A 72,089-nucleotide genomic window follows, 5' to 3' on the forward strand; every position below is an offset into this window, starting at 1 on the left:
CAGGAAAAAATATACAGTGGAAAAAAGACAGTCTCTTCAATAAATGGTGCTGGGAAAAACTGGACAGCTATATGTAGAAGAAGGGAACTCGACCATTCTCTTACACCGTACACAAAGATAAACTCAGAATGGATAAAAGACCTCAACATGAGATAGGAATCCATCAGAATCCTAGAGGAGAACATAGGCAGTAATCTCTTCGATATCAGCCACAGCAACTTCTTTCAAGATACATCTCCAAAGGGAAAGGAAACAAAAGCGAAAATAAACTTTTGGGACTTCATCAGAATCTAAAGCTTCTGCACAGCAAAGGAAACAGTCAACAAAACAAAGAGGCAACCCATGGAATGGGAGAAGATATTTGCCAGTGACAGTGCAGACAAAAGGTTGATATCCAGGATCTATAATGAACTCCTCAAACTCAACATACACAAAACAGGCAATCATATAAAAAAATGGGCAGAAGATATGAACAGACACTTCTCCAATGAAGACATACAAATGGCTATCAGACACATGAAAAAATGTTCGTCGTCACTAGCCCTCAGGGAGATTCAAATTAAAACCACATTGAGATACCACCTTACACCAGTTAGAATGGCCAAATTAGCAAGACAGGAAACAACATGTGGGGATGTGGAGGGGATGTGGGGAAAGGGGAAAACACTGTGACACTGTTGGTGGGAATGCAAGTTGGTGCAGCCTCTTTGGAGAACAGTGTGCAGATTCCTCAAAAAATTAAAAATAGAACTTCCCTATGACCCTGCAATTGCATTACTGGGTATTTACCCCAAAGATACAGATGTAGTGAAAAGAAGGGCCATCTGTACCCCAATGTTTATAGCAGCAATGGCCACGGTCGCCAAACTGTGGAAAGAACCACCATGCCCTTCAATAGACGAATGGATAAGGAAGATATGGTCCATATACACTATGGAGTATTATGCCTCCATCAGAAAGAGTAGCAACATGGACAGGACTGGAAGAGATTATGCTGAGTGAAATAAGTCAAGCAGAGAGAGTCAATTATCATATGGTTTCACTTATTTGTGGAGCATAACAAATAGCATGGAGGACATGGGGAGTTAGAGAGGAGAAGGGAGTTGGGGGAAATTGGAAGGGGAGGTGAACCATGAGAGACTATGGACTCTGAAAAGCAATCTGAGGGGTTTGAAGTGATGGGGGGTGGGAGATTGGGGTACCAGGTGGTAGGTATTATAGAGGGCATGGATTGCATGGAGCACTGGGTGTGGTGCAAAAATAATGAATACTGTTATGCTGAAAAAAAAAAAGAATGAATGTCTCAAATCCAATGTGATATTGCTATTCATTAGTATTTTGGATTTGTTTTATATTAATAGTAACACAAATAGTATTATTATTGTCATGAATCTAATGTTTGCAGTTAGATGGATAATTGCCTGACTCTTTAAATTATAAAAGAAAAAAAAACACACCAAAAGCCTGATATTTAAAACTGAAGAAAATGCAAGCTATTATGAAAGAAACTCTTCCTATGCCTTAACATTGTGTCATAAAAAGAACTAGGATATTTTGGGGTACAAGATAGTGTCATTCATGAACTTAAATAAAGTCTACAATAATAATATATTCAGTTTTAAAAGAAGAACATCCAGGGGTGCTTGGGTGGCTCAGTCAGTTAAGCATTTGCCTTCAGCTCTGGTCATGATTTCAGGGTCCTGGGATTGAGCCCAGCATCAGGCTCCTTCATAGAGCCTGCTTCTCCCTCTCCCTCTACCTGCTGCTCACACTGCTTGTTCTCTTGCTCTTTGTCAAATGAATAAATAAATCTTAAAAAAAAAAAAAGAGGAACATCCAGAGAATTCTTTAAAATACATATGCCAAAAGCAGGTTTTATCTTTTTAAAATTTATTTATTATGATAATTAAGTTTTCATTTTAATTCCAGTACGGTTAACATGCAGTGTTATATTAGTTTCAGGTGTACAATTTGATGTTTCAACTATTCCATACATCACTCTGTTACTCATCACAGACGAGTGCACTCCTTAATCCCCATCACCTGTTTCTCCCATCTCCCCACCCACTTCCCCTCTGGAAACCATCAGTTTGTTCTCTACAGTTAAAAGTCTACTATTTGGGGCTCTTGGGTGGCTCAGTGGGTTAAGCCTCCACCTTCAACTTGGGTCATGATCTCGGGGTCCTGGGATCGAGTCCTGCATTGGGCTCTCTGCTTGGCAGGAAGCCTGCTTTCTCCTCTCTCTCTGCCTGCCTCTCTGCCTACTTGTGATCTCTCTCTGTCGAATAAATAAATAAAATCTTTTTTTAAAAAAAGAGTCTATTTTTGGTTTGTCTCTATCTTTTGTTTTCCCTTTTACTCATTTGTTTTCTTTCTTAAATTCCACATGAGTGAAATCATGACTTACCTTGCTTAGTATGATACTCTCTAGCTCCATCCATGTCATTGCAAATGATAAGATTTCATTGTTTTTATAGCTGAATAGTATTCCAGTGTGTGTGTGTGTGTGTGTGTATACATATACTACATCTTCTTTATCCATTCAACTGTTGATTGATACTTGGCCTGCTTCCATAATTTGGCTGGCTATTATAGATCATGCTATTTATAAACATAGGAGTACATGTATCCCTTTGAATTAGTGTTTTGTATTTTGGGGGTGTATACCTGGTAGTATGATTACTGGATCATAAGGTAGTTCTATTTATAACTTTTTGAGGAACCTCCGTACTGCTTTTCACTGTGGCTGCTGCAGTTTGCATTCCCGACAGCAGTGCAAGAGGATTCCTTTTTCTTTACATCCTCACCACTGCTTGTTGTTTCTCGTGTTTTTGATTTTAGCCATTCTGGCTGGTGTGAGGTGGTATCTCATTGTGGTTTTGATTTGCATCTTTTCATGTGTCTGTTGGCCATCTGTATGTCTTCTTAAGGAGGCTTTTTATCTTGCTTCATACATCTTCATTAAAGATTTCCTGACCATATTTGAAAGATATGTAGATGTGTTTAGCAGGGTCTATGTATAGGGAATGGAGGTATCTCTTAGGAAAAACTGAATGGTAAGAAGAGAGATCCCCAAGGCATAGAAACTTTATCTAATGGCTCCAAAAGATAGCTTTCAGGTCAGTCCACATGAATTTTCACTTGAGTTCTAAGGATTGTGAGCAAATAAAAGCAAACAAAAATAAATTCAGAAGCATCTGTTTGTTTTTCTTTGGTTGATTGGCTGTGTATTTTGTTTATTTATTTATTTATTTATTGGTGGCATTTTTTGGTGAATTTATTGAGACACAGCTTATGTAAGAGAGTGTAACAAAGAGTTACACTGGTTAAAGCATATTCAATGCAAATACCAGGACTCCAGCCATAGTATACTAACCTGCAGCTCATATGTAGAAAGAATGGAAGAGGACTTCATGCATTGTTGGTGTCACAGGCTGCAACAAAGGCAGGGACACACTTGGAGGGCATCAGTGGCAATATATTGGATTCACTGAAGCCTTGAATGATCACTAGTGGTAGAGATGAAGCAGCAATTGCATGCCACTTGAAGGCAGCTGAAGAAGACATTTCCAGAGAAAGCCAAAACAGGAGAGGAGAGAAATGTTGGATGCCAGATCATAGCCAGGGGCTCATGAGAGACACTCTCAGGAACCTTCCTGAAATTGTGCATAGCTAGACAAGGGGTAGGTAAGGAAACTGACTTTCTTTCACTTGCGGAGAGAGCCGACAAAAAACATTTTGTTATGGTTTTTAACTTAATTTTAACAGGTTGATCTAGTAAGGTAATCCCAGTTTATAGTTGTAAAAGTATGGGAAAGACATATTGTGTGTTCTAAATGAACTTTCATTTTAATAGCTCACATTAAATAATTCCAAGCAATTAGTGCTCTATATTTTAAAGAAATCATACAAAATACAATAAATTACTCTGCCATTAAAAATGGATAATTTAATCCTGAGTATTATAGAAATATATTATTTTTGTATTGTCTGTTCCTATTATTAATCAAGCAAATTAAGTTAGTCAAGTGATTCCAAATAGAATGTGAAAATTTATTATACACAGCAGTGTTAAAAATCATAGAATCAGACTCTCTGTGGTAAATGCATTTCCAAATTTAAACATCTAAATGATAATAAGTCTTGAGTACTACATATCTGAATAAAGAGCTCACTGCTCAGTAAGATTTTTAAATAACTATTTTTGTTATGATTCAAATTATATTACTATAAAATGATAAAACAATTTCAGAACTTATGTTCATATCTACATGAGTTCATACATTGTGTGTTTATTTTCTTTAAGTAAGGTACAGTATTAACAGTTCATATCTTGGTAGATTATAAAATACACCTTGTATCTCATCCTTGATTCCCTTTTCCCTTTCTCAGTGGCATTTATGGTAATTTTAAGACCAACTGGGCAATAAAAATTGAAGAGATATAAATAAGTAAGTGTGTTTATTTAATAGATGCTGATTTTTAATTAGAATCTTAAATGACATTAAAAAAAAGAAACTTGCTAAAATTTCAACAGAGACAGCTTATAATTTTATAACATGTTCCTGAGATCTGGGGGGATCTGACCTTGTCCTTGTATGTCAAAACCTCTGATACTTCCTTGTTACATGGAGCATTAAGTCAATGCATGTTGCTGTGATATACAAGGAAAATTTAAAAAAAGTAAGTTTACTCCTTCTTAATGTTTAACTTGTTGAAGTCTAATGTGTGTTAAGGCCATACATTCACATGTGATATTCTTAGGTCCACAAATGAATGAATCAACAAAGATGGAAATGGTTAAGTTTATTGATGACATTCTGAAAAAAAAAGTTCTCCTGTTCTCCACTGGCTAAGACAGACATACATAGTGTCTGCTTTTATGTGTGTTTGTATACAAAGGCAAAAACTCTAATATGAACCCAAAAGGTGCAACAAGTTATACTCATTTAATCTACAGTGAAGTAACAAGGTAACATTAGCATTGCTGTTCAAAGACTGGAATGCATGGGACAGAAATACATGGGGAGGTATTTTTAAGAAAATTATTTGGAAGGATTTCTCTTCCTAGACCTTATATTATAATAATATAGTATCTAAAAAGACTGTTTTGATTATAACTCTAAAATTCTGTCATCTTTCTTTCTTTCTTTCTTCTTCTTCTTTGTCTTCGTCTTCTCCTTCTCTGTCTTCTGTTCCTCCTCTCCCCTTCCTCCTCCTCACCCCTTCTTTCTTCTTCTTCTTTCTTTTTCTTTGTCTTTTTCATCTTCATTGTCTTCGTCTTCATCTTCTTCTTCATTGTCTTCTTCTTCATCTTCTTCTTCTTCTGTCTTCTTCTTCTTCATCTTCTTCTTCTTTGTCTTCTTCTTCTTCTTCTTTGTTTTCTTCTTCTTCTTCTTCTTCTTCTTCTTCTTCTTCTTCTTCTTCTTCTTCTTCTTCTTCTTCTTCTTCTTCATCTTCTTCTTCTTCTTTGTCTTCATCTTCTTCTTCTTCTTTGTCTTCTTCTTCATCATCTTCTTCTTCTTCTTTGTCTTCTTCTTCTTCTTCTGTCTTTGTCTTCTTTGTGGTCATCATCGTCATCTTCTTCTTCTTCATGCCAATCCCCTGACCTTCAAGTTCCACTGCATATAATCTATACATTTTGGTGTTGACTAGGCTGAAGATTTAAGAAATGAAGCTTGACATAGTTTCTTCTTTCTTATAAATTAGAAAATAGAAGTTATGTCTTTCAAAGTATTATATTTTATTAAATAACTAAATGCAAACTTTGCTTCTACCCAGTGTCCCTACTCAGACCAGGGTGTTCTGATTTTGTCTGCAAGGGATGTTTCAACTCTGAGGTCAGTAGGGTTTTTCATTGGGTTGACTGCATTGAATCAAAAGTTCTGATTAGATTGAGTAAGTCCACTGAGAAATAGGCATAGTGCAATCCATGCTTAGAAATGTTCTCCTCCTACCCACTTAAGCCTCCATGTTGCATCTCCACTTCCTCATATCAGGGAGATCATATGATAGTTGTCTTTCTCTGCTTGACTTATTTCGCTAAGCATGATACGCTCTAGTTCCGTGCTTTGGTGAGTGCTGTGAAGTGTGTAAACCTGGTGATTCACAGACCTGTACCCCTGGGGATAAAAATATATGTTTATAAAAAATAAAAAATTAAAAAAAAAAAAAGAAATGTTCTCATTAAACAGAACTTCAAAAAATTTGCAAATGTTACTAGATTTAATTTAATTCTGAATATTTTAGGAATATTGCTAAAGTGGCAGCTAAAAATCCTGGGGTGGGGGGAAGGGAAGATGTCAAGGTTGTTGGTTTGAGGAAGTATTTATCAAAACATTACAATCCCTCTTTCTATGATTTTGTGTTTCACTAAACAGACAGGGATATTAGTAGCTGCACATTAACTCACAAGGAGAAAGCTTTTTAGTGATATGGCCATGTTCATGTAGGGGACAGCTTTTAACCTTGCATGGGCCCTGCTTTTGGGGTTCCGGACCTGTTGATTACCTCCCTTTAGCTTAACTAGTACAAACACTTAATCGCTGAGATTCAAAGACCCTTTTTCTTTAAGCACAGTGACTCTACAAGTCAACTCTATTGTGAAACTGAATTTTGGTAACTGACACCAATAACATAACAGCATTAAATCACGTATATTTTTATAGTGGATACGCTAGTCTGCTTGTAAATATGTTCAAAGATAGCATGTAGGTGGCAGAAGAATTACGCTACAACTTTAACAGCTAATAAATCTTTATTTAAGCAGGGCACCTCTAAAATTTAATTAGGCATATGAAAGCAGAGATCATTCTGAGGGTAAAAATATGCCAATTCTCACAAGAAAAGACATCTGCTTTGTGGAAAAACTTCAAGTTAAAATTTACTCTTCTGTTACTTTGTCAATAGAAAGGCTTTCTGGTAGAAGAGCAAATATCTAACTTAAAAAAAAAAATGACAGAAGGGGTCAGGAAGCGTTCCTGGCACACCCTGGAGGGGAGAAAGAAAGGCCCATTTGTGAACTCTGTGTGCCTTATTTAGCTAATTCAGGTAGACACCCCTCTCTTTTTCTCTCTTCCTCCTTCCTGGGTCATGTAGGGGTAGTTAAGGAACTAGGGCAGATTTAGGAATGCCCATGATAGAGAATTAAATTCGAGAACTTTCAGTGCAGTGCCTGCTCCCTCACTTCTCCCAACCTAAAAATGTCTCCTCCACTCACATCACAAAGTGTGGCTACAGGAAGGTAATACCCCTCTTCCCCAAATTTATAACATATATCTAAATCACAACTGGTCCTTGAGCTCTTTACAGATTAAAAGTGTCTCAGTACCCAACACTGCTCCTTGTTAGAATGCAGAAACCACCAGGGTTGGTTACATTCTTTTTTTTTTTTTAATTTTATTTATTTATCAGAGGGGGGGGGGGGAGAGCGAGCACAGGCAGACAGAATGGCAGGCAGAGGCAGAGGGAGAAGCAGGCTCTCCGCTGAGCTAGGAGCCCAATGTGGGACTTGATCCCAGGATGCTGGGATCATGACCTGAGCCGAAGGCAGCTGCTTAACCAACTGAGCCACCCAGGCGTCCCGGTTGGTTACATTCTAATTCCAAATTCTTTACATTGGGTTTGTGTTTTCTCTTAATTTCCTTCTCCAGAAGGCTTCAGTCACTGTGGTGTAAAATAATGACCTAGGGAATGAGTAACACATTTTAATCATCAGTGGTATGCCTTTAGCAGATTTCTCCTTCTTCAATGAAGAATTTGGTAGGCATTGTGGAGGAAGATAGGTAAGTCACAGCTTCTACTCTCATAAAACTTGATCAGGTTTAGGAGATGAGACATAAAAGCTTGAAGCATGCAGTAACATTTCAGTTGTAGAAAGTACAGCCCAAGGCAATCTATACATTTGTGCCACAAGATTAGGATAAATAAATCCAGTTTTGTCATTGGCCAAACCTATCCTGGAGCCAGTGAAGCAGTTTTTGTTGTTTGTTTGCTTTTCATTTCTCAGGAGTCCTTCATCTAGCGACAGGATAATATATTTTAACAAAATTAGCATCGGGAATGCAATCTTTGTTTTTAACTTGTGCTGCTCAGAGATGTGCAAATGAAGCCAAATGCATACCATGAAATCAGAACTAATTTATGATAGGATGTTTTAATTTTTTGTCTGCTACCATTTGATGCATCTTGTAGATGTTTTGATGCTTGCATGGTATTTCCTTCACGTCACTTATTTTATGCTAAGATGGTAACACTGGTGACTCACTTCAAATGTCAACGAGCATCATAAATAATGAATTCAGAATTGAGCCCCTATTGCCCAATTAAGTAGTTCTTTCATCTGATCAGATGCCATTCAGGCTTCTTTTGCACTTTTCTTTATGTGACTTTAAAGTCATCCTGGTGTTGTTTTTGCAAAATAAGTAAAATGGAGCTCTCTTTTGTGTAAGAATTTAGAACTAGCCTTAAATGGCAGCAGAATGCAATTTAATGAAAATAGAAGAAGCTATGATATAAGGAGAAATGCATTTAGGTATCTTTTCCAAGATCCTGAAGGTAGGTAATCCTGTACGAGGTGCCCCCAATGAAAGCTTGGAGACCTTGGGACTGCATCTGAAAGCCAGGTAACTGGCTTGGCCCTACAGCTAGGAGCTGACTGGGGAGACTTAAGCAAGTTTCTCAGTTCTGTAGCCATGATATTTGAGACTTGGACCAGATGAACTCTGAACTTCCTTTCAGTTCTAAAACTCTATGAACTGGCCCAACTCCATCAAAAGGCTACTGGCTAATGCTTACTATAAACTTGAATCTTGTTTCTATGAATGTGAGAAACTAAAAGTTTTGTTAGAATACAAATGTTTTTGATCTTCCCAGAGCTTACATTTGACTAGAGTCTGCAATAGGTTTTTAGCCTATTGGGAAATGACAGAGACTTACTGGGAACATTTGGGGGTTTCTGAATCATTGCATGAAGCAGAACAGTGCTTTACAGAAAGTACAGAAAGTTTCTTTGCAGTATACTCCTTGATGAAGGTTTTGCTGCCAGTTACAATTGCCTTGTCAGTTCAGGAGTTTGTGAGGTAGTCTTTACATTCAAAATCTGTCTCTTTTGATCCACAGTTTCCTCAAATGTGAAATAGATACAATACCTACTTCAGAAGGTTGTTCTGAAGATTGACAATATAGTAAAAATCATCTTGTATATCAGTTATATACTAAACTATGCCAAATCGTAGTGACCTGACACAACCACCATGTTTTTATTCCTGATCATGTCTATTGGAAATGTGGACAGCGATCAGAGGAGTCTGCTCATTTTTGCTCTATGTAATGCTGGCCAGAGCTAAAGTGGTTCGGTGCTTATCCCCATGGCCTCTCCCTCCATGGCTTTTATCCTCCAGGGTCTTTCTCTCTCCATTATGACTTGTCTGGCCACTGGGGTAGGTTAGACTTTTTAGCATGGCAGTGGGATTCCAGGAGTGAAAACAGGTCTGGATATGGAAGTCCCAGAAAACCATTTCTGTGGCATTCATTGGTCAAAGCAAGTCACCATCCAACCCAGATTCAAGGAATGGAGAAACAGACTCCACCTTTAATGGGAAGAACAGCAAAGCCACTTTGCAATTAGCATGGATACAGGGTGGCTTGATTTATTGGGGGCCATTTTAAATTATCAACCTCACCTCAAGTAAAGCCTGGCACTTGATGAATGGATAACATTTACATGTTGCAACTTTTATTAACATTCAACCTCATAAGATAGCCAGCACATATTAGCTCTGTGGTTTGAGGAAACTAAGAAGAAAAGTTGTGTTAGTTGCTCAAATTTATGTAATGAGTGAGTGATAATATTAGGACTTAACAGAATTTTCCTGACTCTGTTTTTTCTACTATGAATTGTTGCTGATAAACTGGAAATAAATTGAAATATGGAAAATGATCAGTGGAAATGCCAATGGCTGGGAATCCTTTTGCTATTTTAGAAAACTGCCTTTCTTTTTTTATGAGCCAAATATTGGTTGAAAACAATGAAAGAAAAATATTTTTTTAAAAGATATTATTTATTTATTTGGCAGAGAGAGAGAGAGAGATCGATCACAGATAGGCAGAGAGGCAGGCAGAGAGGAGGAAGTGGGCTCCCTGCTGAGCAGAAAATCATGACCAGGAGCCTGAAGATCATGACCTGAGGCCAAGGCAGAGGCTTAACCCACTGAGCCACCCAGGAGCCACAAGAAAAATATTTTCTGAACTACATTTCTTAGATACCTTTCTCTAAAATGTAATTACATCTGGGGCAACTTTGTCACTGAGCTCTAGACTTATACTGATTAGCAAATGAATTCCTGGAATTATATCCAAACTTTCACATAGCTTCAGCTTTAACTATGAAGTCTACAGAGAAAAGAATAAAGATTTTGGAGTTGAGTCATGTTTGATCTGAAATCTATACCTATCATGATCTCCTGAATTCAATCTCTGTTTATTTTTTTCCTCCTTCAAATTTGGTATGAAAAACTATGACTACTTTGAGCAAGTATGCAGAATAAAGAACAGGAAAAAATATTGGTATTTTTGAAAATATAGAGTACTCATTATAGTACAGGTCATTATATCATGTTTATATAATACTTAATATCAATATAGGAAGCTCTTTATATAAAAGTGTCATGCAAAGATTTTTATTCTTTGCATTATATTGTTATTATTGTCATTATTTTGATTGAGTCCCTTGTTGAACTCTGAATTCTATTTGAACCTGAATCGGTCATCAAAATGTGGGCTATTTGATAATCCCCATGAATATGACTGAAAAGTTTTCATGAAAGCCCTACAGACTGAACCCATTGAATTTAGAATAGTTCTTATTCTGGTAGAAAGAAGCAGATGTCCCAAACCAAACACACTTGGTTTAATATACTTTTACATTGGCTTTAATGGACAGATGTTTTGACTATGACATGGCAAGACAAGGATTTGAAATGGTGGATTGGAAAGATTTTGTTCATAAAAGTAATTGCTCTTACATTACAAAGTGCAGGATTTACATGTGGAAAATGTCAGCCTGTTGCAGCATCTCATGATGGATCATGTTACCACAAGCCATGGAATTCACTAGAAATAACCAACTTACTTCTGAGGGGCCCTTTTAATAGGCATCGCATACAGAATGGCAGGGAGGGGGAGACTCAAATCTAGAGTCATTCTAGTTATGTAGTTGATCCTTGATTATACACTTGCAGGATTATCAATGACCCCCACCCCCAATAGAATTTGGCTTCTGTCTTTGTTATTTTGCAAGCTAAAAGCAATTCTTACATGCCAGGCAGAGTCAAAGAGCTTTACAAGTATAAATAACCATTTGATCCTTATAAGAACTCCTAAGAACAGGTGAGAAAAATGATGCAAAGAGAAGCTATATCTCACTCAAGGTCACAGTGCTAGTAAATGACAAAAACAATATCTCAGTAGCTTCAGAGTCCATGCTCTTAACTCAAACTCTATTCTTCTTCTTCTTTTTAATTTCTTCAACAAGTAGATGGTAAGAGCTACATCTAATTACTTCTTAGGTGAGACTGAGGGAAGTAAAACTATTGCCCCAAAACTTCAGATGCTACCTCCTAATTTATGCATAAGTTTAGTTCACCAGCAATTTTATTCCCGAATTTGGAAGTCAAAGGGTCTTCCAGCCCCTTAAAGGATCACAGAGACCTTACACTGATTCCAGGCACTTTTGCCTGGCACTCTTCTTCCTAATGCTTATTTTGACACATGAGATGAGAGGGAGGGACAGAAAATTTAGAAAATATAAACCCATTTTTTTCTACTACATAAGAGAATAAAAAAACGTCATGATAACAGCTCTGCATTATTAGCAAAAGGTTAACTAACATTCACTACCCTTTATTTAGAAAGGAGGGAAAAAGACATATATATTGAAGTCTTTCCTCAAAAATGCTCCAAGTTTTAAACTTCGGTTGCTCTGCAGCTTAAGCTTCTATAATGAGGGATCATATTTGTGGAAACCCTGTTCCCAGCAATGCCAGATAACTAAGTAAAAGACGCATCGTTGTGGAAAGAACACTGGGTGTGTTGGAGACACTCTCCCACTAGCTTGCTGATAAATGATCTGGGCAGGTCATTTATCCTTTCTGTGCCTCAGACTGCTTATGTGCCTCCCTCAAAGAGTTATTGTAAGGATGAAATGAAATAATATATGTGAAAGTGCCTAGTATGTAGTGTGTTCTCAATAAATATTTGTTAAAGAAAAAAGTAGCATTGCATTCCAGTGTCAAAGATGAGTTATTTTTGAATTATGCCTTGGATATTGTTTCTGCAGTAATATGCATGTGAAAATGTGGATAAAGGAACGGAAGTAATTGTCTTGGGATTCTTCAATAATTACACTACCTTCCTTTTGATTTATCCAACCTTTTTTTGTCTTTTACCTACTTTGAAGAATATGGCTGTTCAAAGACAGAATCCTTCCCTTTGATAAAACCCAGATGCAGGGGGCAAAATGCATTTCCCGTAGAGATTCATTTGGGGACCAAAGGGTCCAGGCACTCTTCTCTTATAAATCCGCCACCCGTCCATTTTGTTTTCACTTGGCAGGTGGGGATGGAGAGTGTATTATGACAAGAGAATGACTGAGGAAGGATCAAAGAGGTCATCAGCCTCTTCCAAACACAACCCCAGGTCCCAAGTATGACAATCAATGTAATAAACTGTTTTGTAGTTTAAAATAATTTTTAACTTGATGGGGATAGGGTGGTGAGGGCAGAGAGTAGGTAAGATTCAGGATATAAAAAAAATCTGGAAATTTTTTAAAATATAAAAATATATCTAGTCTCCCTTACTCAACCAAAAATTTAGATGCTTTCTCTGGGATGGAGGTGGGGACATGAATATTTTCTCATACTTTTTCAGGAAATTCTGATACATGAAAACTACTGGTCTAGTATATTACTTACATCTGTCTACAGTTTGACTCACCCCATGGCCAGTATTCTCGGGACCACAGTGAGCTGCAGTTGATCACCAGCTGTTACCTTTAGGCAGGGCTGACACCCTCAACCTTTCCCTCATAAAGTGTGGCATGTGTATTTTTCATTAGGCCTACCAAATCATTTTTGTGATCTGTGTGGCCTTTATTGACCTTCAGACGTGGGCAACAAGTGACCCTGTCCTAGTGCTGCTCTTTAGTGAACTCCGTCTTAGCCCTCATTCAGCCATGCCTCTCTCCATGGGATGAGGAGGCTTTGAGACAAATGGACTTTTCTTGTCAAGCAACCACCCTTCCTTTTTGTTTGTGTTTTTCTAACTTAAATGTACTTAGGAAGCATCCGGGGATCTTGCTAATGTGCAGATTCTAATTTAGTAGTCCTGGAGCAGATCTGAGATGCTGCATTTCTAATTATCTCCTTGGTGCTCTGAATAGCAAGGGTCTACATCATGCTGCAGTTACCCAGTCTCCTGGATTTCCTTGAGCAAATGATGTCAAACATGCATGTCTTCTTTCCTGGGTCCTAAAGACGGGCTCTGTGGTCACCATGGTACCCAACACTTGAGAGTTGGTCAAGGGAGTGCTGGGAGGGAGGCTGTATCTGTGAACACAGTGAGGATGTGTGAAGCACTCAAGGTGCAAAATAGAGCCAGAGGTCAGAAAAGAAGGGGGCAATCACCGGATGGATGCACAGATTGGGAATCCAGGCTATGAGCCAACTCTCCCCATATTATCATATCCTAACACAGAATTTCAAGTTGTCCAAGAATTCTAAATTCAATATTGGTCTTCCAGGTTGTTAATTCATGTAGCTTGTTACCTTGACTATATCTATTTTTCATCATAAAAACATGCAGTATGTGCACCTCCATTTGTATTCTTGCTGCAAGCCCCGAATTGTTAGAAGTATGCCAATCAGTAGGCGCCTGAATTTGTAACCTCCCTTCCCCCCTTATTTAGATCACTCTGGGCATAAACTTGAAGTGACAAAAAGATCAAGGCAAATTATTACTTTCGACTTGGACCTTTCTTTTGCAGCTACCTGCATTTATTTCCAATGTCATGTGGATCTGTTTCACTTGCCACACGGGTCTCTTTCATATGAAACTTTTAATATGTATATCGGACTATGGAATACTGAACTGTATGGGGTATAGAGGAGTCACAGTTCCTTTTGGTTAACAGTGTTTGCAAATGTCACTCCAGAGTTTCAGGACAGTGAAACCCACCCGGTTTGAAAAAGAAGGCCATCTTGCAATACTCCGGCTTTTCTTCCTTTTTTTAAACCCATCCTCTCATCCCATTACAGTAGCCTACTTTTACAAATCCTGGATTAAGATCAACTCTTAGCCCCACCATTTGTAAGCTCTGTGATTCCAACATTTCTGGGCCTCGATTTCCGTGACCACTAAAATGGAGACCAATAATGTTTACCCCTTAGGGTTATTAAGAGGATCTGAAGAGGTAATACACATGAAATTATTTCAAATTGTGTTTGTATTTGCCTGATACAGAGTAATCAATCAAGCAATATTTTTTATTATTTAATGTTTTCAATTTTTAAACAGTTTTACAGTTTTATTGAGGTATAATTGATATATATATAAAAATTTATACATACGTAACCTCTACATTTTGATGCATTTGGACATAGGCATATACCCATGATACCACTGCTACAATCAAGATAATACTTTTTGCAGGTTTTACTTCCTTATTGAAGCTGTATAAATGCTTTCTTATACCACTCATTTGTTTCTTATTTGAAGGCCTTCATCTTTGACAATCATTATATTATTCCTTAACTTTTACTTATAGTTCATTGTGTATTATTAGTTTGACATGGTTTTTCTAATTATATTATAACATGCTTTAGGTCAAAGGAAATACCTTTATTTATTCTCTGTCTTCCACATCTCAGTGTATAATACGAAACACAAGGAAGACCCTTAAATGTCTTTTGAGTGTTTGATTAATTAATCATAATGGAGTATTTAAGAACAGATAGGGCTGATCTGGTTTGAATGTCTAAGAAAAATGGCAAGGGAAAATGGCTCAAATAGGAGAGGGGGGGTTGAAATCACCAAAAAGCAAGGGTTTGAGAAAGGGAATTACTCAATTTGCTGAGCAGGAACAGAGATTCACTAACTGAATGTCACCCCGCAGAATGTGTTGGAAAGGCTGACATGCTTCTCCAACTAGGTGAGGGGGCAGGGTTGCTTGAATTCATGTGGAGTAAGACCTCCTACCTCAGAGATAGGCTTATCTCTTTGCTCGGCCTCAGTAAACTCTCTGAACATAACTATTATAAGCCTGCACCCTGAGAGCAGTAATTGACTCAGGGGTCATTGAGAAAAAATAGGATTAGAGTGCAGGATTTTGCAAAGGCGGTGATGGGTACCCTTGTATCCTGTCTTCTCACTCTGGCCTCTGTGTTGACTCACAGGAAAGCAGTCTCAGGTTAGTCTCCCTTCCTTCCCAGTCAACCTTAATCTCCCCTCTCATTTGCCTAAGACATCAAGCAGAGCCCGCTTCAGCTAGATAGAGTGTAGGGCTGGTGTAGGGCTGGTTTTAGGCCACAACAGGGGAGTGGAACAACTGAAGGATTTAGCAAAATCCTAATTTGTTTACCCCCTTCTGACAGAACAATGTTTATGTTTATTTCTGAGGCTGCAGTACGATGTGTAGTTCAAGAGTTTTGACACTTCAATACACCACGAGAGGTTAGAAGCCCATTTGTCCTTTATTAATTTGTTGGTGAATATATTTGGGTTTTCGTTTCACACCAAAAAATGCAGAGAGGGATGCAGTTTTGACATTGTTTCCTTACCCTTGAGCTCCATGTAAACAGAAGTTGTCTATCTGACAGTCTGGAGCTGTGTGTAAAGCCCCTGTTTACTTAATCTGAATGTCCGTTTCTTTTCTGCTTGGTCTGCAAAATAAATGAAATGAAAAAGTGTGCGGGAACCAGAATTGTGTGAGTCTGAGAAAGACATTTGGATCACTGAGTAACTAAAAGCGCCCTCTGTTTACATGTTTCTGCAGTTTCTGTCACTGCAGCTGTGTTACAGCTTATAACAACTAATCTCTTTTTATTTGTATTTTACTTTATTTTATTTTGTATTAAAGGCGCTTTTAAGTCCTGTCTTCCAAATGTGTTCAAGGTTTCATAACTGTCTTAATAGTGTATACACATTATAGTGATGGCAGTGAATTTCCTCCAGTCTGGATTTTGTTAAGAGTGACTTTAAGAATAGTTTGTGGGACAATTAAAATGTGTTAATCTGTATTTGAAAACTTGATCCAGTTAAAAATCAGTTTTCCATCCACTTATATTTTGCCAGGGTTTCCTATGTCACATAGATGGGTTTTCTTGAGAGGCCAAAATGGGGCTGAGGGGAAAGAAGTGTTCAAGAAAGCCTGGGAGTGAAGCTAGAGTTTAGGCCTCTGGGCTGATGTCCTCTTAACCTAACCCATGTTCTGCTTCAGGAGAAAATGATGCACTGAAGGGTTGGAAATGGGGCTTGAGCAAGCACACTTTTCATGCTCAACAAAGCCTAACGTCATTTCACTATACAATTTGAGTTACGTGTGTGTTTTTAATAAACCAATCCTCACAAAAAATAAATAGATTTGTTCTGCTTAAACTGGCATACAGAGGGCTTGGGGGAAAAAATCTTTAACACCTCTGGGGGATTGGAAGGTAACTTCACACTCCAGCTTCATGTCGGGAACGTGTGATAACAATTTGACAGGAAATAAGTGGATCCTGTCTCAGGCCTTGGGAGGAGACTAGACCCTGGAGCATAATGGTGTGAGTCTGAAGGCCAGAGAGCTTCCCGCCCAGCAGGGGGTAGCCAAGTGCCAGTAAATGGGAAGGAATTGAACTCCATAGCATCCATTCTGCGCCAGCAGGCAGCAATCTGACTCTGGACGCCTATGTTCTTCTCCAGCGCTTAGATTATGTACTCCAAAAACGAGCCACTTACCTGAGGCCTTCACCTGAGAACTTGAACCTCTGTAACAGATTTTTTGAAAGGGAGCCCGATAGAGGGGTTGAAAGAGTGCATTTATCTGCCCAAGGCTTTGATGGATAATTGGTGGGTTGAGAGGCAAGCTTTACTTTTCCTTCTGATTCTACTGCCTTCTCTCCCATTTGGCAGAATCCCAGAATCCCCTGGGGAAGGATGGACAGAGACCAAGAAGTCAGGCCAGCCACCCTGGCTTTTCAAGTACATGAGGGTGTGTGTGAGTGTGAGTGTGAGTGTGTGCGTGTTTTGGGGGGAAGCCAGAGGACAGATTCCCCATAACCTCTACCTCCACCGAGAAAACCTAGGATCCGCAGGTGAGCCCCCAGGATGTCCAGTAAAGACTGAGTGGAAGAGAACCTGATAAGCCTCTGGGCTGCTGGGGAGGAAAAGATGCCAAGCTGAGCTACAGGTAGGGAGAAGGTGGAGGAGGTGGGGCAGAGGGTAACAAGGTCACTAAAGAAAAACTATTTTGAAGGAAACCTGTGTTCCTTTCGATCTGCTGGAAAAGGAGCTTGAGGCTGCAAGACTGCCTGTGCCAAGTGAGAACAGTCTAGCCCTGGGGTCTCCCAGCCCGCTTTACCTTGTTGCTTCCCACTCAGGCCATTTTCAGTTGATGCTGCTTTTCTTTGTTCTGTTTTCTCCCAGTGCAGTGAACCCTTACATTATGGGTTTCTGTTGTAGTTTTAACCTCTAATACACAACCATTACATCTTATCTCGTCTTCTAAATTACTCTAAAATCCAATTATAAACCCCCCTCTCCTTTAAGAGCACACAACTTGCCACATTACTGAGATGCTGGGCTGCTCTTTTGTTTTTCTAAATTAATAATAACTACCATTTTCCGTCTGCTCTTTGCATGGGAGTCTTTTATATTACCACACAGCTTTCCAAAATGCATATTATGATTCTTTTCTGCATCTTTGCTGGGCTACAAAAGAGCAAAGGATGATTTTCCAAATATTCATAAAAGATCTGTCAGTTGGTTTTTAATATCAAAACATTTGAAACTTGACAATCTTTAAAAGAGAAAGCATTTTAAAATTTATCAGCTAAAATTTCACTACTGCTTTGCTTTGTTAGGGTGAAATAGAAGTCTGTCACTTTTAAGGTTTTCAAAGGTTAGGATGGATTTTGTTTATTAAAATTTTTATGGGCTGAAAACTCTTAGTTCTACTAAGGTTTCATTCAAAAGCACAAGTGAATTTTTAAATCCCACACCCATTGTGAGTTTCTTGAATCTGTGGAGGGAGGGGACTACCTTAAAGACAGATTCAACATCTATAAGTTATAGAAATGTCTAAGAGAACACGCTGAGAACATTTTAGGCAAAACTTCAACACTGCCAAGAATATCCATGAATACTTTTTCTGACAAAGGGATGATTGTGATTTATAATAGAAAACTGCTCTTAGGAAAATATGGTAAATTCAAATCTCATAGGAGAAAAAGAAATCTTACTTGTTTTAGTGTTTTATAATTCCAGGTATGTAATTGAAGTGTATGTGCTATTTTAATTTGCAAATTCATTCAGTCTTAGAAAGTATATTTGATATACTTAAGGCATCTGATCACACAGCAACAAAATATGCTTGACATGTAATTACTAAAAACATATATGTCTAAGCAGCCACCATGCTTTGAACTTTACAAGCTTGGATAATGTTCAGTGGAGCTTCTCAGTTTAAAGTTTGTATATGTGAGTTCTTTCTCATGCTCAAGCTTAGGATAAGTATATTATAACATGTTGGGAAAATTGGAGAATTCCTAAGGCGCATGCTGAAATTCACTTGGACATATAAATAATATCTCTAGTTAGATATTTTGTAATATTTTTGCAATTTTATTATATCCTGTAATTAAGCTTTTATCCCCTTAATTATTAAATACATGAGAGGCCAGTTATTTTGCTTTAATAAATTAGGTTTTCAGAGGTCAAAGTGAAGACCAAGGAAAAAGACAGAGTGCAATTAAAGTGGCACCACTTGGAACTTATAGGCTAAGAAGGGCATGAATATTACTAAATCACATATTCAGATACAAAATATAGGAATATGATTGCTCTTATTGATAAAATTCAGGGAAAATGGAGATTAGGAAAAAGAAAATCATAAACTATGCAACAAACAGAAATTAGAGTTTTTCATTCTTATAGCAATTATGTATCACGTGTACAGTAATTATACCTATGCAAACATATACTATATATTGTATGTTCTTTTTCGTTGTCTTAAACTGACTATCATCTTAACTTAATCATGATGGACGCATTGTACTATCATTTAATATTTCGACAGCTCTAATTGAGCTTCCTTCCCCCTTCCCTTCACCCTTCCTTCCTTTTCCTCTTTCTTGCTTTTTAAAATTTTCAGTGAAAATAAAACATAGGCAGTATTTTTCCCTTGCACTTCTAAAATTCGGAATTTTATAGTTTCAGCACATCTTAAACACCATATATTAGTTTTTTTGGCAGAGGATAGTGCAACTCATATAGTTCTTTAAAGTTTAGATGTTTTAAGAATTGACATTATTGACTTTGCTTAGAAATTAATGTTGTACTTAAGCATTCTTCTAATGTGTTCTTTAAGGCCTTCTGACTTTTTCTCTTATTCCCAAATTTGAATAAGTTTTAAACTATCTGGACAAAGCAGATTCAATTCTCACAATTCAAACATATGGGTAGCCTTTGTAGAATTGATTTTTTTTTTTTTTTTTTTTTTGGTATCAAAAGTGCATTTCCCCCTACGTATGATGATTGCATAGCAAATTTTTAAAGGAAGGTTTAAATTTATAATTGTATTATTTTGTATACTTTATGGGACTTCATTTTTTACATTTTAAATGAAGATTTTTGGGTTTTATTGGCAGGTTAAAATATGGACTACTTGATCTCTAAGCTCTTTAGAAAAATCTATCATTTATATTTGCTAAACAAATCAAAAGTGACTATGTCATACGTGTTGTTTAAAAAGTAGTATCTAGAAGATAAACCATATTCTCCTAATTTATAAGCCACCCCTAGCAAGACTTTGAGGTTTCGTGTTGATTTGGAGATAGACCAGGACTTGGGCCGCAGGAGCACCATTTGGGGTGACGTAACAGTAAATTACTCTGTAGTACCCTAGAGGCCCAGCAGAGTTAATGCAGCTTCCAGGAAAACGGAACACCTGGCTAGTAACTCAGACAGGAGGAAGGCCTGATTGAATGTGTCACAAGCATGTCTCAATCATGATTTTTAAAGAGCAAGAGGTGACAGTACAGGGGGGCTTTCCCCCCTCTTCTTTTCAGCTCGATGTTTCTAGGGGACTGAGCCCCTGTGCACCCTCCCCTCCAGCACTGGGAGATGATTATGGTTTTAAAAGTGAAAGCCTGAATTTAAAGTCATAATTCCACCTTAAAAATGGAGATTGAAATATAGTAATATAAAATACATAAGGCATCAAGATGTAGCAAATGTCTCCTCCCATTAGATTTCTCTATTATAAGGGGGCAGTAATAACAAGTGCATTTTCCATATGATTGTGGAGCTTCTCTGTTTAAAGTGGTGCAAATGCTCTGCTAGACCCAAATTTCTTTTAATGTCCTACGGAATGAAATTCTCTAGACCTAAAATAAGACAAAATTAAATAAAATTTAAAAGCCCAGGAAAGGTTGCTCTAACTTTTTAATATTTCTTAGAAGATAGTAGCTTGATCTGTAAATGAACATACAGAATGTGTTTCCCTTAATATACCAGTAGCTTACCCAAAATTAAATAAATGCCAAGTGAAGAAAGATCACCATTGTCAGTCCTTGACTTTAGAAACAAAGGAGCTCAAGACATTTGGCAACTCAAAGCATCCCTTCCCCTGCCTTTAAAAGTCGTGTTTATGTATTTATTTTTTTCTTCAACACGTCAAAGGTTTTTCATGATGCTGTGTACGGATTTGAAAATACCAGTTTTAAATACTAAATAATGGAGAGATAAAATTGTGAATCAGTTTTTCAGCCACATGAGGAGAAAAGCTATATGGAAAATGATTCTACTTTCACAAGGAAGGAAATGTCATGGGCCTCTGAATTGGGGATTAAAAAAAAAATTCTTGCAGTGGTGCCTATTGGAAATTACTCAGAATAAGTATCATTTTTTTTCCTGTGAAATAAAGTTCAAGGTAACATTTAAATGAATAATTATTTACCATTTTGTTAAATGCTGGCGTGTATGGCAGGAATCATCTATTAGTACAAATGCTTTTTCTGCTTAGAATGGCTCATTAGTTTCTTTGTAGGCTGCACTGGTTTTAAGATTCAAATTCAAAATCTCCTCTGATTTTGCTGTTCCATTTCTGGCAGCTGGCCAGCAGCAGATATGCATAATATTTCACTGTTAGACCTTGCAAACATTATATCCTGCTGTGCTAAAGAAAACATTGTGTTTCTTACCACATGAAAATAATCCATCACTTTTCAATCAGCACACAAAAAAAGCTCTACCTGTTTTTTCCATCAGACTCAAGAAAAATTAATGGCCCCAATGTGAAAGGTGGACCCTCCATGCATGATCCATTAAAGTACAAACTAATCAAAATATATCTAGCATCTGATTTGCTAAGCAAGATGGAACAAAAGAGGTGTGATGAAAAAAATAGATCCTTCAAGACCCATACAACCTTGTTCTATCGGTATTAACCTTATTTATTTTAAATGTGGGAGGACATAAATAAAAGATCATGAAGTGGATCCATGGAATTCAATCACTTCAAATAGACACTCTATATTTATCTGGAAGAGATGGCTGAAGGTACCTACTATGGAATGGAGGAAAATGTTGCAAAAGGGAAAAAAATGTTTTGAAAAGTAAAGAAAGACAGTTATAAGTCCCCCACTGACCCCAAGTTTGTCAGTAAACAGCATAGTATATTAAAGTAAAAGTTTTCTTTGGGAGCAAAAATACTGGTATTTTGTCAACTTGTTCATGCCTTTAAAAATAATTTCATGTCTTTAGCATTGCTGATGTTACAGCCAGTTTTAAGTGAGGCATGAGGACTTTTCTTTCCACTGCCATATGACTTTTGCTACAATATTCTAACCAGAGAGATAGCCGTACAAAGAGAGTACCGGTTAAAAACCAACCCATTTTACAACTGTTAATATTTCTATGGAATTGCTTGGATTTCTTTGTACCACCATTGGGTTTCTGAAGATTTCTCTCTCTCCCTCTCTCTTCCCTCTCCCTCCTCCTCCTTCTTCTTCTCCCTCTCCCTCCTTCCTTCCCTCTCTCCTATTCCTACTCTGCTCGTATAACATGGGTCTTACAGTTTAATGCATTAATAAAAGCGTATCAAGAAAAAAGGCAGACAGGAGAATATAATACTAAGAGGGTTTCTGTCCTGGTAAATAATTGTACACCTAAAATATGGAGGGTTTTTACTGGTAAATAATTGTACACCTAAAATATGGAGAGTTTTTTTTGGTATTCTTATAACTCTGTGTAAAATGTGTTGTGTTTTTAACTGGTATTATAGTTTCTTTCTTTCTTCTTTTCTTTCTCTCTTTAGGTTGGTCTTCCTAAAACATAACTGATTATCTCCTTTCCCACATCTTAATTTCCCTTTTTTTGGATCCCCACTGAATGAGGGAATAGAATTTTGGAGTAGAAAGGCTCAAAACTCATTGTTTTATATTTAAGGAAAATGATGTTCACAGATTTTAGGTAACTTATCCAAGGACATTAGTACAGGAATAACACTGGGATCCATAGGAACCCTAATCCAGTGCTTTCTTCACTACACAGGTGGTTCTCCTCTCCCAGAGTAGTGCTTCTCAAACTTTAATGTGTATGCACATGATCTGGGGATCTTGCTAAAATGTGGATTTGAATTAGTAGGTCTGTGGTTGGGCAGAAAAGCTGCATTTCTGATAGATTCCAGAGCATCCTGATGCTCTGTTTGGAGAATACTCTTCAAGTCCTTACGATCAAAGAATTCTGTCATATTCTTAGACTGGCTGTCAAGGTCCTTTGAATTGTAGTCCTATCTTCTGCTGGTCTATATGAATGTTTCAGTGTAGTTGTATAGAGTACTTGCTCATTTATTCAATACCCTTTGAGTGTTTTGACTTTGATTTCTTTATTCATTCTTCTTCCTCTCTTTGCTTCTTTGTAATTCTCTACTCTTTTCAAGAATAAACATAAATCTCAACTTTTCTATGAATATTTTCTTGCAATCAAATATAAAACAATCTTTCCTTCTTCTACCCCTATCATTCCTTCCTTCCTCCCTCACTGAGATAATTTTAAACTATTTTTCTGGTAGTTTTATTATGTAAGCACTCAATACAAGTATTGAGTTCCTAATAAAGAAAAGAATACCATTAAACTAATCAGTAGAGACAGATGCATCTAAATTATTATAATCTATTTCATTCTTGATTATTAAAGAGCATTTATGGAAAATATAAATTTAGTAGTAATATATTATATATATATATGTGCATCTGATTTGACAGTTACATGAATATATATCAGTCTACGTTATGTTTCAATGGGCATCTATCCAAGTTAGTAATTTCTCAGAAACAATCTTTTTTTTCCCCAAACCTCTTTCATTATGGACCAAGTTTTTAAGGGTTAGGGTATTTTGAAGAATAGTATATTAAAAAATGTAGGGATGTCTTAAATGAATATTCTTGAACTACTCCCCAATACCTCAGCATTGGAAAGGCTACAGAAAAGTTGGAATAATGGTCAAATGAATTTGAGAAGGCCAAAGGTAAACTGTGTGAAGAAAGGACACATTGGTAATAAAGCATTGACTCTCCGAAATAAGCCTAGGATTGACAGACTCAGCTATGCTAAGGCATTGTGCTGGGGGGAAAAGGTAGGGTATTGAAGTTGCATTGTCCAGAAAAATCTCTTCTTATAGGCTTCTCTAGAATTGGAGAGAAAATTATAAGTCCTTAATTTTGCATGATGTTACTGGCTGATTATCCACAACAACTCTAAATAGTGAAGAGTTTACCACAAGCATATTTACTCAGCTATATTTATATTACCATGGTTGTTTATTAGAGACAAATGTTCTCAGTATATTTAACTGTGTCTATATGCGTATGAGAGCATTGTTTCGTTGAGTCCATCTCTTTACATAGGAATAGAAAGCCTTGAATAGAAAAGCACACACGCAAACAATACTTGCCAGAGATTAATACACTGTTGTGACTATTTCAGAAAAAAAATACATCCCAAGCAGTGGTTCCCATTAGCATAGATACTGTGCTAAAAAAGCTTCAGTTAAGTGATTTCATTTACTTATTTAATTTATTTCTTTATTACACCTTCATTGAGGTATAGTTGACATTTAATAAACCATATGTATTTAGTCTGTAATTTGGTAAGTTTTGGCATAAGTATCCACCCTGAAATCATTATCACAATAAGGTAATGAGTATATGCATCACACCCAGAAGTTTCCTGATGCCTCTTTGTAATCTGTCTTTCCCCCTGACTAATCTACAGCAATCACAATCTATTCTAAAACCTTTTCTGTCACTGCAGATTACAGTTTGGCCTGGCTTCTTTCACTGAACATAATTGTTTTGGGATTCGTCTTTGTTACTGTGTATATCCATAGCCCATTCTTCTTTCTTGCTGAGTAGTATTCCATTGTAGGATGGCTGCACAATAATCTGTTTATCTGTTTTCCTGTTGAGACATTCTAGTGTCTACATTTTAGCTATTGCAAATAAACTTGTCTTTGTGTGGACATATACTTTCATCTCTCAGGTTAATGCTTAGGAACAAGATGCTGGATGTGTGCTAGTTGTGTGTTTAATTTTTCAAGAACATACAGAACGTTTTTCCAAAAAGGTATCATTTCACACTGGTAAAATACAATGTACCAGCAGCAGTGTATGCTGATTTCTGTTCCTTCACAACTTCCGTAACACTTCATATGGTTAGTTTTTTGTTTTTGTTTTTGTTTTGAAGATTTTATTTACTTATTGGAGAGAGAGAGAGACAGAGAGGGCATGCGTGGGAACACATGTTGGGGGAGGGGCAGAGAGACAAGCAGACTCCCCGCAAAGTGGAGAGTCCAATGCTGGGCTCCATCCCAGGATCCCAAGATCATGACCTGAGCTCAAGTCAGAGGCTTAACTGATGGAGCCACCTAGGCATCTTTAATGTTTTTTCTTTTCTTCTTCTTTTTTTTTTTAACGTATTTTTAATATGTTGGTTATTCTACTTATTGTGTGGTTATATTTCAGTGGAAATTTAGTTAAGTGGTTTTAAAGATTTCTTTGCTAGGGAAATGGGAAGATAAGAAAATATGCTCAGTTTTTTTTTTTTTTTTTTTTGTCCTGTTCTAGATATTTCAGGTTGAGCATCTATTCTAAAACCTTTCTCTCTGCTCTACCATGGTCAAAGAAGTTCATTCACCTTTCTCTTTTGACTCTTGCAGACAATTGCAAGCCCTTAAAGAAACTACAACAAGAATTAGGAGTTCCTTGAAGCAAGGTAAAATTTAGCCCATGTAATCAATCATATCTGCTTCACTGAACTATAATGACCCTGTGTACAGGAAAACATCTTTAGTGGGGCACACTTATTTCCAAGAAGTCCTACATTTTTAAATGTAGAAAGTTATTTTCACATTTGGTTTCTACCACGCTCAGTCATACCTACTCTTCTCTTCTTGAGCATATAAGTGAATTATATTGGTGTGCAGTTACAGTGACATATCAAAATGTAAGGATAAGTAGATCACCTAGCCTGCTCTTTTTTAAAAATACTGTCATCAATAATTCAAGCTAAGGAACAGGGTCAGTTACATAATATCCAGCATCACAATAGCCATTTGCAAATGGTGAATAGTGGCAGCTGCCCTGGGTTTCATCAAGAATTATTCCCTCCAAATCAAGTAAAGTAAAAGACTTGGAGATATGTGACTTAGAGAAACAATTTCCAAGAGACACAAAGGAAAGCAATTTACCAGTGTCAGCACTGGGGAAGGTGCTATAATGTTGTATGGACTCATCAAATTATAACAGTGGCCAATAAAACTATTACAAATCCCAAGTATATCCAGATTTTATAACAGAAGTCAGTTTATAATTCAGTTTTCTGATTTATATTATTATTGAAGTTCAGATATACATACAGTATTTTGTTCAGCTACTGAAAAGCTGAGATTAAGCCTTCAAGATACATGACTTTCTTTGTTCATAAGTCATTCCAAACTACTCTCATACAGCATAAAGTAGAAATTGGGGAAAAAAAACTCTAGTCAACCTCCACCCTTTGGAAAATTATTCCTAAATTAGATGTGATATAGTGGACATCATGATCTCTAAGAGTCTAATCTACATCTAATCTAAGTATCTAATCTTGACCAAGATTATGGTCTTGATGATAGTGATGATGAAATTGATGATGAAGATGAAAAAGTTAATGATGATGATGGTAAGAATAATCCTCCTAATGATAATGGCAGCTAACATATTCAGAGTGCTTACTCTGGGCCAGCACTTGGCTAAGCGCTTTGCATGAATTGTCTCATTTAATTTTTGTAAAGCCTTGTCAGGTTGGTCCTATTATTATCTTCTTCACAAGGAAGTTCAGTGAAATAAATTACATAGACCATACACCACTCTGTAAGCTCTCGCCATTCTGGTCCTGTCTCTGTTGCTACAAAAAAAAAAATGGGACTTAGCTCTAATAATTATTATTAGTGAAGAAATTGAAGGACAGACAACGTACAATTTCATTGGAGGAAGAGCTCAATAGCTCTCAGCCTGGATAACAATCAGTTAATGGAGGTAGATACCAGGAATAGGGAGAAAGCTCTTCACGCAGGAGATCATTATGCAGCAGCTCAGCATGTTTATTAATCATTGTGCACAATTAAAATGCCATTTCATCCCTCTAATTAAAACAAGTAGTTCCCTGAGGCTAGCACCTGAACTAATGAAGCCTGGTTGCCTAAGGATCTTATTCAGGAAAGGGAATTAAACAGTGGAGGAAGCAGTTTGTTTACCAAGTTGCCCAGACAACAGCAAACTATATATGACATCATGAGGGAGTGGACCAGTTGAGACCATGATTTTAAAGAGCCAAGGATGTTTCTGAGCAAAGGCTGAGTTTAAACTTTGAAAGTATTCTGGTTTTTGAATTGATCAGATCCCATTTTCATCAGCCTATATACTTAACAATTGATTCTGAATTACTGTCATTCTTGGTATGTGGAATGGGAGACTTAATGTTCAGAAGAAGGGGTTCCAGGGATTGGATGTTAGCATCTAGGTATTTGGGGGCATGTAAGGATATTGGAAATTGGTTGATTCTATAAATAAAAGAGAATACAGACAGGTTGTGAAGCACAATTTAAAACAGTAGAAAAATGAATGGGCTAGGTGAAGGAAAACCCAGCATTGCCATCTCAACTGAGTAACACTGGTCAAGGCTCTTACCTTCTTTATTGTAAGATAAGAGGATTGGACTAGGTAATCATCAGGTTTTCTGTTAGCTCTAAAATTGTATGGCTTTTGGAGAACTTGTGATTAACAAAAGCAGCTCAAAGAGTTTTCATTGTATCCCAATACCTTTACAAATTGGACTGAATCAAGGCTTCCTTCTTCTTCCCCTCTAATTCTTGTTTAGTTTACCATGATATCTTTAATGTCTGGCGTTACACCTTCCAGACAATGCAGCTGTTCACTTAAATATCAATAGAAAACATGAATCAGTTAAATATACAGAACTCAGTAACTCAGTAGTTCCTGAGATCTGCTCCTAAATATAAGGTTACTCCAAAGAGAAGAACCATCCTACATAGGGTTCTGCATTACTCATCTGGGGAATGGCAAATTTGAGGAGTCTAAGTGTAGCTTTCATTTTGACTGGTGTGTCAACTCAGTTTCCTACAATTCTGTGGTCCCTTGTTGCTGCCACTTATACTTGGCAAAAAGCCATGGTTAATTCTTCCTCCGTTTTACTTGTTACTCTTTTGGTCCTCGTGATGTCCCAGGAAAATATCTATGCCTAGTAGTTTGATGAACTTGATGTAACTTTTATGGATCACAGATTTCTGTGAGTATCTACATTTTCTGGACACTTTAACCAGAAAAATTAATAGTACAATTTTGCAAATTCCTGTGAGATGAGAGGTTCTCAGACTTCCAAAAACTCATCTATGGAGCCCACAGTAAGTTAAGAATCCTTATTTTAAAGGATCATGGAAGAATTTCCTATAGTCCTTTAGGAGGCCTCTAGCTTTTCTTTAGTAACTACAGAAAGATGTCCAGCTGACCTATGAGTAGATCCTCCTTTCAGTGGAGACAGGACTAGTAGCATATTCAGGCTGATGATGAGTTGTTTTGATGAATTGTTTCAGGCTCCAGAAAGAGACATCACAATTTCAGGTATTAACTCTTATACCTTCCTTATTTATAAACAGCCAGCTGGCTTCAGTGTTTTTTTTTTTATTTTAATTTTAATTATTTTATTAAGTTTAGTTAGCCACTGTATAGTACATAATTAGTCCTTGATACAGTGTTCAGTGATTCATTAGTTAAATATAACACCCCGTCCTTATCACAGCACATGCCCTCCTCAATACCCATCACCCCGTTACCCCCTTCCCCTTCCCTCCTCCCTTCCGAAACCCCCAGATTATTTCTTGGAGTCAGTAGTTTCTCATTGTTCATCTCCCTCTCTGATTTCTCTCCCTCTGGATTTCTCTCCCTTTCCTTATGGTCCTCCGTGCTATTTCTTGTGTTTTAAACAAAACAAAACAAAACAAAACAAAAAAAAAAGAAAGAAAGAAAGAAAAAAAAAAAAAGAAAAGAAAAAGGAAAAAAAAGAAATAAACAACCAGATGGTAGTAGCCATACTAGTAGAAAATAGGTCCATTATAGAAAAATATTAAGGCCTTAATTTTTTCATACTATCTAACTTATTTTTAGGGCTAGGAGGAAATTGGTAACTGAAACTGTAAACTTAGCTCTTAGGACCTAGAATCTAAGAATTTAATCTTTCTGATTTGGGACAATTATTCATATGCTAAACCTAAATTTTTCTTTTCAAACCAAAGCTCAGTTTCTTTTGTACATCATAGTGGGAAATATAACTTGGTCAATAAGACATCCAGAAACTAGCAGAAATCAGCTAATAACTCAGATTAAGTGGCATGATAATTGGGTTTCCTGAGCATTTTTTTTTTTTTTGGTATTAAAACAAGTTAATCAACCATAAAACACAAACTCATCAGAATCTAAGGTCTTATTCAATTAACTTCTGGCCTCAAACACTTAAGTTTCTTTTTTCTTTCTTTCAAATTATTATGTCATATTTTGCCAAGAAAGAAAGGATTTCGAGGGTGGGAAATTCCAGAGATGGAATAAGAGCCAATTCTTTTAAACTGTATCATTTTATCCATAATTATTATTTTTAGTAAAAAATGAAAACAAATTTTCTTTTTTGCCTAGAAGGGAGATAAAATCTTGAACTTAGAAGTTCAAGCAGAGAGACTGAAGTTGTATAGTGTTTTGTTTGAAGTGACCCTATTATTCCTCTATCATATTTATTCTAAAACATTGGATAAACTAGAAACTTGGGAGCCAAAATAACTATTAATATAATACCACCAACATATGATTTTGTGCCTAGATGTTGTATTTTAAATATTTTTTCTTGGTATTAAGGTCCTAGATTTATAGTTAAACTAGACAAATGTAAACTTTTTATTAGCTGTAGCATCAGTCTGTATGTTGCGAAACTACTATGGTAGAGTTAAAGATCAGAAGGGTTGTTTTGTTTCAGTTTTGGTTAGACAAAACTGGATTAAGATTCCATGTTGCATACTTAGCTTTGCGCCTTGAATAAGTTATTTAATCTGTGTAAGTCACAGTTTTCAGCTGTATTTGAGAGAAAAAGATTTTTTTTTTCATAAAGTTCATGATAGGCACCCTCACAGAAAATACCAGTTCCTCCCCAATTCCCTGGATCATCACTACATTTGTATGGCATCACTATAACTCTAAGGGTAGTAAAAAATGTGCAGTTAACTTTCTCAAGTAGGAAGTAATTTTGACAGTAGGTCAAAATTTTGTTGGTAACCTGAGGTGAAGACATAAGTAATTGGCTTTCAGAGGATGGATGCTGGTCAAGAACATTGATATTTCAGTCTACAGTCAGGACTGACAAAAGGAAATCCGAGGGATTGAGCATGATTAGTTAAGTATCAGAGGAAATCTGGCCAACTAGGGAAGGGACAAAAGAGTCAAATATTCATTCATTCATTCATTCATTTACTCGAGACTGTATACTGAGAATCTACACTATTTCTGGTACTAAAGAAGCTGCCAGTCTAACTGGGGAGATAGACGACATACACACCTAAGTTTTAATACTCTGTTGTTAGTGTTTGTGAGTTTAACAGTCTTTTGGGAATCAAGAAAGAACAATTAACATAGGAGGAGTCAAGAAATCTTCCTGGTCCACTAAATGCTTGTGGAATGAGGAAGGAACATTTGATTTGGGTGCTAAATGATAGTAGAAGTGAAGAAGCAGGATGAGAGCGTTCTATTTTGAGGGAAATGGAATAGATATAGCTTGAAATAGTAAAGATCTGATGTGTGAAGGGAATGATGTAAAGTTTAATGGAATCAAGGAGGTGGGTAGGGAAGGAAATGGCCCAGATTGCCTTTTTATGCTGATTCTGTTAATATTATATAGGCAATGGAAAGCTATCAGAGACTTATTAAAGTGTTGGATAACATGACAGATTTGGCATTTATGGAATATAACTCTATTAGCAGATTGAGGATAGATTAGACTTAGAGAAGTCAAGTCAGAAATATCAGGAAGCTCACTGGTTTGATAAATACTTTAATAATTTGTTGATGTGTGGGGAATACTCATATTTAGCATATACATCTACAAATACCTTGAATTTTGGAGCACTCATAGTTTACAAAGCGTTCTTGTACCATTTATTCTCTAAAGAGCTCTATAAAGTAGATATTAATAGTAGTAGTCACATTTTATAGATGAAGAAAGTGAAACTGAGAAAATAAAAGACATGCCCATCTTCTAGTTACTAAGTGGAATGCTGGTTTAACCCAGGTCTTTGATCTCAGAAATAAATTTTGTCTCTACCAAATAGACACTCAGAAGTCAATTCATTTTCAGCTGAGCATGGAAATTATATTGTTGCAAAAATAGCTGCAGTAACTCATCTCTTTGAATCAACATACTTGGGTAGTTCCCTCACATCTTGACTCTGTATGTAACTGTTTGACTCCCTCTGGCCAACAGGACAATAGCAAACATTGCCAAACTGGAAACTTGAAGTCTTTGTGCAATGGGGCTTGCCTACTCTTGCTGTTCTTTGAACACTAACTCTGTCATATGAAGAAGTCTTGGCTTGCATTTTGTATAACAAGAGACATGTACCCAAATCATCCCTGTTGTCGAAGCTGACTTTAAGACAACCACAAGACATGTGAGGAATGCCACCCACGGTTATCTGGCCCCAGCTGAGGTGGGCGACTCAGATCAGAAGAATTACCCAAGTGACTCACAGATTTTGCTTATTGTTTTAAGTCATTAAATTTAGGAGCTATGATGCAGCAAATGCTAACCAAAAGTTCAGTACAGGTTATTTCTGCAAATACTTTTTTGTATCTGCAGATATTTTAACAAAGCAACAAAACAATGTATTTATTTCTACCAAATAGAGCAACAATGTTCAAACTTTATCATATGAAAGAGTTAGCTGGCAACTTCTTAAAAAACAAAAACCTTCTGACTTGGGATCACCCCAGATCTACTAAATTAATATTTCTGCAACAAGAGCCTAGAAAGGCTGTATTTTTAACAAGCTACCTATAATTCTTAGATTCACCAAAATTTAAACCAAACTAGTGTATTAATTTCCATATATTCTCAAATATTCTCACATGATTGTCTTTCATTAATTTAGTAAGTTACTGGAAATTATCTTTAAACCACTTTAAAAGAACAAGAGTCACAGAAAGTTTGTTATTTTAATGATGTCATTCTCTGTAGTCTCTATAGATTAATAGCATAAGAAGAAATACAACACTTAAAAAATGTAGACAGTGGTTGAACATGTGGGTTACCAAATTGGCAACAAGTGTATAAGTTAAATATTTACTTTCATACTGAGTTTAAGTTACTAGTGGAAAAGAGAAATGAAATGAGGAAGATATGAAGGGGAAAATGGTAGATATGAAAGCCCTGTAAGAGAGGAAGGGGAGATTTAATCAATGGGGACTGTGTAGTCTCCCAAAGTAAAGTGCAGACAGAAATAGAGGGGAGGGAACACCTGGGTGGCTCACTCGGTTAAGCATCTGACTTCAGCTCAGGTTATGATCCAGGGTCCTGGGATCGAGTCCCACGTCAGGCTCCCTGCTCAGTAGGGAGTCTGCTTCTCTCTCTCCCAATGCGTGCTGCTCCCTCTCCTTTGCTCCCTCTCTGTCAAATAAATAAACAAAAATTTTTTTTAAAAAAAGAGAAAGAAATAGAGAGGAGAAGGGTCATTAACAAAAATGGGATAGACTTTCTAATGTATTACCCCAACATAGTTTAAGATTAATACTTACAGTAGCCATCTCAAGTTTCTTCTGTGAACTTACACAGTATCATAAAGACAAAAAGATTCATGAAGCATAAAAGTACAATACAATACCTACTAAAATACTGGTGTCTTCTAACTAAAGGAAAGGGGAGCTGAGAGCCAACTCCCAGTGAATGAGAGGGTCCAGTTACACTATGAGCTCAATTAAGAGAAAATCAACTGGCTCATTATTATACACAAGGGCATTCATTCTTCTGAGCAAGGAGAGTGATTACAACTTGAATAGGAAAGCCACAAACCACTAATCAGGGTATCTCAGGTTTGACCTATTCAAGCATATTCCAAATTACCCAATTAGCTGGATTGCCAATAAATTCCTTGTAGCAGCTATATTGGCACTGATGATACCATAATCAGTTGTCTTAATCAAGCTTTTGAAAACAAAAATGATGGGCTGAATATACTCATAACAAGGACTGGAAAATTAGAGTCACCAGGTTACCACTGTTGGGTCACTCAACATTCTGCTCTGGTAACTGCTCTCAGAGGACTGTATGAGTTTTATTTTGTGTGGCTTTGTATTGCCACTGACCTACCCACCTCCTTAGGCTTTGTTCCTGTTTCTTAATGCTCTAGTTTCACTTGAGGTAACACCATTGCTACCTAGGTGATCTCTATAGCCCTTTTCCTGGTCCTGAATCCATGGGGCCTCTTTAGCCATATCTTGGTAGCCTGGATTTTAGCCCTCTTGTTGGCTCCCCATCAGCTTGGGCTGGGCCTATAATCCCTAAACTGCAGATGGTGGGAAATGAAGGACCTTCCCAACCCCAGACTTTTCTGAGGATGACAGAATACTTCATATTTGTTGGGCAGCAATAGTTATTTAAGGGCAGGGACTATTCATCCCTATAGCTTCAGAAAACATGCCATGCATAGCACATATTTACAAATGCTCAATAAGTGAATTAATAAATAAATGGGGAAATGACATTTAAATCAGTCATATCACTGTTCCAATAGAAATAAGACATAGTGTTTATAATAAGTCTACCACAGCAAACAGAGACCCTATATCAGTCTTACTCATTTTCCCCAGGGCCTAGAATGATAGAGCAGCACTTACACTCAAGAAATATTGTTTTGAATAAATGCATGACTACCAGTCATATTTTTTTTTTCCCTTTCTGGTGGAAATCAGGCAAAAGGGCTAAGCTGCAGATATGGGTTAAAAGTAGGCTGGATATAAAGTAACAGCCACAAACTGCAGAGCAGGGGACAAGAATTTAACATTCACTGAAACCTGGAGGTAGAGACCAGAAAATTCTAAACCCACAGACATCAAAGTCATCTTGAGGAGGTCATTGATCTTTCTACTGCTTAAGGAATGGTTGTTTGAATTAGTTCTATGAAGAGAGTAAGGTACAGGACACTAAAACTGGGCCACTGGTTTACCCAGTTAGTTAAAACAATATTTAATATTTGCCATAACAAAGTACAATACTGTTGGAATGAAAAGACTCAATGATTGTTGAACTGTGGCTGAGTTGAGGAAAAATCTAAAGACGTTATATTTAGGCTGGTCTTTTAAAACATTATTTACATATATGGATGCAAAAGTTCAAGACATGGTTTCTGTGTGGTTTGGGTTCCCCTAAAAGCAAACCCTAAGATGAATATTCAATTATGAATGGTTTCTTTGGAAGATGGTACCTGGTAAGAAACCAGATAAGGAAGTGGGTAACTGAATCAGGGAAAGGGAGGTAGCCAGTGCAGTTGTGGTATCTAGTCAGTTACCTGACAGCAACTAAAGGTCAGGCTCTCTAGACAACTGGTAGACATTATAAGACCATTCTCTGTTATTCCAACTGAAGTGCCAAGAAGCAGGGGCCATTCTTTCACCAACTATCTGCCATTGGTCAAAGAGCTGCTCTTAGAGACATTAACTCTTTCATGCCTTGTCCTGCAATGGAAGTCAAGCATGATTCCTGGATAAACCACATAGAGTCCACTATGGCCTCTGATTACACTGCAGTAATACTAAGATCAATTCAGCATCAGCATAACTTGATTCTGCTTTTGCATTTGCAACTGCTTTTCTTTTCTCTTCTTCTAGCTGGGTGTCTATAATAACACAAGAGAGTTAAAGAAGGCATTGTCCCTTTTGTTCTTGCTCAACTAAGACCTGAAGCAGAATTGGATTTCTTCCACAGAACAGAGTGGTTGAATTTCCTGAACCAGGCAAGCAGGCAAGATTTCTTTAAGGCAGTACCCTCATTGATGCCTCTGGCCCCTTTTCTTCTTCCAATTGCCTATACAGAAGGACAAACAGAGTGTTTAGTTCTCTAGATCCTTGGGTAATTGTTTGATTCTTTTTGGAGTCTTCCGACATTTCTGAAACTGCTTTCATATCCTGGACTCTGGTCTTTCTGTTCAGCTTTCTGGAAACAATGGAATCATACTGTGAACTACTAAAGCACAAAGTCTGATTACTTTGTATCAAGCTTGTATTCTTTCCTGCTTCTAGAATTGCATGCAACTGGAGTCTAAAAGATGCTAAAGAATACTGTTGGGTGGATAGATGGATATATAAAGAATGAGCGAAGAAGTAAATGAACGGTTGACCCTCATCCCCTATAATATTCTGTTGCCAAATTTGGGGATCAGTTTGCTTCACCATCTTGATCCAAGTTCAGTTATTTCAAGTTATTCTACTTTCCAAAATTAGATGCCTTCTCTTCCCAAAATTGCTCAGAACATTGACCCCTGCAGGACTGTGCCTGAAACACCAACTTCAACCCTTCTTCTTCCCACACCTCACCCTCTCAGCTCTTTATTTGCTCATTTGCTTTTCCTGCCGCCTTGTTATACAGGTCCTTTCAGGGAGGTACGTATTGATTTATAATAAGCTCTAGTCAATTAGTAGTCTGTCCTTCTTAAGGAATATTTTCATTGTAAAATACAATGTTAAGATTTACCTAAAAAATGCTATTGCCATGTCCTCAAAATAAGTAGGTTATCTGTTTTAGAGCTGAAACCCTGACCATGACCTAATTTTGCCATGTTATCACCTCTCTCCCTCTCCTGCAGGCAGAGATTAGGCAAAGAGATGTGGCTTTCCTGTCCTATCAACTGAGCATAAGTTTTATTTCTCTGTAAGTTTTTTCTCCATAATTATTTCCCTGTCTTATTCTCTCATTTCCTAGTTTGGGGATTTTAGGAACTAGTTTGGGGATTTTAGCTCTCAAGTTAAGTAATGAGGCTTATGGACTATATTTTAAATTATTCTTGACATCAGTTGTCTCTACCTATGTGGAGTTCCTGCCACAGAATACTGTACTATCAAGAAAGCCCCACAGCCCATGGAATAAATCAAAAAGGATGGTGGATAGGGTACTGAAAAGGCAAGAATCAAGCCAAGGGTACCATAGATTAATTGCAAAATGAGTGAAAGTGCCCCCGATGTTCTGGATACATATATGAAAAGAAAATGAGTAGGGGAATAAGCCTATGGTCTCTAGCAGGAAAAGGCAATGTTTGGGGGTCAGAAAGCTTAGGTTTGCAAGGTTTACGTTTCCTTTAGAAGTTCCTTTAAGGTTCCTTTAAAAAGGAACCCACATCCAAATAACTTAAAGATAATGAATAACTTAGAGATAATAACTGGACTAAGTGGTTCATTCTCATCAAAGGGAGATCTTAGGTAGTGGCAAAAGGTGGTGTGGAGAGGAAGGTAGGGTTCTGAAAAGAAGAGTGAAAAGTTGGCAAAGAAACAGATTTTCCTATAAAGATGGAGGTGATCTATCTTGACTTTAGTGAACCATTTTATGCAGAGCCTAACAAAATCTTAACTTGCAAAATGAATTAAAATTGTTTGGGTGGCACTGTAGCATGTATCACAATGCGATAACAAATGGAACAGGGCAACGGTACCTGACAATTCATCATGGGGAAGAGAGATTTTTTAGTGCAAAATTTGAGAGCCTGTTTTTTCTCTGTTCTTATTAAATATCTTCATTAATGCTCTTCAGAAGGAAGTAAACAATAATGTATTAATGTGCTAATACATTATTGAAATACATAAAATTAATTAATGAAATCTGTACATTTAAATGGAAAAAAATTCAGTGAAAGTTGACAATGATGAAATGGAATACTAAGAAATTAGAAATTGGATCAGAAAATAGAAGTTGGATAGAAAAGATATATATACATATATACATGTGATGTGTATATATGTGTAATATATATACATTATACATATATATTTAAATATATATACTATATATACACATATACATATGTGTATATGTGTTCTGAAAATCACTGTAAACAAAGAATTCTTTTAGAAGAAAAATAAGAATTCTTTTAGAAGAAAATCTAGAAGGCAACTTATGTAGCAATATTGGAAAAGATTTCTTAAGAACATGGAGCAGGAAGTGACCTTAAGGGGGCAGTTGGTCTGGCATGGCCACGTACAGCAATAAAATATCCATTTGGTAGAAAACCTCAGAAATCTAATTTTTCTGTCCCATCTTTTCAGACTCACATCTCTCTCTCTGGCAGACCCATGCTCACATATGCACACACACACACACACACATGCATATGAATTTCCTGCAAGGAAAGAGGAATCAGTGTTTTTAAGGGTTAGGCATTGTTTATCAACTTACGTTTTTACTGGTTACTGCTACTGTTGGAAAAAATTGATTTTGTTTTTACACTAGATATAGTCTTAAGAGATAAAGACTAGGGGATTTGATTTAAGAGAGAACAAATCAAAATTGAATTTCTCAAATGAACTGAATGCTATGAGACATACTGGATTTTCAATGAATCTTTCCCTTTTTATTTAGACCAGTGTTTCTTACACATTTTTAAAAGAAAATATTTATTCATTTACTTGAGAGAGAGAACGCATGTGAGCAGAGGAGGAGCAGAGGGAGAGGGACAAGCAGATTCCATGTGGAGCATGGAGCCTGACCCAGGGCTCAATCCTGCCACCCTGAGATGATGACCTGAGCCAAAACCAAGAGTCAGGTGCTTAACCCACTAAGTGACCCAAGCACCTCTCACACTTTTTGATCATGAGACCCTTTCACTCTTAAAATTATTGAAGACCCCAAAGAACTTTGATTTATGTGGGGTAAAGGTGTCAGTATTTACCATATTAGACATTAAAACTAAGAAAATTTAAAAATATACATTATTTTATTTAAAATAATAATAAATACAGTATACAATCATATAATGTATTTGATGAAAATAATCATGACAAAAATGCAAAGAGAAGATAATAAAAAATGGCATGGCTTTACATTTTTTAAAATCCCTTTAATATTTGGCTTAATAGATACACATGAGTTCTTATATTGGCTTCTGTATTCAATCTACTGGATATTTTGTCTTGGTTGAAATATAGGGAGAAAATTCAGCCTTGCGGAGATATGTAATTAGAAGAAGAAGGATAATGCAGACCATCTGATCATGTCTTAGGGACTCCAGAGCTGGTGTCCTTATTCCAAACTTTGAGGATGCTACCATAGGTCAAAATAAATTATATCATTTAGGGTCTATATATGCTGAGATGAATCCTCTTGGTAAAGAAATCATATTTTTATGCATGGAAGAACATTTGATAACATAAGAAGATTTGAGTGTTTGGGATATGTGGTGAGGTACTAAAAACATTTATTTATTTACTTATTTATTATTTATTTATTTGAGAGAAAAAGAGAGATAACGATAGAGAACATGAACAGGCAGGAGAGAGGGAGAAGCAGGCTTTCTGCTGAAGAGGTAGCCTGAATGGGTGGAAGGGACTCAATCCCAGGAGCCTGAGATCATGACCTGGCATAAGGCAGAGGCTTAACCAACTGAGCCACCCAGGTGCCCCCTAAAAACACTTTATATCTGACATCTACAGCTTAATAAAATCGAGATAAGATCAGAGAGTATTTTTTTAAAAATCAGATATAAGTCCAGTTTAGTAGCTTGTATGAAATTGAGTATATTTTGCAAATTCACTTACATAATTATCAGTAGAAGCTCAAATCATTTCCAATGCTGAATGCTTGATCTGGGTTAACAGAAATATAGAGGCTATAAAACTGGAAGGTCACCCAAGGATCATTTCTGGAGCATAAACTACCAAAACCTAAAGATAGAGTTGTGTTACTGAAAGAAGTCCAAAGACAAACAATAATACTATTCTGTAGAATGATAAGCTCAGAGAGATACTTTTAAATTGTTCCAAGTCAGACCATTGGGTCATTTTTCAGACTGAACTGGCCATTGAGTTTGGGAAATATTTTTACTGTGCTGATCAGTAGTTTGAATGACTTGACCAAACAGTTGTTTTGGCATTCTCTACAATATTACCAAAGTATTTGACATGCCTTTCTGATTATGTAACTACCTTGTTGCTCAGGTTTCTTCAAAGACTTCTCTTTGTGGTGTGGTCCAAAAATCACATAGGGTGATTTTTAAAAAATGGAGAATCCCAGTGCCTAGTTCAGGCAACTGAACTAGGGTTTTTGAGAAAGTACATTCTGGGAATACATTTTTTTTTTTAACTTTCTCTCCAAGTGAGTCTTTTTTGGTATTCAGCTTATTAATAAAAATCTAATCTTTGTAGGATTAAATACAAAATTCTTCATGATCGGTCCTTAGACACCCCTGCTTAATTTAAAATTAAGGAACAGAATTACCCACTCATATATTACCTATACCAACTATTTACAATTCCCAAAATGTTCCCCATTTTCCCATTTCTCTTTGTCTTTGACTCTGTACTTCCTTAACAAAGTCTTCATTGTCAACCTCAGTCTTGAGTGCATTTAGTCAGTTTGTATTCTTTCAAAGTCAGATCAATTACGAGCTCTTCTGTGCAGCCTTCCCTGACTTACTCAAAGAATGTGGTTTCCTCTATGCGCTGCACCTCAACTACAGCATTATATAATTTATTTCCTTGTAGAATAAGTGTCTGTTTTCTTGATCACATCTCTGCTGAACTGTTGGCTCCCCAATGGCATAAGTTGTATTTTATTTTCACCTATGTATTCCAGATACTTAGCCTGGAGGCTAAAACACTGTACATGCTAACTAAAATATTATGAAAATGAACAGTGTGGTAGCTCATAGAAAATATAATGATAAGGGGGAAATTCTGAGAGCACACTTTCATAAATTCACTTTTTTCTGTAGTTGTAACAGTAGAAAGTTAAAATCAAAAGGGAAGAGAGGGAGGGGGAGAGAGAGGTCATTGCATAAAAACTTGGTTAATGTAAATCAGCTTTATACAAATAACATATGAAGTTGGAAAAAAGGGGGGCTGCCACACACCTTTGAGGCAGAAAGTCTCATTAGTATGCAACAGAATATACAATGGATTCCAAATTCAAACTCAAAACAGTAATAAATCAAAGCAATAAGGTGAAAAATGATAGGATCAGCAACAGTAGTGGCTATTAGCATGTGCACCTGCTGTGAGACAAAGCAACCCAGGGAGATGCTTGGGAGAAAATTCCAAAGCTCAGACCAAGAGCAAAGATATAATTTGGAAATGAGTGAGAGATGAGGCAGAGGTTCAGGAAGCTTTGCACATTTTTTTTTTTACAAGGTCAGAAGGGAAAACTGAGCTGCCCCAGAACCCCTTTTTTAATGACAAATGAGCTCCAGGTAGTATTTTTAAAGGAAAGTTTGTCAGTTATCTTCTGAAGATTTCTAACAGAATGGGTTCACTTAACTACTTCACCTTGGTTTTAATCCTGGATAGTTAAGATAATCAAATTATCCAGGAGAAATACAACACTGTTCGCTGTCCAAAACCTTCTAGATCTGTGGCCAGACAGGTCTGTTTCATTCATACCTAATTGCCATAACAGTATCAACGGATGACCTAATACCATGTGAGGACCTAAAACTGTCATATTTTCTAATTTTAGTGCTACATGCAGAAGTTGGCATGACTTTTTAGAAGGATTTGCTGTTGTTGTTGTTTTTTCCCAAGCTAAAGCAACCAACAGCCACACAAAAAAATCACTTCTGGTTGCTGCTCCTAAGGAAGATAGAAATATTATACATGATCCTTGTATGTTGTTTTTACAAGCCAATCAGACTAATTATGGTTTGTTTGTTTTTTAAAGATTTTATTTATTTATTTATTTGATAGAGAGAGAGAGAGAGATATTACAAGTAGGCAGAGAGGTAGGCAGAGAGAGAGGGGAGGAAGCAGGCTCCCTGCTGAGCAGAGAGCCTGATGTGGGACTCGATCCCAGGACCCTGAGATCATGACCTGAGCTGAAGGCAGAGGCTGAACCCACTGAGCCACCCAGGGTCCCTAATTACGGTTTTTTAAATAGGTAGTTCAACAATTAATCTGATGTTAAAAGAATCAGTTTCTTCAATAAAATGTCGATTATGTTTCTTTAATAAAATGTAAGTCATGGTTCTAATAAATATTGTGACATTATTTAAAGCTAAACCTTATTATTAACAAATAGCCTGACTTCAGACATGGCAAAAATATTTCTGAAATATTCTATTTCCCAATACCTCCACACCAAAATCAAGCCAAACTCATTATCCAGCAAAAAAAATTAAAAAAAAGGAAACTATCTAGTAATGAGAGTAGCTTCCTAAATAACAGAAGTGAACATTTTTGCAGTTGATGTAAGTTTTCTCTGAATTCTGGCAACACAATGTTTAGCATATGCTCAGACATAACCATAGCTCACATTTCTGAAGACTGTGTTCAGTGCAGTGGTTTTCCCACCATCCCCAGGTGCATGAAAGAATGGGGGTAAAGGCATTGCAAAGGCAGTAAATAGCATGTTTGGAGTTGAAGAGTTATAAGAAACTAAAGAACATTCATTTGAGGGATGAATCTGATCTACTTTCGAATAACTTGGAAACATGATTTCCTCATAAAAGCGATTTCTTTGGCTGCTCCTTCCATAATGAGTGTCAGACTAGGGAGGATGTGTAATTTCTACATTCATTCTTCTCACCAGCTGTTTACTGGTCACTATTGATGCCTTTGTCTGTCCTGAGCAGCGAGTTTCAAAATCTACTGAGATTAATTTCTTTCAATTCTTTACTTTTCCTGTGAACAGCAATTCGAATCTGATCCCAGCCTCACCTCCTTGCCCCTTGCTGCCACTGCTTTGTGACTGACACACTTTCACACTGCCCGCCTTGCAACCACCACCACCACCACCACAAGAACATGACGGATTGGCTCAGAATGTACTCTTCAGTTCCAGGCAACTTGCAAGTAACAAAACATAAACAAATATGCAAAGAACTGAGTCTCTTCTGCGTGGTGATTAAACTTAGCTGTCAGGGATTTCCTCCATGTTAACCACAGTGCTAGAAAATAAAGTACAGGAGTGGAACATAAATATCAAAAAATTACTTAATGAATCCCATGAAGAAGCTGAGACATCAGCTGAATCAGGAGAAAGCATTGTGGATTGCAAATCATTAGACTGCTACTCAGCTGAGCAAATTATTATATAAACCATAACTCACAACGGGGAGTACCTGCAGTGCCCCACTCTTGCATTTACACTCAGGAAGTGCTGAAGTTTCAGAGGTGATGTATTACCTGATGAATGTCTACCTGTGGTTAAGCAATGCACATACATACATGTGTGTATGCATCGATACGTGCATTTATCCCTATACTTATAAATATTATACTTGTCCCTTAATGAAAAGAACAGTTTAAAGTAAAATCAAGTATTGTTATTTCATGTTTTAAATTGCTAACTGAAGATTTCTGTTTTCATAGCTGATATTTAATTTTAGAAGTAAGACCTCAAAGCCTTGGGTATACAATTAAGGGATCCAGTAATCACTCAATAAGAAAGTTACTCATCTAAATAAATCAATGTGTGAGGAGGAAAGTCTTGCTTTTATTTTAAGTATCAAAATTCTGTTTCTATTTGAGGTTCACCCCATGTTATGACATCTCTATCAGGGGTTCAACTCTTTGCAGGGAAGCAGTGTGTTCTCTGATACAACCAAGTAGTGAGTGTAAGGGAAAGAACCCTAGGAACCCAGGAGCAGACATCTCATCTAGATCTGCAGCTCACAGGTGAGCATGATGTGAAGTATAGAGCCCATGTTGTCCCTGGACTTCAAATGAACCAGACAGTCCCTAATTTTAGGACTCTTGTTCTCCAGGCCTATATGATAGTAACATTAGGACTAAAGGGCAATATGTGTGAGGAGTTGCCGGTGGACCAAATACATCAATGCACACATACTGGTATTTAATAAAAATTTAAAGAGCAATTTATTTGGTTAAAATGAAAAAGCAATTCTACATTCCTTCTTGGAAGGAGAATTCCACAAAAGCAGTCACCATACTGGTTCCTACTGGGGAAATGGGAGGTGTATGTTACCAATACCTTTTGGAATTGGACATGTCTGGTGAGGTTTAAATAGGGCCATGGAAAGAAAAGGAATATTTAGACATGTCAAATGGAGCCCCTCTCTTTGCTCCTTTTTATTTTTTATTTTATTTTTTTGCCGCAGAAAAGAAATTGAGCAGATGCTTCAGTGTTAGTCACATACAGGACATGTGCCTGGGAGAAAATCATGGCTGGCAGATGCTGACTGGATTTATTTATTCACGAGAGCCTGTATTTATCAGGTACTCCCTATATATCAGGCACTGTGGTTGATGCTTTACAAGGAATATATCATTTGATCTATATAGCAACACTATGAAGTATGTACTACTATTATTTCTACTTTTTCTTTTAAAATTTATTTATTTATTTACTTGACAGACAGAGATCACAAGTACACAGAGAGGCAGGCAGAGAGAGAGAGAGGAGGAAGCAGGCTCCATGCTGAGCAGAGAGCCCGATGCGGGGCTCCATCCCAGGACCCTGGGATCAGGACCTGAGCCGAAGGCAGAGGCTTAACCCACTGAGTCACCCAAGAGGCCCCTATTTCTACTTTTTAAGAATGGAAACAAATCTAGCAAATTGGAAGTGCTGGGGTTCTCCCATAAGCATGTTGATAATACAGTCTACTCACATAAGCAAAAAACCACACTGCCTCCTGGATTAATGAGTGGCTATGATCTTTCAGGAGGCAAAAGTGATTTTACCCCTTTGTTAGTTCTTTCAGGCTTCTCCTACTTTCCGCTTTGTGCCTGTAGCCACAGCATTGTTATTTCCTACATATACCATATTCCACCCCCACATACCATTTAGTTAATTTTACTATTGTTTATCATGATCTCACAGCACTGGTTACACAAGTGGGGAATATGTGTGCACTCAGTTGTCACTGGCCAGGGGACTTAGCAGAGGGAGGTAAGATGGGAAGATGATTTGGAAGAAAAGAAATTGGCAGAATGGAAGATTTGCTGCCTTAAAGCAGGAGACAAGAAGATGGACCAAAACCCAGGAATATGTTCTTAAATAAGCAGAGCAGATAAGGAGCCTGTTAAAAGGAAGGAAGCAGTATGTTCCCATTATAGTTTCAAAGGGTGTAGATCTGTCTGATAATCCATGTGGTGCATATTACTTAAAACAATCATAATCTATTATTGAAGTCCAATAAAGATTGGTCTCTCCTGTTCCCTGGAGATAGAGTAATACAGTCTTTTGAAGCAATTTGAATCAATTACATATACATTATATCTCCATAGAAGGAGAGACAGAAACACAGCATATTCAGTTACTGCATATATCAATGTGACCATATTATATTCAGACAGGAAAAAAGACTTGTTATAGCAACATTCTTTGAAGGGTGCCTGGGGATATGATAGTGCTGGAGCTCCTTGTCCCAGAACCCTTTAGGTGGGATCTCGGATCTAGCTCACAGTGAAAACTGGCTGATGATACGTTCTCCATTAGATTCCTTCCCTTTCTCACTTCCCACGCCTCTACTGGTTTTTCCTGTGGTCATTTTCAACATAAACTACTCACATTCAGATTCTCATTCAGGGATCTGCTTCTGAGGTTACCAATACAATACCAATATCAGATATTTTTGTACTTAACATATGTCAGTATATCAACGAATAAAGAAGCCATGGGTATGAAGATCACTTACAGAAAGAACATGAAGTATTAAGAGAAGAAAGTAGAGAGTCTACCTTGAGGAACACCAACATTTCAGTGTTAAAAAGGCAGTGCATCGCCAGCAAAGTCAGAGGGAGTTGCAGAGAGAGAGGGAGGGGTTCCAAGAGAAGATTCTTTTTTTAAAGACTGAATGGAACTTTTGAACTTGCTTGACTGTTGGTGGAAAGAATGTAATAGAAGAGTTTGAAAATGCAGGTAACTTAAAGGATCAATAGTAAATGTTGTAAGATTCTCAAGAGAAGAAGATGAAATTGGATCCAGATCCTAAGTGATGGATGCACTTTGCAAGGTATTTGGTAGGTTTGTTATGGAATATAGAGGAAGTTCCTATCTGATATTTTGGATAATTGGGTGTTCATGGACAATAAAATAAACTGACTTTTCCCTCCTAGTTTTATCTGAACATTGAACAAACTAAGGAGTGTTGGCTGGACTGGACCTAAGAGCAAAATGAATTCCATTTTTTTTCTTACTAAACTGCCACTTTAAAAAACAAATTGGATGGACTTGGAATTGAAGGAGGTTTGTTTTATGTAATATTAACTTAAAAACTCTCTTCCACTATTCGTTAACTTGAATTAGAATAGTAGGAGTTCCTGATCAAGGAACTCCAAGTGGGGGTATGCTCTAGTGATTCTCATAGGTTTCATGTCCTATGTGGGTATAGACAATTTACACATGACTCTCATTGAATTATATTAATTTAAAAAATTCACTAGCTGTCTACCATATTTTGATTGGGACTCTCTTTTGTTCAGCTAAAAATGATATCTGGCTTAAATGACTATGATGAATGCTCTTGTAACCACAGTAGAATTCTAGATCTCTGGTCACTATTGGAAGTAAAATTACAGTGAATATACAATGCTTTTGACCTCTTAGTTCCAAACTTTTCTTAAATATCCAAATCTTTCTGTTAGCCTCATATTCCTTTCTGTTACAGAGACTCTATGTTGAGTAAAATAATTGTAGGACTACTTAAACTTTGGTCTATTAGCCATGGTCCATTAGTATCCACATCATGGTGCTAGAGGTTAATATGGCTATGATCCTGGCTGAGGAATTAGATTAAAAATTAAATTTTTAATGCGGTATAAAGCACCAAAAATGGTTAAAAGCAATAAAAATAGAAGCTCCCATATATAAGTTAGGAAAATTTGACCTTTACTTTGATCCTATGGCTTAGTAGGCTATAGCAAAATATATACAGGAAGAAAAAAGTGTGGTCACAGTCTTTGTCTCTAACTATAAGATACTTGAGGTAAAGTAATGGGCCTCAGTTACTCTAGTACAACCATTGTGATATTTATAAAGACTGAAGACCTATAATCAAATGTATAAAACAAAATTCTCTGAAATGGCTTGAAATCTCACATAGAAATCTATTAATTATTTTATAAACAGAGTTTAGTAAAATCAAATAACAGAACACTGCAAAAATTGAATTATAAAGCATATAAAAGTATTTAGGAAAGTTTCTTTTTTTTTTTTTCCTCATGTGAGAGTGTGTGTGTGTGTGTGTGTGTGTGTGTGTATTTAGCACGGTGTTGTTCTACCAAATGGGATCGGATATTTTCTTTGCTCCTGTTAGCTACCCTCTTCCCCTTCTTTCCCACCCTGGAAGATTATGAAAGCAAAAAGGAGGGAGTTGGTGAGGAGGAAATGTGAATTATTTAAACTGTATAAAAACGCTGGGATAAAATAAACATTCAAAACACCTGTGGTTGAATTTAATCTTTTGTTCAACTCATTCACTGAGAAAATCTGTCTTCAAATGGTTCATATTGCAGAATATGATGACTCCAGTCACCTATTGTAGACTCTACATTTGCTATAAAGACTATTGTGGCATGATGATAGATGAGGAAATTTACTTCTATAGTCTGCAGGGGAGTCAAGTGCCAATAATTTAAGACTTTCGATGATACAGTACTAACTTTATATTCTAAGCAATCACAACCTATATTTATCCACCTGCTGTTTTTATGACTTAGAAATCACACTATTTGTTTGTGATGGTAATTTATTATATTATAGAAGAAGATTTTCAAATTACAGACTTGCATTGAGTTAGGGGAAGGAATTAAAATACTTTGCCCCACTCCTTTTCATAAATAAAAATAGTTCATTCAATAGATTGAAGGTTCTCAAGGAAATAGGACTCTTGGTCATTTTTAGAGTTTTCATTTATGAACAAAATCTGTAGGAACATGTTCAAATTTTAGGTGAGAGAATCCTAGAAATTAGCTTTCAGTAAGTAGAGAAGGGTGATATTTATAGTACTTTGCAGGACTTCACTAAGTTTAGTATCTTCTCTTTGGCTGTCTAACAACCATTATAATAATATTTCTCTTACTTTAGACATTTGACAACCACCTTTATAATTTCTGCCATAGTTTGTGTTACATTTGTATAATTGTTTGCATCATTTTCTTCAAATAAACTAACTTTTTAATTATTTGGTGCAGAAGCCAATACTACTAGTGACATACCTCCCATACTTTGGAACAAACACTTCATCAAAACAGTAATTTTCAGCTATATCCATATCAGCTATATGGCAGTGTTCTACCCACACTTAACTATAATTTAATGAGATCCAAAAATGTTTCCTTTTTCTCAGTGTTAGTGGGTGATAGTTGGTTTCTACTGAATACTATTTTAAATTGCATTTGGATCATTTTACCCTAATATGGATTCATCCATAATTAAGCTATATATTGCTAATAAATTGTTCCTCATCTTCCCTTAATTTAAATAGTCTTTTATCATTTTGCTCAACTCTATGCCCAATTGCCAGGCATAATTAAATGTCTATGAACAGACATTTTTCTCTTTCAGTGATATTACTTACATAAAAAGAATAGATGGCCCATTTCACAGCTTATAAAAATACTCCTATGTGAGTGGCATTTCAACTTTTTTGTATTGTTGAAAATTTAACAATAGTAAATAATAAACTCCCAATTGATTGGGAGAACCCAATTTAAACTTCATGACAACCAAAAAACATGCATCTTTGACTTTGTTTGCAGATTAGTAGTTGAAAGCAAGTGAAATATGCTGTGGCTAAATGAGAATATTACTAAATCTTCTTTATATAGGTTTGGGCTCTTAGACTCTTGGTCTAAGGAAGGTCACAAGTTTCTTGAGGTATTGACTGGTATTGATAAGTCAACATATTTGGTTTATTTCCTCCACCAAGAGTCAAAAGTAAGTAACTTCAGATATTAAAATCATCTTTTAAAGAAATTCATGGTTTTTGTTATAACAGAATTTTTCTGAATTTTAGTGCTGAGAAGGTAAAAAAGTAATATTCAGATTTAAAGAGGATGTTGACTTGAACTATTTTACGAGATCCAGAAGTACGTCCCTTTTTGTTCATTCTGTATCAATTTACTTGACATACTGTCTCAAGGAAATATATTAATATGTTTATTACTTGATTTTTCACCATAATTCCCACTAGTGAAGTTTCATCCAAATACTCATATACAACTGTATATATGGGGGACATTAAAAAAAATCTTTGTAGTGATTTTTTGGGCACATTTGTGATGTGGTATGGTATATTATAATATATAGCAAGTAGTTTCCTGAATACAGAATAACACATATGACAGTTCTGTGGTGTGAATAGCCCTCATTATCTTTCAACAAATAATAGTGACTCATCAAATAAAAATTAATGATTTTAATGAGGAATCATTGGAACCTACTGTTATTAAAGAAAGATGCATTGATTGATGCACATAGTAACATGCCCTGAAATATGACTGCATTAGGTCTTTATTCTTCTCGATTGATATGCAAACTATAATAAAGCTTTTACTGTTATTCAATATCAACAATGGCATTAGCAATATAATTTGAGTTGCTTGGTGGGGAAGAAGCCAAAACAAAGATCATTGAATATTGTTGTTTGATTTCAAGTTTTAAGATCTTAACTTCATTAAACTTGGTTACATCCAGATTCCTAGAGAAAAGGAACTAAGCAAAGGAAGAAAGGCAGAATATGTGAAATATACTTACATATATGTTTATTCTCACAACAGATTTTCAAAAATTGTAATCTCCTTTCCTTATTTGTGATAGGACAAGCACAAAACATTCTTATGACAAATATTTTAAATCTAGTGCTAAAATACCATTTAACTAGGCAGGCCCTACAGTGTCTTGGAAAATTAATTTCACATTTTCTTCATTTCAATGATTAATTACAACTGTTATGACTAAAAAAAAAAAAATCACAGTGGCTATTCTTTCTAATGCCCAATAGCTTAAATCAGTATTGCATAGTGTATATAATTAAACACTGAAGTTGTTTTCTAGGACAGCATCCTTCCTCACCCCTGAAATTTCTGGTCTTTGACCTTTGTTGTAAGGTGATCCATTGTCCACCTGCCACATGGATTGTGTCATATCTTAAGCTTTTTAAAGTTTCATGGAATTAGCTTAACCCACAGGGTACTGGCATATTTGAACTTCAGCTGACATCCTTGAGGATGGATGATCTCAAGAAAGAATGGTCATGGTCAGCCCAGACACACTGAATTTGTCTGTACCTAAGCCATTTGCCTCCAGAATTGTTTTCTTTAATTGAAGTAGTTCAGACCATATAATCTATGGGTCATCTATCCGAACATGTTCATTTGTTTACCACAGTTATTTTTACTCCCAGTATAGTTTGACATGCACAAATAACTTGGTACTCATGAAGTCAAAGGAATTTTGAGGTAAATAAAAAGCAATATGGTTTACCATGTATACTGATAAATGGTGTTATAACATTTAAAATTCTTATGCTTATTTGAGGACAATATTGTAACATATTCCACAGTTGTTTATAGCTTTTCAGAATGACTAGGGAAGTTAGTTGTTATCAAATAATGTTATCAAATTGTAGAAGGAAATGGGAAGTTTGGAAAACTGAGAATATTTACCATAGAATTCTAAAGCCATAGAACTGAAAGGGATATTATAGATAAAATTATAATGCCTGGCCCCTCCTCTCTATCCAGTCAACAAACATTTATTAAATTTCTACTATGTTCTGGTTTTTTATGATAAAAAGTCACATTTTTTGCTTGAAGGAGTCCAGGACTGAGTGGGAACGATACATACAGAAGATACAATTAAATAGAGACATTGAGAGGTGCTTGGGAGAACAGAGGAGAGTGCAAATCTGTTTGAGGGCAAGAAGACACTCCTTCCTCTGAGGTCTATTTCTTTTTTTTTTTCCCTTCTCATGATCTCCTCCAAATGGCACTGTGTTCTTTATCCTTATGTGACTGTAAGTGGTTGATGATGGCATTGAATGGGAGTTTGCTATTCATAATAAGGGAAGACAAAAATGTTTTATTAAAACATGTATATATGTATTCAACAATTCTTAGTAAAAAAACTCTTGATCAAGAATGCATCAGGGATAAAAATACTTGTGCTCTCTCCATTAAACTAGATCATTGTTTAGAATTAGATTAATTGTCTTCCATCTTGGTTGCATATTATATTCACCTGCAAAACTTTTACAAAAGTACATTTTTCGGTTCCCGTCCCCGAGAGTCTGATTTAATTGGTTTGGAATAGACTGAAGGAATCAGTATTTTTAAATAGTTCCCCAGATGATTTTGTCCTGCCAAGAGTTGAGAGTTTTTGATTTAGATTAGTGACCCTTTTCAACCCATTCTCAACTTGATTTGAGGAAATCCTGACACTTTCAAGTACCATATTAGCAGGACTCACTGTTTATTTATTAAGATAGAAAATATACACAACACCCTGAATTAACCACCTGTGCTTTTTCTGAAGCCTCAGAAGACTGGGCATTCTCCCTGCTTTATTCTCTTTTCCTTGAACAGCCTGCCATAATTCTAGTATTGCAGTGTACTTCTCTTGTCCTTGGCAAGTAGCCTCATCTAATTTTTAAGAGGCCTTTTTTTGTTGTGAATTGCTTTCAATTTTCTTCTCTCCCTTTTTTAGGTAATGTTATTTTTATTATAAATTATATGTTTTTATAGAAAAATTTTAAAACATAAAGCAAAAAATTAAGAACAAAGATTATTCCTAATACCATAAGAACAAACAGTACTACTCTTTGGCACATATTTTTCAGCTTTTTTTTTTTCCTGTGCTAGTAGATATATTAACATTTTATTTACAAAGTTAGAATCCTACAACTTCAAAATACATTTTGTAACCAATATTTCACCTGAAAAATTTTATCTTGAAGAATTTTAATACTTATAACTAATCTTGTAGAGCATAATATTTTAAGCATGCTTGGCATTTGATTGAATATATTATAAGTTTTTTTTTTTTAACTAGTCTCCTATTTGGGTCATTTAGGTTGGTACTTTTTTGTTTCTTACTTCAAAGAGTTTACAATTATATTTTTTTTCTTGATGCCAGGCTAGAATCTTTGGGGACTTTAAATCATTCATGATGATTGTAGTATTTGTACAAGTTTGGTCTTCTTCCTTGTCATTTCTTGCTCTTCCTCTTGTCAAAAAGCTGCCTTCCCTGCTTTCCTTTTGTTTTCTTGCTCATCATTTGGCCTTCAGTGATTAAAGTGAGTTGGGTTGGGCATAAACGGGATGGCAAGCTCCTCACATGCTGCTGGATCTATCCTTTGCTTCTGGGTCTCTTTATTCCAGGAAATGCAGGGAAGATTCTGCCAGAATCCCTTCTTGCCTTCTCCTGTGCCATATGCTTCCCCACATATGGATCAGAACTGAATTTACTTCAGTGTAATCTAAATCTTACAGAATTTCTTAGAAGTTTCTAGTATTTGTGTATCAGTATCCTTAGTTCTGACAGCTAATCTGTTTTCCTTTAAATACTACCATATCAGTCTCAAGAAGTAGTTCTGCATAGAGGTTTGAGACTCAGACAGGAAGGATCATTAATCAGGCTTCCAGCATGTTATGTGGTCATGCAATAATTTAACTCTCTAAATCTCAGTTTTCTCACATATCATAGGGAATAGTCATTGTATCTAATTGACAAGATTATTATAGGGATAAAATGAGATAGTACTTATAATGTGTACTAGCTCAAAGTGTGCCATAAAGAAGTGCTTAATAAATGTTAGCTTAAGGAGGAGAAGGAAGCTGATGATGAGGATGAGAATATTTTTTTTAAGATTTTATTTATTCATTTGTCAGACAGAGATCACAAATAGGCAGAGAGGCAGGCAGAGAGAGAGAGCGAGAGAGGAGGAAGCAGGCCCTCCGCAGAGCAGAGAGCCCAATGCAGGGCTCGATCCCAGGACCCTGGGAACATGACCCGAGCCGAAGGCAGAGGCTTTAACCTACTGAGCCACCCAGGTGCCTGAAGGATGAGAATTTTAGTAGAAATCTTAGGTTGTCATTGTGCCCAGAAACATATGGTAAAGAATGAGTAAAAAGGTACCCAGTTCTTTTATTGGATAAACATTGTTTTGAACCAATATAGACATAGGTTATGTTATAAAATCATGTAATCAGTTATTGAAAGAATGTTTTAAAATTGTTTGGTTTAAAGTTGAATCACTCTATATGAAGTTTTTCTTGTTTCATAGATAGAGGTATGTTTCTAACATTTGTAATCCCCAAACTTATGCTACAGTTCAAACTACCTATAGGCTGAATTGCATCTCCCATCCAAATTCACATGTTGAAGTCCTGACTGTTCATATCACAGAATGTGACTGTATATGGAGACAAAATCTTTAAAGATTGATGTTAAAGTATTAGGGTAATAAGATTAAATGAGGTCACTAGGGTGGACCCTAATCCAACATGACTGATGGCCTTATAAAAAGAGATTAGGGCACAGATACAGAGAAGAGATCATGTAGTAATACAAGAAGATAGCCACGTAGAAGTGAAGAAGAGAGGGCTTAGGAGAAACCAACCTTACCAATACCTTGATCTTGGACTTCCAGTCTCCAGAACTATGAAAAAATAAACATCTGTTATTTAAGCCACCCAGACTGTGGTAGTTTATTATGGCAGCCCTGGAAAACTAGTACAAATTGTATTTAAATTTTTCCCCTTTGTAGAATTTAAAAATTTTTTTTGGTTAGAATTTTAAAAAGATATCATCATCATCATGATGCTGCTTTTCAGCAAAATAGCCTTAGTTCTTATAAATATTTCTCATAAATCCTATTTTTCAAGTATTTTGGCAAAAGCTACAAAAGATTTTAAAAGAGAATTTCTTTGTTGTGGATATTTGCTTTCTTAAAAGAAAAGACTATTTTTTTGTTTGTTTGTTTGTCTTCATTTTCCACCCTGGTCTTATGGTACAAATTCTAAAACAGTCATATGCTGAGAAGCTTTTTTTAAAAATTAATATATAATGTATTATTTGTTTCAGGAGTACAGGTCTGTGATTCATCGTCTTAAACAATTCACAGCACTCACCATAGTGCATGTCCTCCCCAATGTCCATCACCAGCCACCCCATCCTTCCCACTCCCTCCCCTCCAGCGGTCCTCAGTTTGTTTCCTGGGATTAAGTCTCTTGTGGTTTGCCTCCTCCCCCAGTCCCATCTTGTTTCATTTCTCCCTCCCTTCCCCTATGAACCTCTGTTTTGTTTCTCAAATTTGTCCTGTCAGTGAGATCATATGATCATTGTCTTTCTCTAATTGACTTATTTTGCTTAGCGTAATACCCTTTAGTTCATGTGTTGAAAAGTTTATTCCAGTATTTTCACTGTTGGTTTACCTTTTCTTAGTAGACAACAGATGGTCTCCTGAAGTGCCTATTCATATATATGTATATATCAAATGTAAATATATGTACATACGTGTGTATATATGTGTGTGATATATATGATATACACACATCTCACATATATGAATATATATCATATATAAAATCTCATATATATATGAATGAATATAATCTCTTACATATATAGAGATAGTGTATGTGGGTACTCAATAATAGTTACCGGTTTGAGTGAATGTGGAGAAGATAATCAGTGAATAGGTTGAAGTTGCCTCTGAGTGAGGCCAGCCGAGCCAAACAAGAGTTACAGCTGATTGTTCAGAGTTCTGTAATCAACAAAGTTGAATTTTTGTATTTTGCTTAAACTTAACTCAATTAGCAGTCTCTGAAAGATAAGCTACCTTTCCTTATTTACCCATATTTCTACATAACAATGAAAAGGAGTCAAGAAAACACTCTCTTTTTTCACTAGAAAGCTCTTTGAGATTTAAAATATATATGTATATACCACAGCAGCTATCCAGAATTAGAACATGGAGATGTCCATTAGTTTTGCTGGTTGAGAGATTTGCCAAATATGAAAAGCTATTGTCATGAACAGAAAAAGGGTGGTTATTCTATGGTAATGTCTTTCTTCCTTTGAATAATTGTTGATGAAGACTGAAAATCAGAAAGAGAGCATTCCTGGGATACTCATACTTAGTGGTTGTCTATTTATTTATTTATTTATCATTTTATTTTGTTTCTTTTCAGTGTTCCAGAATTCATTGTTTATGCACCATACCCAGTGCTCCATGCAATATGTGCCCTCCTTAATACGCACCACCAGGCTCACCCAACACCCCATGTCCATTCCCTCCAAAACCCTCCGTTTGTTTCTGAGAGTCCACAGTCTGTCGTGGTTTGTCTCCCCCTCCAATTTCCCCCAACTCACTTCTCTTCTTCATCTCCCAATGTCCTCTGTGTTATTCCTTATGCTCCACAAGTAAGTGGTTTTCTTGCTGTAAATAGATATAAACTTCAAGTTAAGTTAAATATTTCATATTTTTAAATATTTTCCAAGAAAAATATTTTAGAAACATAGCATAATTAGATAACTAGATGCTATCATGAGAGCCAATTTTGTTCATTTTCTAAGGTTTTAGGGAATATAACCAGACTACTCTGGATGAATTATTATCTTTAAGTTTTAAAAGAACTTAACAGTGATTCTACAACCATACATAAATATATTTTCATTTCATGTCTGTATTTGAATTATGGGAGGAATTAGGGCACATTACATTATGCATTGAGGAATTAGAGCACATTACATTACACATTACATAGAGTCTTAAAAATGTTAAAAAAAGAAATACATTTAGGAGCTGTTGGTTCTATTCAGGAGATCTCATTCTCAAAGTATGGTATATGGTATTTTGTTTTCTTCCTCCTGTGGCCAGCCCCAAAGATAATTATTTTTAATTTGTTTTATGGCATAACAACATTTCTGAATGAAAGTTAGTGTGCCAATTTTAACTACAGTTTCTTATCAATACCATACATCCTTCCCCATCAATTTTATTTTTACCACTGTAGGCTTTGCAGTTGGAATGTACTTTTACCTTATCAAAATTTAACATACTGGTCACCTTTTTAATCATATTAGAAGCTTACAGGGTTCAGAGGTGCTATCATTGCCATGTTTACTAGATGCCTTTCCTATAGTGTAAATTAAGTCACTGAATTCAGTTATAGTCATTTCCTGCCAGAGAGAGACAATTAAACTTTGTGGGTCCAAAGCTGGTAATGACTTCACAATTATAGAGCAACCACAGACCATGGTGTTCCGTATAAACGATCAGAGAAGACTGATGTGGCCTTTCATATGAGAGCCTGCACTTAAAAGATGTGTAGCAAAACTTTGTAGCTAACTATATCATTTTAGCTTATGTCTCTTGACATTGAAATTCTCGTTGTTACCAGCAAGTCTTCTCTTCAGTGGAGCAGGATGGAGTATTTTTATTCTAACCACATATTGATTCATCTAACTTCATACTTGAATAGTGATAATTTATTAAATTTATAGAGTTTTAGATGTTTCATTTATGTGGTCTCCTTGTTTTGTAGTTGGATTCTTTTCCTTTTCCTGAATGGGGTATCCCACTAAAATCTCAGTTAATATCTTCTGACACTGCCATAGGAAACTGTGAGCAATAGCTTGAGATGGTTTTGATTTAATCTAGAGAAAGATGAGAGTTGGTGTCCATTTCTTTCAACTCCTCAGCTCTTTCACCAACCATCTTAGTATGCGTGTAGTTACTCAGTTAATAATAGCTATAAAAATAATAGTCTGTGGGTTAAAGGTCAAGAAAAATATGTAAAAGACTTCAGGGTTAACTGATAGTAAAGAAACTCATTTAGTGACTTAAATGCTAACCTAGCATGGTCTTGGTGGGATCAGGGGTTATTGGGAGCAAGAAGAATAAATGGAGACATCTCCAAGTAGTTTACTCTTGTTAAAAGAAAAAAGAAAAGATAATAGCGTTACCGAACACACATCCTAGAGGCAATTTTCTTAATTACAGTGCTGACCTACCAGTATACGCAGAGTGGTCTTACTATTGGCATGAGAGCTTTTACTTTCCAATAATATTAACCCTTCTTGGTATTCTATATCTTAATTAAGATAACTCTGACAAGTGCTGCCAACATCCACAGTTTTATGTTATGTTGGTGTTTTTATAAGTCATTTGTGAAAGATGTGAGCTTAGAGTCCTGGCACAGAGTCCAGATCCTCTATCCAAGGAACTCTTTCAGTGAACCTCAAGGAAAATCTCACAACATTCTGTTTTATTAGTTAAGCTAGTTAATATCATACTACACAAACTTGAGAGAGAGAGAGAAAGAGATCATTTTGGTTCCATAAAATCCTCAGAGACGGGGCGCCTGGGTGGCTCAGTGGGTTAAGCCGCTGCCTTCAGCTCAGGTCATGATCTCAGGGTCCTGGGATCGAGTCCCGCATCGGGCTCTCTGCTCGGCAGGGAGCCTGCTTCCCTCTCTCTCTCTCTCTCTCTCTCTGCCTGCCTCTCCATCTACTTGTGATTTCTCTCTGTCAAATAAATAAATAAAATCTTAAAAAAAAAAAATCCTCAGAGACAGCAAAGCCATGCCACATGATCCATAAAAATAATACATTATTTGATTTTAAGTATAAAATTGGCATTTATAGACTTGAAGCTCAATTTTGGGTATAATTAATTATAATACATTCTTACTTATAGTATATAAAAGTACTAGAGCATTTGCTTGTAGTAATTATACAACAGAAGAATCACTGAAATTTATTTTAACGTCAGAAAAACACTGGACTGATACAAGTTTTAAACAAATTTTTACATTTCTTTGCTATTGCAGGGATGCAGGAAGGAACCTTTGAAATTCTTCAGAGAATAACCATAGTTAACTTATGGTTACTTAAAGATTTGCTTTTGAAAAGAAACCTCTGTGATGAATAATGTCTCTCCAATGTATGTTTTCCTAATTTCTCTAGGTGGAAATGTGAAATGTGTTCTCTCTGAGAGAACTCATGATTCACTTCAAGAATCACATGCAAGAGAAATGTGAATATTATTTGATGAATCTGAGTTCCTAGAGTATTCTAGATTGGGTGTCTATACATCAATAACTCTTTGGACAATGGCCAAGTCCTTGTATTACTTGACTCTGGTTAGAAAGAAGGATATAATTTTACTATAGGCTGATTAAAGCAAGTAGACCGATTCTGCTTCATAAATTTTTACTACAGTTTTTCTTTAAGTTTTATTTACTTGAGAGAGAGAGAGAAGGTATGCATGTGTGCATGAGCAAGGGGAGGAGCAGAAGGAGTGGGAGAGAGAACCCTCAAGCAGAGTCCTTGTAGAGTGGGAAGGCCTACACAGGGCTTGATTCCAAGACCCAGAGATCATGACCTGAGCCAAAATCAAGAGTTGGCTGCTGGGAGCGCGTGGGTGGCTCAGCTGGTTAAAAGTCTGCCTTCAGCTCATGATCCCAGAGTCCTGAGATCGAACCCTGCATCAGCTCCCTGTATAACAGGGAGTCTGCTTCTTCCTCTAGCCTTCACCCCCACTCAGGTTAACTTTTCCACTCTCTCTCTCTCTCTCTCTATCTCAAACAAATAAATAAATAAAATATTTAAAAAGAGAAAGAAAGAAAGAAAGAAAGAGAGAGAAAGAAAGAAAAACAAGAGTTGGCTGCTTAACTGACTTAGCTACCAGGTAGTCCTACTACAGGTTCTTTAGGTCTCTGTTCTTTTACGGATTGCTTGTTAGTTACGCTATTTTTAAGTGCAAGCCTATTTTAAAACATTTGTTTAGTTTATAAGTTATGTTTAAACTTTACATACCAAATATATTAGCAACCCCTTCTTTACAGTCTACATTATGAAGATTATGAGATAATGCAAACACATTTCATTTATACTCTCAAAAAAAATTTCTAGGTCCTGACTGGGGCCACTTCTGCCCAGGGTGGTGTGTTGGCAAAACAACACTTAGTTTTGTTTTGCGTCTTTGCAGATACTCTGCTTGATTAGAAACACAGTGTATCTAGTCAGCCAATCCCAAATGCCATACCAACTCTGGACTCTAATACTTCCTTCCTTGTTCCTTCTCACACCAAACAAGGTTGACTGTGTAGCACCAGTCATTCAGACCATTTTCTGTTTCTGTTCCTTACTCTTTATCCTATAAAACCTTTCTGCCTTCTGTCCCCTTTTGCAGTTTTCTGGAGATGATGCTTCATGAAATATTAAACAAAATTTATTTGTATCACCTAAATTGTCTTCTTTAACAATTTTTAATAATTCTTTTAGTTATTTTATGTACTCAAAAGCTCCATTTGTCAACTAGGAGATAAGGTGGACTTGTGAGCAGACTGGCACACTTTCTGGAACTTGCTAACTCTTCTTTTTCTTGGCCAAGTTTTATCTCAGCCTATCTACAGCTCCATGAAGCTATCAGGATAGCCACAATCACAAACTTTAAAATAACATCCAAAACTCTTAACCAGAAAGTATACCTTTAAGCTTAGTCTTCCCTTGCTAAAATGTAGTGTGCCAATGATAAGCTTAGACTCATCCTGACTCAGCAAAGGAACACAAGGTCTTGGCAGTTTTCTTTTCATCCAGAGAAACTGGGAGACACTGTGGGTCTCTAAATGTGTGAGAGTGGGAAGGGGACAGATATCTTCTTTTTCTGGCTTCATATTGGAGGAGGACAGGGAATCTTGACAAAATGACACTGGGGACTAGCATACCCTCAATTATGGGAAATTGGAAAAGTTTACAAAATGAATATATAATTACTGTACTATAATTGAGCTTGTAAAGGTTAGATTAATTTTGAGAAGACTTAGACCTACTGAGGGACCCTAGATTTTTCTAATCAAAATTATAATCAAAATGTGACTTGCTATGAATGATACGGTTTCATACCAGAACATTGTGTCTGACAAAATTCTCTTCATGGAACTATATTTAGGCCTATGAATAAAAGGTGATAAAAATCTTTTTTTGTGTGTGATATGCCCAGGTTTCTGCAGTTCTTCCTTATGATTATGTTTTTTTATCTCTATAGTCACTATTTTTCTGGTGGACCTCAGAAAAATTTCTTTACATCCTTTAGTTGAGATTTTCTGCCTCTTCTGTGGAAAACCTTTCAGAGACATTGAGAGGATGAGTGCAAGGCTGTTCTGAGTTGTTTATCAATGAGCATTTCTTGAATGCAGACCATGTGCTTAGTGACAGGGGCTGATGTGGAAGAGTGGACCTCATCCATAGATCTCAAGAGATAGAGATGAAATAAGCAGCAAACAGCCACATCTAACTTCCTCTCCCATCATACTTCTAATCTGCCCACTTGACATGAAGATAAGAAGTCCTTGACCTGATTTCCCCTACTCCCAGCCTTGCCCCTCCCCAAACGTGTTCTATTACAGTTTTAACTCATTAGAATCCTCTTAAACAAGAGGACTTAAAAGGACAATAGAAATGACATTTTACAGAAGCTGGGGAAGGGAACTGATCAGCTGGTGTTAGAGAGCTAGTTGTTGGAAAATTCATAACTAAAACTCAGGTGTCTTCTCTAGCTCAGTCACAACTACTCATACTCAGCCTCTCTGACACCAGGTAACTTCCAGAAAATTCTGTAACTCCTCATAACCTTTTAGGGCTGCTATAACAAACTACTACACACTCTGTGGCTTGATACAGAAGAGATAACTTTGCTCACAGTGCTGGAGGCTAGAAGTCCAAAATCAAGGTGTTAGTAAATCCATGTTCATCTGTTCCTCCAAAGCAACAAAGCCTTTAGGTAGACTCCTTCCTTATCTCTTTGTAGATTTTTGTGGTGACCAGCAATTCTTGGCCTTTCTTATCTTGTAGATACATCATTCCAATCTCTGCCTCTGCTTTCACATGATCTTCCCTGTGTCTGTGTTTACATCATCTTCCCTCTCCTTATAAGGACACCAAACATATTAGATTAAGGGCCCACCCTATTCCAGTACGACCTTATCTTAACTAATTACATCTGCAATAACTTTACTTCCAAATACAGTTGACCCTGGTACAACACAGGTTTGAACTGTGTGGGTTTGCTTATACACAAGAGTTTTTCCAATAAATACAGTGCAGCACTATAAATTTACTTTCTCTTCTTTATAACTTTCTTAATAATATTTTCTTTTCTCTAGCTTACTTTGCTGTAAGCATATAGTCTATAATACAAAATATTTAGATATAATATACAATACTAATACAAATATCTAGATACAATAGTCCAGATACAAAATATCTGTCAATTGTTTATGTTATTGGTGAGGCTTCCAGTTTAGTAGTAGTTAAGTTTGGGGGGGGAGTGTCAAAATTATATGGGAATTTTTTACTGTATCATAAGGTGTTGGTTTCCCTAACCCCTGTGTTGTTCAAGAGTCAACTTTAAGTTCATATTAATAGACACGAGGGTTTAGGAGTTCAGCATCATTTTGGTGGGGGAAAGTGTACACAGTTCAATTCACAACATACCCCATAACATGTAGGCTGGGGCCTACAGAGATCAAGAGGGAGAGTGGAGAAGTCAGTCTCCCTCAGTTGTTTCTGCTGGTGTCATTTGACACTCAATTTATGTCCCACTAACAAGAATGAAAGGTGCTTTGCAAGCAACAAAATAGAGGGAGTTCTTATCACTGTTGTCTCTTCGCTCTTCCCAAAGCACTTCATAGTTTCCCTTTGGAGAAGCATGGCCCTCCCTCTACTCCTTACCCACTGCTTCCTGTCTCTCCATCAGGGACTGTAAGCCTCACTTGCTTGGCCTGGTACACAGTCATTACTCGCTGACCTGGCAGAGAGCATCACAATGGCTAATGGAAACTTTCTCCTCAGCATAAACCATGCAGTTCTCTAATTTGTTTAGCTAAACTGCATTAGTCATACTGAAAGTTTTATTATCAGAGTCAAATACAGGAAGCTGGAGCGGACATGCTGTATTTTAAAAAATTAAAGCATTTTTAAAAATAAGCTTGGCATATTGATTAGCTAATTTTCTAAACAAGAGGCTCATTCCTTTTAATCCTCGGCATTACTGTAAATTCTATTTCCGCCTATAGGTCATACTGTTCAAAATGGGATTAAAAAAAAACTCCAACAACAACACACTCATATTTCATGTTAGGTTTTGCTTGAAGATCACCTTTGCTAAGATATTATTGAATTGGGTGAGAGAGGTATGGCCCTGGATTTCTATAAGACCTTGCTTCTGTAAATTTAGAAGGATGAACAGAGATTCTTTGCCTAAGTTGAAACTTACATTTTATACTCATAAATGTGATTTTTATATGTTTTCCCAGTCATCCAAGAGAAGAAGTTGTGGGCAATTATTCTGTCATTTCTATGGAGGTCAGTTCTTTTGACGTATTTTTTATTTCTTTTAGCCTTTTCTAGGAGTAAAGCCTTAAGCATGTCTTTTCTCACTCTCAGTATTTGTTGTCATGGTTGTTTGTCTATAACAGATAGGGAACAAATGGCCTTTGTCAAGGACTCAATCAGTGCTACTGGGTAAGTCTTATTATTACTGTGTCAGACATATTTCTGTGAGCTAGATCTTGGTAAGTGAGCGAACCTTTTCATCATAGTGCCTAATGTTTTATAGGGACTATTACTTAGATTTCAAGTGTGTTATCATATACTCAGCTCACTTGAAATTTTCCCTCCCAAATAAGCCTGATTGATGGCAACTTCCATTTCGTTAGATTCTCTATTATTATTTCACTGCTGAGCAAGGGGCTCATAGTATAGTAAGTCTCAGTAATCTGTTGCATAGCAATAAAGAACAAACAGATGATTATTTCTTAATCTAAGTTTAAAAACAGAATTTCTTATTCTTGGTCCTGAACTCAGTCACTTCTACAGTGAAGGTTTTACTAGACCCCTATATTGATGAAAATGCCTCATATTACAAGAGCAGAGGGCAAGTCTGTGATTGGAAAATTCTCAGATTAATCATCCTACAGGTAAATGTTTTAGATTCCGTGGATTGAGTATGTGCTAAAGAGGAAAAAATTAACTTGAAAGAAAATGGTGGAAAGGTTTATGTATTTTCCTCCAAAGTTTAACTCAAATAATTAAATTAGAAAACCAATCACTTTATGTTTGCTCCTGGAGTTTATTTGGGATAAGCAATTTATTTAGTAGATTCTGCAGTTGCCAAGTTAATTTTTTAATGACATTTGCAAATGGATCAGACAGTGTAACATTACCTCCTTCTGCCTGCAAAAAGAAAAAAAAAAAGCACCAAAAATAAATGTTGTAGGCATAGCTCTCACATAATTCAAATGACCCAATTCAGTGTTTGAAGCCAATCTAAATGGCTTTACCCATCCCTACCTCTGTCCTCCCACGCTGGAAATATGCCCCCCTGTAAGATGTCTTCATGATGAATGAGCTAATGTTTATGAAGCACTTAGAGATCCTTGGGCAAGACACTATCTAATTACAAAGTATAGTTCTCATTATTAAATGGAAGCTATTTTCCCCCTGTGTTTTTTGTTATCCATACCATTTCCATGCCATACATTCCTGATGGTTTCCATTGCAAAGTGGAATCAGCTTCTTAAAAATAGGGGTGGGGGGGGCATGAGAGCTCAATAATTTTAAGTCACAGTGCATTGCACATGCCCAGAAAAGCCTAGATCACTTCCAAATTCAAGGACTAATAAAAATTGGAAGCACTCCAGTAATTTTAAATTGCTTTGCACATTGAAGAGTGATTTAAAATCATTGAAGTGATTCAATTTTTTTTATATATGCACTTCAATTTAGAAGTGAGTCACACAGACAGCATCATAGTGTAGAATAGAAGTCCAAGACATTGAATTACTGTTTAAAAAGTTAGGAATTAGGCTAAAATGTAACTGGAGGAACTAAGATCAAACAATCACTAGAGCCGATTGGACCTTTAAGTTGAAGGACCATGGTGAATTTCTGGACACATTTTCCAAGGCCTGTCTTTACCTTGTGTGTGGCCATCTCTTTTCCTTCTGAACTAACAGTATTTATAGTCCTATTGCTAATTTGTAAATTAGTCTATGTATATGCCTTTTAACATTTTTTTCAGTTTTGATTTTGAATACTGCTATTTATCTTGTCTGGTCATTTAATTTTCATGTGAATGAAAATTTATGTAGAAATACAATATGAGTTACGAATGTAATTAACATTATGTAATTTAAAATTTTCTAAGGCCACATTTAAAAAAGAAAAATGTGAAATTAATCTTAATAGTTTATTTTATTTAATCTATCTAAAATATGGCATTTTAATGTATTATTAATAAGCAAAATTATTGAGATATTTCTTATTCTTTTCCTTTCTTTTTTTCCTTTTTTTTGGTCTTTGAAATTGGGTATGTATTTTACACTTACAGCACATCTCAATTTAGAGTGGCTGTACTTCAAATGCTCAATAGCCACGTGTTGCCTATGGCTACCATATTAGACAGTCCAACTATAGACTGTAAGTACCTTGAAGTTATGAACTGTGTTCTCTACTTTGCAAATCCAGTTATACTTTAGTTTTATGTTTTTAATTACTTTTGCCATCTCACTTTACTTTGTGACTGTAATAGCTGACAGTGCAGGTTTATTAGCATAAAAAGAAAAGAAAACAAGGGAAAGCCGAACAATCCAGCGATCATTCTTCAGGCCCCACACAGTTTGACAACACATTTACCTGAACTACATATAGGATTGAAACAGAAAGCTGATATATGGAGTTTCCTGAAGGCTGAAGGCTGAGTTTTAGCATCTGTGCATTTATGCATAAGAGTCAAACATTGGCAAGGAAAAGACCTATTAACTATGACAGAAAGAAAAAGGAAATACAAGAATAATTTTTGGCCATCAAATTGAGTAAGAGTTTATTCACAGCTACAAAGAAAAGGAGCACCATTTTCCCAGTAAAGACTCTGGCCAATGATTGGTTCCTATCTCAAGTCTCTGCTGGAAAAGGCATTCTATGCCCAGGGGACAGATTTTTCAGAGCCTCCCAGGGCAGCCGTGGATATGAGTAAATGTAAAAAAGATGGCACCACACAGTGGATGTATTGTCAGGAAAGCAAATGACTTTACATGACTCAGAGCAAAGAAAGGATGTATAAGGCCACAACTGACAGTTTGATGGATAGAGGTGGATGGCCAAAAAGAAACCTCACCTAACATTCTTTCCTTGAAAAATCCTCTACTGAAGAATTTCATACAACTACACTGCATTCCCCCCCCCCTTTTTTTGGCCATTTAATTATTTATTTGCCTAATTCTAAGAGCAGTGTATGTTCTTTATAGCAATATTGAAAGTACAAGAAAGAACAAATAATAAGGAAAGATGGCCTTCCTTTCCACCAGGCAGGGGAAATCATTGTCACTATTTTGATTTATTTCCTTCCAGTCTTTTTTTTATGGATTTTCAGGTAGTTGACATACTACTGTGCTTGCTTCATTTTGCATTTTAGTGTGAGCGTTTTCCTATGTAATTAAAAATCTCTTAGACCACAATTGACTTTGTTATTCCAATAACACATTTCCATTATAAATGATGCTGTGATGAACATCTTTTCACCTAAATCATTTTCTGCATTTCAAGTTACTTGCTTAAAATAGGTTGCAAAGAGAAATTACTGGGTCAAAAAACATAAGCTTTCATGAGAGTTTTGAAATCATGTTGCTGCACTCTCTTCAAAAAAGGATACATTTTCCTTTCAATAGATATTTCTACTGTGTTGGCACACAATATAGAACCAGGTCGCCTTGAGACATTTAGTTTTAGTTTTGTTCCCCAAATCGTTGTTTTAATTCTTCTTATGTAGATTTGTTCATAATATTCCATAAGTTGTTTTCAATAACTTGGTGAAATAACCCCATCCCAACAGCAACATGCCTTTAGCATCTACTCAAGCTATTGTGAACAGACATGGAAGAGAGCCTTTGGAAATATTTAATTCCATTAAAATGTATTATTGCCTTAATTTCCACAGATAGATTATGGAAAAAAGACTTTGGGGAAAGATTCCATTCCATGTATTCTAAGAAAACACCATTTGATAACCGTCACTTCTGTTGCCTGGTGAACTAATTATCTTTTCAGGTTTGTAATAACATACATTTATTGAGAATTTGCTATATTCCAGACACTTTATATCTTGGATTTTGTCATTTTGTCCTAACAATAACTGCATGAGAAAGACACCATTATCAATGCCTTTTTAATTAAGGGACTTCAGCCTTAGAGGTTGAGAATAAGTAACTTACTCATGTTACGATTCTGTTAAATATCAGAGTCAAAATTCAAACCCAGAGTTTAGAAAGTCTCTTTTGAGAATAATTGCCTCTTCTTAACTATCTACTGCCATAATGCTATCAAACCTCACATTTGTTTAGATCTTCCTTCCTCCATATCCCCAGGATCTCTTGTACATTCCGTTTGCTTTGTACTGTAATTCTTCCTTGTGCATGTCTGTTTACCAGCTGACTAAGTTTCTGGAGAGCAAGTTGCTGCTCTGCTTGTCCTCATATCTCTACTGGCACCTCATAGGTGCTCAAGAAACATTTGTTGAATAAATGTTGAGAATCATAATTCTTGAAAGAGAGACATAAGATGATATTTTGTGACATAATTTTTTTTTTAAAGATTTTATTTATTTGTCAGAGAGAGGGAAAGAGAGCGAGCACAGGCAGACAGAATGGCAGGCAGAGGCAGAGGGAGAAGCAGGCTCCCTGCCGAGCAAGGAGCTCGATCCCAGGAGGCTGTTTAACCAACTGAGCCACCCAGGCGTCCCATTGTGACATAATTCTTTAAAAAATTTTTTTTTTATTATGTTATGTTTAGTCACCATACAGTGCATCATTAGTTTGAGGTAGCGTTACAAAAAGTATGTAATCTTTCCAGGGTAGACGATCTTGCTCTTATGAGTGAAAATAATCACCCAAAGAAGAGAAACTGAATAGTTTAGTAATTTGAGAATTTGGGGTGCTAAAATGACACTTAGGGTATTCTGGATTGTATTTGGCCTATAATACAAAGCAAAAAATACAAAGCCCCCTCCCCAAAAGCCAACACTTTTTCACAGATTTTCTCACTATGGTAAACCAAAACCCCATCTTTCTTTTAATAAGTCTAAATTGATGTATAGTAACTTAGAGGTTATGTTTTCATGACTTCACGATTTCAGTTTTTTTTTTTTTTTTTTTTTTTAAGTGCAGCTAAGCGATGTGAACCCACACAAACAAAACAAAAAAGGGGTTTGCATACTTTGGAAATGGTGAAGCATAATACTCACAGCTTTATTCAGCAACTCAAGGGGGCCAGTATATCCAGCGTTGCAACCTACCACATTAAGAGAAATGAGGACTCCTTAGGCAGTTGGAATGTTTAAAAACCGAGTAGCAAGGAAACCATTTAATGACTCTTGTACATGTTTATGACTTCCGTGTGATTTTTTTAAAATAAGGATGGATGTGTTCTTTGCAGAGGAAAGATTTGGGAAACACCAAATGCTCGGGTTAAGATCCAAGAATGACAAAATGTCTTCCTCACAAAGAATTCCTATCTTTAAAAAAATGGTTTTAAGTACAATGACCAAGAAACAAGCTTCCACTTGTCTGCATCATGCAGTTTTGGAAGGAATGATGCATCTTTAGAATATCTCAAGGTCATATTTAGAAATAGGCCTACCTTACTCTTCCTGTTTATTCAGTATTTAAAGATAAAGGACCACTTTGGAGCTTTTGCACACACTGTCTTTGATTTTATGTCTATTTTGTGGGCAGTGGAGTTTGGCATTATTATATATACTTATTTCTTTCCTTTACATTACTGCATTGCTATACCTAAGTGAAATTAATGTGGGGAAAATGCAGTTGAACATAAAAAACCATGTAGGAGTATGGTCAGGGTTAGGAACTTTGTATATATATTCCCAGAATCACATTATATATACATATGTGGGTATTCTTTATATATATGTACATATATGTTTATTTTGTGTATATATGTATATGTATATCTATATCTTTGACATTCTTTTTTTTTTTTTAATTTTTTATTTTTTATAAACATATATTTTTATCCCCAGGGGTACAGGTCTGTGAATCACCAGGTTTACACACTTCACAGCACTCACCAAAGCACATACCCTCCCCAATGTCCATAATCCCCCCCCCTTCTCCTAAACCCCCTCCCCCCAGCAACCCTCAGTTTGTTTTGTGAGATTAAGAGTCACTTATGGTTTGTCTCCCTCCCAATCCCATCTTTGACATTCTTATAAGCATACGTATGGGGATTTTCTAAAGTATCTCTTTGTAGAATTTCCCCCTTTCTCTTTTATATTCCCATAGTGTTCTATGCCTTCTGCTTTCCAAAGTATACAGAAACTAATTTCAAAGTATTCTAAGACAAAGAATAATTTTTTATTCATGGATTATCAATATGTTTGCAATGAGAGGCACCAGTTTTTGTGGAAATATGAACATTTTCCTAATCATTAATCACAAGAATGATCCCCAGTGATGTCATTTGAATGCTTGGGTGGTTCAATGTGGAGTCAGTGCAGAGATGGGGAGTGTACTGGGTGAGTCCTAGAAAAAGGTGAGTGGTCAGCAGAAACAATCTGTGACTAAGTAGCAACATTCTGAAAAGAGTGACAACTGATATCAAAAGTAGACAAACTGGCACCAAGAAGATGTTCTGAGAACTGCAGTTAAATAAGGGATTGAAATTAAAGGGTAAAAATCTTGATAAGATACCATGGAACTGACTTCAAATACTTCATAAAAAACTTTTCCTAAAAAATTTTTCCTAATAACTTTCTTTGCTTGCACCGTTTGTGTCCAGATTTCACTACTCTGTATTGACTTAAGCGTATTACTCATGTTCTAGTTGAACCTCAGGGTAAAATCTCTCCAAATCTACATGTATTTAAGTTCTGCTTTGGTGCCACCAGAAGTCTAGTCCAATTCAAGTCAGGCTAATGTAGATGAGGGAACTGATTTTTAATAGAGACATGTTTTGAGTAAAGTGGGGACAAAATACTATTAGCAAAGCAAAAATATGAGATTCGAAACCATGGGGGGAACAATGGTGGAGCAAATGGCTTTTAGGTGTCAACCGTTACTTTCCCAGGATAGGCAGATGAACTATAATGGTCCAGTTAGACTTGCTCTTCCACCTGACGAGGCCTTGCTTATAAATAGTAAATATTTCACCAGAATTCACCTGTGAAGTGAGTCAGGACCATCAACTGACCTAGATAAATTCCAGACCAGATCTGGAATTTCTCATAGGTACTTCAGGGAATACTATAGTAAGGGGTAGGCTAGGGCGGGAAGGGGAATGATCCAAAAGAAGTGTTTTTTTCCTACTTCAGCCAGAGTATTCTACATGGTATTTCACTTCAATAAAGAAAGGGCTTTAGCATTGAAAGTACTCTAAAGACCTCTGCTTTAGATAATTATTTACATACACACTGAAGTGGTGCCCACCTACTTCACTGAAAATAAAAGTTCACATATTTCACAGATAATAAAAAACCATCAGCACTGATTACTGAATTGGGGCATAAGAGTTTTTTTTGTTTGGTTGTTTTGTTTTTTAAATAGAAGAACTCTATGTTGAATAATAAGAAAGATCTGTGCCTCCTGTGGTAGTTAGGCAAACTGTCCCAATGCAACACAGACCTTGTTGGACTTTGATATCTTTTTATAAACAGCTCTGACACAATCAAGGTTAACCTGAAGTACTAAGGCAGGTTATAGTAGGAGGCAGTAGTCATTGAATACCATAGTTGTTGAGGAAGTCATAGGTATTGAAAAGGATGCATTGAGGCCTAGAGATAGATAATGTAAGCATGCTGGGTAGGGCTAGGTGTTCAATTTTGGTGGCTATAGCAATCTTAGAACACTGGACTAGGTAGAGGGTAGCTCTCTGGTTTTCAATAGCATGGAGATGTGCTCTAGGAACTTGATATAGAACAAATTCACGTTCTTCAAACTGCTTACATTTGGAGTGTGTTGATGCAGATTCTCTGAATAAATTGGAAGTGTGAGGCTAGGCTATCAAATAGGCCAAGATATTACATTGGAATATAGTATTGTCTCTCCTCAGGAATAAAGAAAAGTATTCCAGAACTTCTGAAAAGGGATGGAATCACAAGATACTTATATTACCTCTGTAATATCAATGTATACACAGTAAGTTTGTGGGTCATCCAGCGGATATCTAGTCCATGTGTGTTGGATCATTAACGTAATATGAAACTGTGCCTCTAAGAGGCTAATCAAACTGAGTCAGAAATTTTTGTTGTCATACTCCAGAGGCATAAATTTGTTTTGAATTTGGTGATCAATATCTTGACAGACTGGTAAAAAAAAAAGCCCAAACCATTGTAGACCAAGTCTTGGTTTGGATTTCAGAGGTTGATCATTTTATATATCACCATTAAGTGTATAATGAAAAGTACGGAAACATTTTATATTATTGATGGGTAATTTTAGTGTTCATATTTTCATTTTCCAAAATGTCTTGCCATGACTTTGAATTACATTTATGATCAGAAAGATAATGAAAACATTAGAGTTTTTATCTCTCCTGCTGGCTCAGGTTTTAAATAGAACTTGGTTCTTATCTAAATGTTACAAGAAAGCAAGGGCACTCCCGTATCAATTAATTGAATGAGAAGACTAAATGAGAGGTTTTGGACAATTCTCATAAAAACTCTTCAGATACTCCAGAGACTGAGCAAAGGCATGGCTCGGTTATGAAGATCTTACTCTTCTTTTTTCTTTTTTTAATTAACATATAATGTATTATTAGCCCCAGGGGTACAGGTCTGTGAATCATCAGGCTTACACACTTCACAGCACTCACCATAGCACATACCCTCCCCATGTCCATAATCCAATAACCCTCTCCCTACCCTCCTACCCACCGCCCCACGCAACCCTCTGTTTGTTTGTGAGATTAAGAGTCCCTTATGATTTGTCTCCCTCCTGATCCCATCTTGTTTCATTTTTTCCTTCCTTAACCCCCAATCTCCCCACTTTGACTCTCAAATGCCTCATATCAGGGAGATCATATGATAATTGTCTTTCTCTGATTGACTTTATTTCTCTCAGCATAATACCCTATGGTTCCATTCACATCATTGCAAACGGCAAGATTTCATTTCTTTTGATGGCTACATAGTATTCCATTGTGTATATATACCATATCTTCTTTATCCATTCTCTCTAGACGGCTATTGTGGACATTGCTGCTATAAACATTCGGGTGCACGTGTCCCTTTGGATCACTACATTTGTATCTTTAAGGTAAATACCCAGTAGTGTGATTGCTGGGTCATGGGGTAGCTTTATTTTCAACTTTTTGAGGAACCTCCATGCTGTTTTCCAGAGTGGCTGCACCAGCTTACATTCCCACTAACAGTGTAGGAGGGTTCCCCTTTCTCCGCATCCTTGCCAGCATCTGTTGTTTCCTGACTTGTCAATTTTAGCCATTCTGACTGGTATGAGGTGGTCTCTCATTGAGGTTTTGATTTGTATTTCCCTGATGCTGAGGGATATGGAACACTTTTTCATGTGTCTGTTGGCCATTGTGATGTCTTCTTTGCAGAAATGTCTGTTTATGTCCTCTGCCCATTTCTTGATTGGATTATTTAGAATTTACTCTTCTGAGGCAGAAGTTGTACCTGTTAGCTATAGTCCCGATTCTTGGCAAAAAAAAAAAAAAAAAAAAAAAAAAGGAGCAATTATTTGTAAAGTAATAAAAAATATTATACCTAACTGGACAGACTTGGTAGAATTGTGTCATGTTCCATGTGATGCAGAAAGTGGAAGGAAAAAAAGTATGGTGGCATATTTAGCCAATACTACATAATTCAGTGATGTTTGAGATACTTTCAATAATCTCTCATCAGCAATAAACAGATACATTTTGTGAGCTAAAAAAACACAGCTAGACAGCAAGTGGAAAGTTAGTACTGAGTCCATTAAAGGAATTTCTGAAATCTAGTGCAAAGAAGCTGTTCAGGTCAATGAGAGGACTGTATTCAACTATCAGTAAATGAATACCTGGTTTCTTTCCAGGAATATCTTGAAATTTTTCTTTTCTTTTTTTTTTTTTTTAATTTTTTAAATTTCTTTTCAGTGTAACAGTATTCATTGTTTTTGCACCACACCCAGTGCTCCATGCAATACGTGCCCTCCATTATACCCACTACCTGGTTCCCCCAACCTTCCACCCCCCACTCCTTTAAAACCCTCAGGTTGTTTTTCAGAGTCCATAGTCTTTCATGGTTCACCTCCCCTTCCAATTTCCCTCAACTCCCTTCTCCTCTCCATCTCCCCATGTCCTCCATGTTATTTGTTATGCCCCACAAATAAGTGAAACCATATGATAATTGACTCTCTCTGCTTGACTTATTTCACTCAGCATAATCTCTTCCAGTCCTGTCCATGTTGATACAAAAGTATTCATTCTTTCTGATGCATTCATAATACTCCATAGTGTATATGTACCATATCTTCCTTATCCATTCATCCGTTGAAGGGCATCTTGGTTCTTTCCACAGTTTGGCGACCATGGCCATTGCTGCTACAAACATTGGGGTACAGATGGCTTTTCTTTTCACTACATCTGTATCTTTGGGGTAAATATCCATAGTGCAATGGCAAGGTCATAGGGAAGCTCTATTTTTAATTTCTTGAGGAATCTCCACACTGTTCTCCAAAGAGGCTGCACCAACTTGCATTCCCACCAACAATGTAAGAGGGTTCCCCTTTCTCCACATCCTCTCCAACACATGTTGTTTCCCGTCTTGCTAATTTTGGCCATTCTGACTGGTGTAAGGTGGTATCTCAATGTGGTTTTAATTTGAATCTCCCTGAGTGATGATGAACATTTTTTTCATGTGTCTGATAGCCATTTGTATGTCTTCATTGGAGAAATGTCTGTTCATATCTTCTGCCCATTTATTATATGATTATTTGTTTTGTGTGTTTTGAGTTTTCTAATTACTTTCTGCTCCCACAGGACTATCATTATTTAATTTCCATCATGTATAACAACTTTTG

General features: G+C 36.4%; 1 long non-coding RNA gene across 1 annotated transcript; it reads left to right on the forward strand.

The window, feature by feature from the left end:
- Positions 1–16,975: 16,975 nt before the first annotated feature.
- LOC309871275 lies at positions 16,976–41,912 on the forward strand. The gene is made up of 2 exons (XR_014315165.1): positions 16,976–17,443; positions 41,722–41,912. It is a non-coding gene; the product is annotated as an uncharacterized lncRNA (long non-coding RNA).
- Positions 41,913–72,089: the final 30,177 nt, after the last annotated feature.

Source organism: Mustela nivalis, assembly GCF_964662115.1.
Source record: "Mustela nivalis genome assembly, chromosome: 8".
Taxonomy (NCBI): Eukaryota; Metazoa; Chordata; class Mammalia; order Carnivora; family Mustelidae; genus Mustela; species Mustela nivalis.